The sequence below is a fragment of the Apteryx mantelli genome, chromosome 10 (genome assembly GCF_036417845.1).
Source record: "Apteryx mantelli isolate bAptMan1 chromosome 10, bAptMan1.hap1, whole genome shotgun sequence".
Lineage (NCBI taxonomy): Eukaryota > Metazoa > Chordata > Aves > Apterygiformes > Apterygidae > Apteryx > Apteryx mantelli.
In genome coordinates, this window is record NC_089987.1 from 8,474,342 (window position 1) to 8,546,430 (window position 72,089).

Consider the following 72,089-nt stretch of genomic DNA (forward strand, 5'->3'; position numbering starts at 1 on the left):
CCTCATCCTCATGACTCATCAGGTCCATAAAATAAAGCCATCTCACATCATTTTTTGATATGTGCTAGGGATTGGCTCAAACTGTAAAGTTCAGCTTTGGGTTAATAGAAACCCTGTGACCATCTAGTCTGATCTTTCATATTAAATAACCCATACAATTTCATCTATACTTTCCTGTACAGAACTCAGTAACATGTTTTAATAACTCTTGCCTTTCAGAAAAACATTAATCTGACTTGGGGATCAACAAAGTATTGAGACCCATTTTACTTTATTCTACCACATTATTCACCTGTCTGAGCATTGACTGGTGTGAGTGTTCTCCTGGCTATCAGGAGAATGTTTGTGGCATTCACAACTGAGTAAATAGTAAGGGCAAATATTTTTCAGCTCTTTGTTGTTCTCTCCAGAAACATCTTTGTATTCTTACAAAGCCTACTCTGTCCTTTTTCACCTTCCTCACCCATAGAGTAGAGAGAAATTTAAGCTACATTGCTTTCTTCCTCACTTTCTATTGTCCTGCGGAGTTTCAGAAAAGCGGCGCTATATTGGCTTAGTTAGTCCAAATATGGAGGTAAAACAGCCAAAAAAGGAGTAAAATATTAAATGTTAAGTCTTTCCATTTTCAGGAAAAAAGAATCATATGTATATAAAGAGCTAGAGCTGCTAAGCTCTGCTAAATACTAATGACCAGTAGCCATTGGCTGTTTTTATTTTAGCTGGTTGTTTACATTTGGCTCTTTAGCAGTGAAATGCATTAGGAACCTCCGGGTTTTTTTCCCCATAATGCCTGAAGTTAGAATTAAAGTTGCAGCAGTATGAGCAGGAGTTAATTCATTCTGCTATTAAGCCTTCAGTTACACAGAGGCTTTATCATTCATTGCTAATAAATGGTATTTATAGTTGGCATATACCTCCTGTAGCAACAATAACAAATGTGTTGCCTGAGATAACCTACTTTATATAGCTGTTAAAAGGCACTTTTCATTCAAGTTCCACAATTTAAAAAATTCATTATAAACCTCTTGAATCCTCCAAGGACTGAAACAATGTGTGAAGCTGGATGTTTAAAGTGCAGACCAGTTTTTTAAAGGGGCTCAGAAGAGCCCACAATAAAGATCTGATGTTTAAGTATGCTAAGCACACAGCAGCTCCTAATGCGATACTTAGATCTAGATTCTCAAAAGAGTTCAGAAGAACCTTGTGTGCCGAAAGCTTTGGAAATGCTGGCCATGTCACAACAAGCACTGCTGGGGACTTTATACTCCTAAAAATCTGCTAAATCTGGCTTTGATTTCTCTAGGTCCTAAGCACTTTGAATGTCTGGACCTAAACAAAGATCTATGCTCTGTGTGGGATTATTTCCTTTTATCTAAGAACATTATTACTCCATAATTTCCTATAATTAAAGTAAAAAAAAATACGTGGGATAACGCAAGATGCCTATAAGCTTATAAGAATAGGGTAGTATTCTTCTGAGTGCTGTGTATTGTTGCTCGTTTCAAAAGCCAGCCAGAACAGGGTTGTCAATTTTGCTATGTAAGCACAGCTGAGAATCCTGCTTGAGCAAAATAAAAGATGGTAATTCCTCCTTCCCGCTGGAGCTTCTGCCTCTGCAGCACTCAGTGCTACTGAGGGTAAAAATAAGTGGCTGTGGCTTGGCAAGGGAACAGAGGAAATTTTTATTCCAAGGGTGTCAGACACACTTGGAGTAGTTTTCACACCCTTGTGTTGCCAGGTCTTGAATCAGCTATTTGTGTGGGCATTATCCAACTGAGAAGACACAGGCATCTTGGGCCAAGCAGGGGAGTTAGCAAATGGGGTGGAAACTTCAGAAAGCACAGAAATATGCAAGAACACACAAATGCAAACCCAATCCCTGACTACTGGCTGTAGAATCAAAACTTGGTTAGCTAGCTATACTTTTCACAGCTCTAGGCCAGAAAAACAGTAAGTATAGGTAGCTAGGCCTTGTGTGTTGTGTATTGTTGTTGGGATCGTATGTACGTATGTCGTGATCGTTATGTACTTGTCAGGTAAAAAGCAAAGACAGAAGTGTGGTAAAGAGCTTGAGTCCTTGCTGTTGCTCTTCCTGATACTGTGAATTGTGTTTGGATGATTCTGCATACCACTTCCTACCTTTGCTGTGAATCAGTATTGAAGTGTAATATTGTAGGGGCTGCCTATTGATGGAAACTTAAATTATCATTAGGGAACAGCCACAGACTTCGCAAGGTAATCTGGCTTTATTTGTCCCTTCCCTTCCTGGATGCTGTGTGTATATATCTCATTAGCAGGGAAAATTACTTTTCTTTGTGCTGCCCTTTAGAATTATGAACAAATTACACCAGCCCATTGAATAAAATGTTGCTCTTACTGGTAGCACTGAGATTAAACACGGAGGCTGTCAAACTGCTACAAGTTAGTGCTCTACACAACCAGAAAAAGCTTTGAAGGGGGTGCCAAGGAAGGGAAGAAGATACTGAATTAGTCATAGTATTGTATGTGATGGTCCAAGGACTTAAATTTTGGGGAAATGTGTACTGTCAGCCCAGGGAAAGGACAGCTTTGTGCACTTTGGAAGATGCACCGGAGAGCCAGCTACTGGCACCTGGAGAGAATGACTTCGGAGCCGTGGGGCTGTCTGGAGATTCAAACAAGCAGAGCAAGGATGCTGGAAAGGCATAATAACATGCATATGTGGGAATATGGGTGCTAAGCTCTAAAAATCCTATTTGATTAAATGCCACATATAATAATGATATCAAGGATGTAGTCCATATTTGCAGCTGCAGAATTGAGTTTTGCTTGTTAGTTTTTGTCTTTCAAATCTTTTAACTATCTAGGACCAGATTATCATGGGGTGTAAACTGGGAATTTCGTTTAAGCCGAGAGTTGCCTTAAGGTAGGGAAGAGGTAAGGGTCTGATCTCAGAGTCGTTTTTAGCTGGAAAAATAAGATGGCTAATGTTTTTTTATCTAATGCATTTGCTCTGACATCCATGGGCACTTTTGGAAAATGAAATGTATTGTTCCTTACATGCTTATGGACCCTTTGGGGTTTGGGAGTAAAGTGCTAATAGTATGCAGTTCCCTTTATATGACAGTCCTTTCTTTACGGGGGTTGAGGCTGATGCTTCATGACTGCTATGCCTGTAATTAGCAGTGCACCACAGACGTTTTATATGAGTGTCCTGTAAACAGCCGCTTGCGTTGTCGTAAGTGGTATGCATTTGCAGCTGGCTCAACACAGTGACCGGTGTTTGGCTTCGAGCTCAGGATTCCAAGCCTTGATGTATGAGACAAAGCATTAGAGAAGTTTGATTGACTTGCTAGTCATTACTGAGATCAAAGGGTTGGTTTGTTTGTTTGATTTTTGCATCAGACTGCTTTATTCTACCACCTGGGCTAGGTTATTTATTGAAAGAACTGCATGCAGAGATGCTAAATTCCAGGGAAAACTCAGTGATCCAACATCAGTCTCTATTAAGTAACAGTTGAATGCACTGCCATTATAGGAACTTAAGCACAAGTTTATCTATTTTTCCTGGGGAAAAGATTTAGCTTTCTGGGTCATCCTTGTACGCAGGCAAATTGTGTTTCTCTCCTTTTACTGTGGAACAGTAGAGCTTTCTGAAGTGTGGGTAAGAAGTCCTACCAGTTTTAATAACATTGCTCCAATCCTGGTTTGGAGTGAATAGGCAGTACCTTAATACTGTAATAGTTGACAGTAGTTAGGGTTCTGATGGGTCCTTCAGGGTCCTGATGAATATGTATGTATCTTTAATGCAAAAACATCTAATATTTTAAGAGGCTTACATCTGAGCCGTTCCATTTGAGATGGAATAGATTTTTTGTTTTTGAAAATACCATGAATTTATAAAGCAAAAGACAATCTGTTAATTTAAATTTGCTGAATGGCTGTGTCTGAAATCAGTGCCTCACTAAAATACATGACTTCTTATGGAGCTTCTAATAATATGTTGTGATAATGATAATAATAACTCATATTTAACTATGCAGTATCTGTCAGCTTGTTTTCCAAAACTGTGAGCATACTGGAGCTTTGCAGTGTGCTTCAAAAGATTCACAGGTCTGGGATCCAGGGTGATTAGCATGTCTCATAGTCTGAGAACTCCAACACCTGCATTTGGCTATGTTAATAATAGTTGTCCCCTAGTCCCCCCCTAGAAAAGTTGTTTTTTTAATGCAAGTAGGCTTCCCACCTCCTTTAAATATCCCTGGGAATAACACTGTTTTAGCCAGCATAGCTTTAGCTCACAGTCTGCTTAGTCTTAAGATCTTTTGAGCTCTGTGTTTTGTCAACTATTCAAAATAAACTATAATGAAATAGCTGAGAGATGATCTCCTCAATATATCACTATATCCTCAAATAGGAACTAATACAAGATGCCCATTCAAAAACAGGAAACTTCAGCTAAGGTTTCAGTACTGGATATGTTACAAATCTTAGCATTTAGCTATTATTAAGTGACTTGCAAGCTATTCTTATGAAGACATGTTCATATTATAATGTGAACTTTCATAATAAAATGCCCCCAATCCTTTAACTGATGAATAAGCAATAGTGAAATCCAGTATTTATTTCCTTGGTGCTGTTGCTCTGTGATGTGCCAGTAACGCACTTTTTGGCCGAAAGATAACGTTTGTTACATCCTAGAGAGGTAGTAGGTAATTCAAACTGTGATTTCAGGTTTCTGAATAGCTTAAATGGGAATTTGAAGAAGGGTCTATCAGAATGCTAGGAAGTTATATTTAATCTCTCTTTGTACTGTGTGCTTGCATTTTTGCCTGTTTGGTTTGTGCTTGTTGTCCTTACTACGTGGAGAGTCTGTTTGTCCTTATTTTCTTCAGGCACATGCATTTGATTTTCAGATAATCAGTCTGTTGAAAAACATGAACCTACACCATTATAAGAGGATAAAAAGAATAACTTTCATGCCAATTTGATAGCAGGGTGTAATCTACATTTTAATCCCACTACAGGTGTCTTTCCTTCAAAGTATCTGCTTTTCGTCTTCCCCCCAATTTTGCAATGTGTTGCCAAGACCTTTAACACCACTATGATTAATTCATGTCACACAATTGAATAAGGACCCAGAAGAAAAACAAAAAATATTTATCCAGAATCCAAATCTATTCCTCTTGCAATTATGAGGATTTGTGCATCTTAATTAGACAAAAAATAAACAGTTCTATTCTTTGGCTCACAAAATGCAGGTTATCAGAGATAAAGAGACAAAATCTGAGAAAAGCTATTAAGGACAAAATTATGCCTAAGACTACACGATCATAGGTAGACAGATGTTAGCAGCAAGGTAACAGATGTCCTACTAGACAGCAATAAATACACTGGAGGCAAGTACACGTTTCATAACATGGGATTAGAAAATAAGTTGAAGATGCAAAGGATATTTCTCCTTTTTTGCCCAGTGAATAAAATGACCTTTATCCCCTGTATGAGGATCACATATGGTGCAGAATCACTAATGCTATTCAGAAAACTAATGATGCTGAAGTGTTTTCTTCAGAAGATGCGAGTTCTGTGATTGTTATTTTATGATTAGGTTTTATAATTAAGATCAAGTTTTAATGGTGCCCCCACTGTAGATCGAAATCTGTTTTGCTCTAGGGCTGACAAATATAATAAAGTGAATAGGGCTACAAGATCAGCAATGACAATAAGGTTTGCATAAGGAGACGATCACCATACCCAGAGCGTCTCCTCATTATGGTAGAGATATTTCACCGTTGTGGGCCTTGACCCTTCCCCTGTGAGGAGGCTACAGGAGAGTTGCTCATTTCAGTAGGTTTTGGGTTTGGCCTGGTAAAATTCAGAAAACTGAAATGTTAAGGAGAGGGAAAAACAGGAGAAATATTTGGAAAGAATGTGATTGTTTGGTATCAGCAGTATGATCAGTATCCAAGAAAAGAATATCTTGTTTGTAAAATACTGCTAAACAACAATTTTGAACACAGAATTAAAAACATTCTTTAAGTTTCAGGTGATTAGGTACTGTTTTGTTTTTTTTTAAGCCTACCTAATAGTTTTGAGAATTGAGAACTAATCAGTTCACTTCATTAACAACATTTTAACAAAATTTCTATACTGCAGATCAGCACAGCTGAAATCTAGATCTTCTACTGCGTGGAATAGTCAAAGTGACTCTGTCCAAAATCTGCCTGGGTAGCGTACATGTCTCACAGGCACTGCTACATCAAACAAACATCAGTTGTCACTTGTTAGGACCATTAACTAGACAAGTCCAAAATAAAACACAGAGCAGAAAAGATACATCTTGCATTCTATAAATTGTGTGGTCTGAGAATCTATTAAAGCTGACAGAGAAGAGGGCTCTGAGTTGGTGAGCAGGCTGATTACACCTCGTTCTTTATTCCCTATTGACTTTGGTTATGCCATACCTTTCCATTTCCTAGAGAAATAAATTAAAAGTCAGAAGTAATTTGCCTGATGGAGGGTGCAGGTGGAATTTTGTTCAGAAGAGCATTTGCACATTGTGAAATCCAATTTAACCCCTTAATGGGGTATAGCTTATTTTCTTCTGTTGACAGCTTTGTGGCAGCTAAAATAGGAACCTGATTAAATAGAGACAGTGAGAGATTGAGGTCTTGTTCTAACAGCAGGAGTATCAAGGCCTCTAATCTTATCTCCCAGAACACTGAGATGAGCTGAGGATGTTGGCAGCGAGATAAGCTTGGCTATTTTGAGCTATAAAAAGACCCCACAGAAAAAGAAGTGGTATAAGGTGGGAGGAGAGAGTTTTCATGTACAGAAATGATATTGCATTGTTTAAATACATTTGGGTCAAGTACTTGGAATGTATTGGGCATTATAGAGGCAGTGATTTCATTTTACTGTACGGGCGTACATCAAAGTACAAATAATAAGAGCTTGCTCCCTCTTTGCAAAGAAAATATGCGTCTGCATATTTCTAAATATAATTCATAATTTATAATCTACCAGGAGCACAGTAATAACAGTGGAGGCCAAGTGGGAGGAGACCACTTCTGGCAAAAGTGGAATTGCTTCTTCTTGCAATCAAACTTTAAAAATATTTTGAGTGGAGCTATAACATCAAATCACTGTGGAAAACCTTTTGCCAGGTTTAACGCAGAGCTGGCTGTATAGTAAGAAAACAGACCAATTGCTTATTTTTTGCAACCCCCCTTCCCCCCCCCTATTTGTTTGGAAGTAGCCAAATAAATGATAGAAGGTCCTTTCCCCTCCTCTTTCTACATGCAGGGGCATTTTTGTACATTATCTTCTTGTACTCTGTCCCACACCAAATTTCAGGACATTTGATAAAAATGGGAAAGAATAGAAAACGGGAAAAATGGAAAGGACTGAGACAGAACTCTGCTTATAATTAGTTTTCTTTTCTTTACCAGAAGAAAGAAATGGAAGGGAAAGGATAGATATAAATAAAACATACATAAGTCAAATATTGTACCAAAATTACTTCTTTTAAAAAATATTTTCAAAGCTTCCAATATTGCAATATTTTAATGGGGAAAAGTTTTAAGTGAAGTTAAAATAACTTTATTTAATTTACTATGGTCCTATTTTGCTCATCTGTGGAGTTACGCTGATTCATCCTCTTGGAGATATGCTGAGCACATAAGATATGAGTAGGCTGATCATATACCTTCTTGAGCACATTTTTCAAAACTCCATTGACCAAAGTGCTTAAGGATTAGTCTCCAGTATTAGCTGGCTAAATGAGCAACTGTAATCACAAAAGAAAGTACAACAAAGACATCACGTTCCACTTAGTGGGACTGTTCTATTCTGATGAAAATATCGCAGATCCAGTTGCACTCTCAACTGGAATGGATTTTGAACTTTAACTTTTGTGGGTTTTTTTCTAATTACTTTTTACCATAATGTATAGTCAAAGCTCTCTTTTACAATGTCCATTATTTATTCTTACCATGTATTGCATAGGAGCATAGTGTATTCAAAGAGATTGGTAATAAATACTGAAAGAATAACTTTAGGGATTTAGCCCCTAAAGTGGTTAATGTCAAGTTAGGCTCTCACATCCCTATGATGATTATCAGCCTTGATTCACTTTTTTAATATGCCTTGATACTGGTGGTCCAAACTTAGTGTTAGCATATCATTGCACAGTTCTCACTGAACCAGTTTCAGTGATGCACTGATATCCAAAACCTAAAATTTTCATAGGGGGATTTTTGCAACAATAGACCTGAACATCCTAGTCAAGAATTAGTAAGTGCATGCCAGGCTGGAAGTTTCTCCAGGTTCCTATCTTTCTTTTGAAGTGCCTTGGAAGAAGCATGGTTAAAAAAACACTTGCAAATTGTTTGTGTTCCAATAAAGCTTGTGGAAAAAAGAGAAAAGCTGTTCAGCATTAACGACGGCATCAAATTTCATAAAAGACTTCAGCTTTTGTTGCTTCTTCTTCTGATAACTTCAGGGTAGTACAGTAATAAATTACTAGTAGTGGTTTGACTAGATAAGTATCAGTAGCTTAGTGCTTATCATTTATTTAAATTCAGCTTGTGACTTAACTCTGTATAACTGTACTCATATTTAAGGTTTGATACTTAAAGGTTAGGTTACTTTTAATTGGGCAACATTCAGCTTGAGAGACATTTGTTGGAGAAATTGAGAGCAAATTACATTAAACGTGTGCACTGTTAAATGCCGAAACCTGCCTAGAACTACATGCTATGTGTATACACACAGTAACCAGCTATAGTACTTTGTCCAATATCAAGTCAGGATTGAAATCTCCAGTCCACTTTGTGAAAATCTCATCTGTATACAAAATTACAAAATTTGTTGAATGTCAAATTAACATTTAAAAAATAGACCTTAAATAGGCATGAAATAACTTTCTTCATAATTCCAACTTTCTTGGAATATTCCAGTGATAGACCTTTAGCTGAAGCCATATTATGCTTGTTGTTTTTCAGAAGTACTCCAAATATTGTCATGTGACAACATGGTGTGACAGGCTGCAGTGCCACAGAAGAATTGTCTTCTGAAGGAAGTTTCACAAGTCCGGATAAAAAATCGTAACTCTGAGATACTGGTATGGAGAGTTACTATGCAGATAATCATAGCAGAAGCTGGAGCTGAACTGTGTACAATGATCAGTATTAAAATGTAAGGTGGGCAGTCAGGAGAGAAAAGTGACAGGTTGTAGCTCTCTTATTGCGTGTGTTGTACATACGCATTGTCAGATTGATCAGATACCACATTAGCACAGGCTGTCACTGGAATGGTTGTTGGCATTACGTTCTCCTCCACAAATGAAAAAGTATCTCTGGGAACTAAGCTTCACAAATAACCTCAGAGCCAGCTACATTTTCACTAATGAAATGTTTCCTTGCCAGATTTTGTGAAACATTTTTAAAGCATTCAAGGGTCATCTTAGATGAAATTTTAAATCTTAAAAACCTTACTATGCCACATCATCACTGTGGCACTACGGATAGAATGTTTTTGGCAAAATCAGTGTTCCTTAAGGACAACTTCAGTGCTTCTGGCCTCTAGTACCAAGTGAAGTGGCACTGCCCTTTGAAGCGAAGGCTAGGCACAAAATAAGTTAGATCTCTGTATCTTCCATAGTAACTCAACCAACAGAGGCTGTAAAGATGCATTAGCTACAGCAGAATCATTTAGCTGTTCTTTGGACGGCCATATTTTATCCATTCAGCTTGGAATGCCTCACTTCAAAGGAATCTGAATCAAAAGAGCAACATATTTTAAAAACTGAGACAGATATAATATGTAACCAGATAGAAGTGCATATACCTTGCTTTGCTTACTAATTATCGCAGGTGACACAGAGGCTCACCGTATGCTACGCACTAGCCAGTGTGGGAGCACTCAGAGCCAGTGGGTAGGCTGAAGCCTGGGCTGAGCTGAAGGGCAGCAGTGACCCTGCCTAAGCAATGCTTCCCAGAGTCAGTATGGCAAGATACCACACCATAGAAAAGTTTGCACATGCCCACTGAGTAGCAATTTAGTTATAACAGCAGATGCAGAAAACGAAGAGCACTGGGAACTTCCATTTTCACTAAATCAATTTTCTTGAGGCTAGAGGTTATTCTGGTTCTCACTCTGATGATACATTGCGCTTAAGGGAATTGAAGGGCTTTGGCTGGCTACTTATAGGGATAAAGAGGCAGAAAACACCTTTTACCCTCCCTTTCAAGTATTTTTCACATATGCTGACATTAATTTGACCCTTAATTTTAAAGGCCAAACATTAGGAAAGGTAAGAGGTAATACATGATTTGATAAGTGCCATTTAGTTTTAATTACTGATGGAATTGCTACATAGTAATCATATGATGGTTAAATATTGTTAGGAGTTTGCTCATTATTATTGGAGTTTTGCCACGAGCTTTAATGGAAGACGGACAAAATCTATTATTTTCATAAGAAAATGTATGCATCAGACCTTTGTTATTAATTCTCTGATAGAACTGAAGAGAGATTGTACCATCTCAGCAATAATTATAGGGTATGTGGATTAGTAAATCATCTCCAATGACTGAAGTTGCAATAGTGTAGTATTTTTGAGAAAGACACCATTTTAATATGCACTGAGAGTGTACTTGAAGCAAAAACTGGGCTTTATTTTGTTTCTATTGAAACAAAAGTCAGAAGCAAAACCTTTCCCTGTTGGGAAGTGTTTTAGTCTACTATTTAAAGGACCTAACTGGGACTTTGTCTTAACGTATGGACATCAGTGCCATATTTCCTTTTTTGGTTTCCTTTATTTTGGGTTGTATAAATGACAGTCATACTTGACAGGCTTTAAGTACGATGCTCCAGTACTAAGCAAAGTAGCTAGGTTGGTTATAAAGCCCTGTGGACAATCATCCTTGTGCCTGAACTGCAGCAAGTGAATAACATTGTATTTACACAACCACCATTGACTGCATAAGGTTGTTTTTGGGGTTTTGTTATTATATTGTCCTTGATACACAAGATGCTTTTTCAGAGCACAGGAGTTCCACTATTATCACAATCAGTAGTGTATTATTATCTGGGAGGGTCAACGCTTTTCTGGCATACTTTGCTCTTCATTCACATTGAAATGGCTTTATGGAAATGGCACCCATAAACGAAGCTGATAACATCTATGCAATATCCATCCAAATCACAATTACTCATACAATGCAAACCTGCTTACGGGTGCTGTGAGAAACTGTGCTGATCTGTTTCATGCTTTATTCTGAACAGTCTGTCTTGCCCTGTGAAGCTAACAATTTGCCCTAAAAGGGAAGAAGGTATTTAAAGCAGGCGTGATTGTCAGCTGATTAGCATTCATTTCTCATTGCACCATCCCGAGAGGAATTTTTTACACTCCCTTTTTTCCCAACTTTAGATTGCTTTAGGTACCAACGTTAGCAACAGCCTTTCAGCATAATCTCTTTCTCTCTCTTGTCTTTTGAATGAATATATATCCATTATATATATGCAAACATATCCCATCAGATTTTGTGTGTTGTTACATTTATTGAGGTGTATATATATTATATCTACAGCCAAATAGTCATGCATGTATATACTCACATGCTTAGTGTGGGGATTACCAAGAAGTATGATTGCCCTGAGAAATGTCGTAAGGAGACTCTTAAGTGGCACCTAACCCATCTGGAGTACCCAACGACTACTGACAGGCCCAGGTAAAGGCTGGTCCAGTGCATTCAAAGAGGTTACTCAAAAGATGAAGGAGAAAGAGGCTAGTTACAGAGCACATAGATATATGGGGTCTGTGGAGGAGGATCGTTACTAGCCACTTCCCTAAACGCTGCGTCTCATTGCACCTTTATGTCATTCTCTGTGACTGTGAAGGACACCCTGATAATTGCTATCCTTTCTGTAGTCATTCATCAATATGTATTTAAATAATTCACCCTTAATTATGAAGCCAGAGATCACTATATTCCTAACAATACTTTGCAAAGAGTTGAATTTTTATTCTGATTAAATTTTAATCTATTCAATACATTCCGAAGGACCTTTTTTCCTTACAAGTAAACAAATATGTTACTTTAGAGAGATCCTAAACCCTCAGTGTGCAAGTCAGATTTGGAAGCAGATTTATAGTATAATAACAGATTGCTATTGTTTGTTTGCATTAGAACATCTTTCACCCATAGTGTCCTACAAGATAAAGTGTTCACTTGGTAACAATAAAACTTCCAACAAATTAATTGTTAGAAGCCTTTGAAAGATAAAGAACATACAAATGATGGCAGATGACTCTTTATCCCTCTCTTTAATTTGTTTTGGGCATTGATTATAGTGTTCATAATCAGTGGAAGCACTGTTGAGAGTTGAATGGGCTGTGGGCAGGCACTGTGGAAGAGTGATTTAACTGAATTCTATTGTGCCGGAGCCCAGATAGCCTAGCGTGGAGCTTTTGTGAGAATAATTGAATGCTTGCAACAGAGCAGTTCATAATGTGATTTTGAAATTAATTCACCTCAATCTTGGGTTGACTCTGAGCCCCACTCCCTCTTTTCCTGAGGTGGTTCTTGCCACATTTAAACTAGTATCTCTCCAAGTAAAATTGCTGTAGTAAACTTCGGTATAAACTATGCAATTTCCCATGCTGAAAACATGCATGGAGAGCATATAATAGCTTTACAATAGAATAGGAATTCTCAAGTTTATGACTGGCTAAAAGATAAAAGAATGAACAGGGCTGTAGAGTTTGAATATCTTTGCACACCACAGACATTTTTTTTGAAATCATTTTGATTTGCTTTGGTTGTTCATTGTTCATGAATGGAGGATGCTCTTTACATAGTCCTTCTCAGCAAAGTGATGAAACCGATAAAAGAGTTAAGGATGACAAATACAATTGGAGGTGGATGAGTGAAGCTTTATGAGTGTGATGATAAATGCAAGCCTATGTATGATACAAACCTTTTATTGCACAGATCACAGCAACACTCAGCACATGCACTGGCCTGTTGTGATTCCGGTTGGCTTCAGGATATGGTATGAATACATTCACCAGATGTAGCTTCCAAGCCTCTTTACAAACAATTTTCTTGTGAAGTCATACAAAAATGCTTCCATTTTCTAACAGGCTGGACCCTATAACTCTTTGTAAATGTGATAATTATGATTAGAGGGAGCACACTGGAATATTAGACCCATGCTAGGATTTAATTACCTGCACTTTCAAATCAAAGGACAATTAAAAATACATTCCTTGTGTGTTTTAGATAACAGGAAAAAAATAGTTCTAGTGTGGAGCATGTTCACTAATTTAAGTTTTAGTGATGGGGGCTGAGCCTGTAATATATACACAGGTTTGTGTGTAGCTTGCTGTGCACCACAACAAGCTAACTGTAACCATCAGGGTGGCTTCAGGCAGCTCCCGTGCTGAGCCCGCACGTCTCTGTCCCCCGGCTGCCATTCCCTGACCTGGATGTGCCAATCCCTGCTCCCTCCTGTTTCGGTCCTCAGTCCTGAAGTGCCTGTCTCAGTACACAGGCTCCCCAGGTAGAAAGCAAGACACAAACTTGATTTAAGGATATACGTGAACAGCTACAGTTCAAATGGGAGCTATTTCTGGAAACAAGACTCTTGAGACTACAGAATTAACATGGAACTTTCTAAATGGATTTGAACTGTCTAATAGTTCTCAACATGAAATTACAATTGGAGAATTACTATCAAGTCAAATCTTTTTGGAGCCTTGAAAATACAGATTCTGGCTTCTGCTTTACTTAATTTTCTTTTTTGTAAACTCATTGATTTGGAAAAGCATAAAGTGTTGGTGAAAAAGTTTGGAGGTGTTAAAAAAAAACCTGAGTAAGATGGGCATGTATCCAAAACCCAGGTCCCTTGGCAAACTTGGTGAAAACAGTTTGTTTTTCACTTCTGACCAGAAGCATTTCAGTATGCTTTCAGTATGAGAGAATTCAAGCTTAGAAGAGTGGTTCTGAAAGTTTGAACATCATACTGCAAAATCACATGTGATGGACATGTGCTCCCACTATGGTGCTGTACACAACAAGGAAATACGATGACCAGGGAATTTTTGATCACAATAAAAGATGCTGCAAGTTAAGTCCATCAAACGACACTGAAATACAGTAATATCACCTCACTTCTTAGCAGCTCATTCTGGAGCAGAATCTTTTGCTCTAGGTGAGATGCTTATATTCCCCAGCGCGCAGGAGGGTGGCTGTTTCAGAAAGGGATTCACAGCATCCAGCCTGCGGAGTGGAGAAATGGCTAATCTAGCCACTAGGAAATCGTGCGGATGGAAATAAGCTTTTTGTCTTTTCCTTACTGCTAAGATTTAAGCTTAATCTTGGTGTGTATTTTATAGAAGGTGGAAATGGAATTTTGAAATCACTTAGGCAGACAAAGGCAACTTACATCTCCTGCTCCTGGGGTGTGTGTTCAGACGTATGAAGGGAAAACAGCAGCACCACTTTCCTCTCCTTTTTCCTCTCCACCTGTTATTTTATAAGAATGGCAGCCATTGTTGAATTTTCTGTGGGACTTAACCTGTTTTTTGTAAGGAATGATTTATGAACCTTTCCAGACCAAGCCCCACTGGCGATCTAGAAGGAGTGCCCCACATCTGTGCCCAGATTGGGCTTACAAGTTACCTGGGAACCAAACTATTTGATTCTAGAAATGCACAGAGGTACATTCTGGACATCAGGGAAAGTAAATAGGGTGTTTGTGGAATAAAGTATTTCTGGATTATAAATAGGGTGTTTCCAGGATTTAGGTGCCTAAATTCTATTTCATTTTAACTTTAGTAGCTAAATCTTTTAGAATTTGGTCCTGTATTACTTCTGTCAATGACTGTACATTACTGGAACCCCTTGTCTATCTCTGAGGTCTGCAGTTCTTTTTGTTTAGTTAAATCAAGAGATTAAGAGACTTCATCAGAGTCCATACGTAGCTACAAGAGGAAATACGATTTTGGTAATGGGGTTCCTTAGTCTAGGAGACAAAGATACAGTGGCTGCAAGTTGAAGCTGAATAGGTTTAGATGAGAAATAAGGTGATTTTTTTTCCCCCCCCATGAAGGTAACTAACAATTGGAGCAACTTGCCAATGGCTTTTTTTTTTTTTTTTTTTTTTGGAACTAAGATTCTGTTTGACCTAAGGATTTTGAAAAATCCTGGTTCAAACAGGAATTCAAGGAATCCTATGGGCCTTATAGTTCCTAAATGTCTAAGTACCATTCATTTTAAGGATTGAAGAAATGAGCTTTAAGGCCCCAGCCTAAGAAAGTATGTAGGTACATGAATTGAGAGAGATTATTTCAAAACCTGGGATTAAGTTGTTTAACTGTATATATTTGTAACAATTAATACTGTTGAGATGAAACATGGTAAGAGAGTGTCAGTACCAGGATGATGTGAATTAACTTGTAGCTGTTTATTAGAATGTTCTCCCTGAAGCATCGTGTTGTTTGCTGTTGGAGGTGGAAGTCTGGACCAGATGGACTTTGGTCTGAGTATGACAGTGCAGGGTTTAGTTCAGCATTGCAACTTCCATCCAACACATCTGTTGGTATCAAAACGGGGCTTGCATTATGCTTCCCCCCCCCCCCCAATCTGCCCATCTTACTCTGGTAGTATAAGCACTAACCCTTTTCCTTGTTGGGAAAAAAAACCCCTCACGTATGTAAGAAATAGCCAACTTAAAATTGTATTGTGAAACGGAAATAAAATTGTCTGTTCCGTACTCTTGGGAGTGGCTGAAATAATGGAAATCTTAAGTTTTGGTTTAGGGCATAATTGGGCAAATACTGTTCTTGTAAGTTATTTCACAGGTGTATCTGATCAGGTGTATCAGGTGTATACTGGTGCATTTTGAAAGTAATTTTAGCTTAGAACTCCGAACCAGGTATCCTTTCTGGAGGTGGGATGTTAACATCCTGCAGCAATGCTGTCTCTTAATATGGAAACCTTTTTTTTCTTAATTTCATTTCTAATAAACTTATTTTATGAGATTCAAAAGTTAACATTAAAACCAAAAGATTTCCAATAAATGCAGATCTCTTTTGAACATTATCTCCCACTAATCAGAAATGTTGGCAGTAATAATTCTGCATCTCTTCTACATTCACTTTTCTGTAATTAGGCTTAACTGTTTGTGAAAAGTACAGGGCCAGTTCTGTTTTTCTGGCATAAATCAAGCGATTTTTGCCCATGCAATTAAAAAAAAAATTTCTTTTAGACTTTTTAAGACAGTTTACAACGTAGCCCCTGCTTAGCTGAACTGCGTTACTGGGCGTCCCTCTTAGCCCTCCCAATCTTGTCTTTTTCCAGAAAAAACATCCACCACAGGAAAAGCAGCATCACAAGCTTTGTATTAACACTGCCACCACAGACTTCCCAAGTGGCCATTCAGCTGAATGGAGGTTGATAACTAAGCTGGCAACAAGCTCAGTGGTTGGAATAAAAACAGCATCAGCTTTTCTGATCATACCCTTCTCTAATGTAATTAAATTCTGAGTCATAGACCTGGAGTGAGGCTTGCTTCCAACTGATGCTGCATTTCCTGAAGGTCAGCTGGAGAGCAGTATATTTTATCAAGTGCAATCTATAGAGTTGCAAGTTTCCTGATTAAGTTTGCATTTGAGGAGCTTCCCAAAGCCTAACTTAGTTGGGAAATTGGCCATTTAAGCAATAAAACATAATAATATATGACTCTGCTGCTTAGTATTATCGCACGTGGGAGAGTGCATGTGAAATACAAAGACAAACTGATTCAGATTCTCATTTGGTAAGTTTTGTTAAGCGGTAGTGTCGTTTCTCTGGATTGTCTGATTGCTCTTATAAAAGAATGAGTTCAGTGAATAGCATTCAAAATGCATTTAATTGATTTCTCCATACTTTTAGTTGTGGATTTACTATTAGATTTCTTCAGCATCTTTTAGACTTACTGAACATCACATTCTTGCTTTTGTTGCTATTTTTTATCACTTACTCTTGTCTGACCCAGTCAAGGTAACTCTTTTCTCTTCTGCTGGCTAAGATAACCCAACTGTAGTTCATCAGAAGATGAAGAAAGGGAAAGTCTGCTAGCTATTCAACAGAAACACTAGCTCAAAGCTGCAGTCAGGACCCTTTGTTGTCCCACAATGTGTACGTCAGTGTATGGCATGTTAGTTCAGAAAAAGGCTGACAAGCAATCTAAAAGGAAATGAAATTGTGTAAATTCATAGTTAACTGATTTCATCTTCCTGACTAACCAGTTCAAATTGCTTCCCTTTACTGAATATTTCAGGCATTTCCCTTCTAAAAGGTGCTTCTGTGCTGAAATGCAGAAATGTTAACCTTGTCATCCTTATTTATGCTCGAGTCACAGAGAAAACACCATATTTAAACTTACCTGATATCTCAATATTAATAATAGAAATAGATAATCTGCTGTCCCTCCTAGGACAGTGTTCCATTAGAGGAGGATCAGGAAGTAATACTGACTGCAGGTGGGGAATGAGATGTTCTAAACTCTGAAACGCCCCCTTCTTCGTGGTCCCCTGAAAGATAGGGGATCACCTCAACAGAAGCTCCTTCTGCTAAGTAGCAATAATAATTCATTACTGACACTAACTCAGTCTTTAATTTCACTTCCCTTCTCTTCCTGGAATGCAGTTGGCTTTTCCTTCTCCCTTATCCTGGGAACTGGCTGGAAAATTTTGTCATTAGAATTACGAAGTCAAAAGCCATTGAAGAGACTGGTAACATTGTCAGTGAGACAATTCTTGCATCAGTCATGAGAAGATAAATATTCCTACAACACTTTACTCTTTCTGTAAATAGCAAGTCCTTCAAAACATACTTTACTTATCCCCACGAGCTATTTCTCATCTTTTAAATGTGTTCAAAATAATGAGAGTGCAACCTGCATCAGAATATGTCTCTATACTTTCAGTGTCCCCAGGAAACAAAATTTTGCAGTATTTTGGAGATATTTAACCATGTGTAGAAGAGATTTAAGACTTACAGTTCTCCATGCCAAGTGAAGCAGTTGTTTAACAGTAGAGGATCTCTGTTTTTTTAATATATATATATATAAAAATATATATATATATGCACGTATGCATATGTATATATGTGTGTGTATATGTAGATATATGGGGGGCTTCTCAATTGCAACACCTGTTCTATTCTGGATAATGAACAGTAAAAAAAAAAAAAAAAAAAAAAAGTTATCAGTTCCTTACCTAGAAATAAACTTTGCATACAGTTTATCTATCAACTGTTTTCCTTCAATAAAAGGTGCAATCACTACTCCTATTATTATTCCATAAGCAGCTCAGAACTGCCATTTTGGACCTCTTATTATAGGCTCTATAAAACCTAATAGTCAAGAATTAGATCTTAATAAAATTTAGAAGTTATTAACATTCGGTTTTACCCTGAATTAGAAAGAGAAATTGAAATTTTCTGAGGAACGGATATTCTGAGAGAAGTTGATCTTCCATAATGTCATAAATATTACTTTTGACACTTTTATTTTAAAGTGTCATTTTGAAACTGCTAACATAGATATAATTTGTTTCATCTTACTGAAAAGGTAATCATTTTTTTTTAAGATGAGTTCAATATTATACTGATGTGCTGAAGTGCAGCAGTGGAGTACATCTAAACAACTGATTTTGGTGTTACACTTTCAGTGCTCCCAGAAAAGGAAAAAGTGTTTCTTAGAATTCTGGAGTACTATTGAAGTGCTAAGAGGAGAATTACATGAGATAGAGGGAGGCAGAGATAAAAAGAAAATATCGGGAAGTGTTGGGTATAGGGAGACGTGTACTTCTTGCTTCTTACAGAGGGAAAATACTTAGGGGAACATGCACAAAATGATTTGGGTTTTCAGTACTGGAATCAAAGATAACATATCCTGAAAATGAGTAGAGATTTTGGAAGCCTGACCTTAAAGCTGCTTGAAACTAAGTAGATCATATTTTTATTTTTAAGGCAGTAAATGTTCTGAAACCTCATTCAAGTGGCTACTCAAAAATATCCATTGGTTTGTTTTGCTCAAGATGTTCAAATGAAGGTAAACCTCAGATTAAGGAAAGTGTTTTTAAATAATGACTTCCTTTTCTTTATATTTTAAGTACATTATCACTTTAAAGCAGGAGAATCTTTTGGAAGTAGTACTATAGCTTGTGAGAACAGCATGCCTTGATCAGAAAAAGAAAACTAGATTGGCAGCAATTTACTGAAGTCCTGTTTGTGTGCTCCTCCTACAGCTCCACTCCTTCTCTTTGAAAAGAATGGAAACAACTAGGAAATGTTATTAGGAATTTACAGTAAGATTGGAGGAGACATTTCAAAGGACACACTTGTAGATACTTATCTAATATATCCCAAGGATAATCACATAAAAAATCCACATAGGGCAAAAACTAAGTTGATTATGTTCCAATGGAGGAGTAATTTTCCTCTGCCCCAACTACAGAAGTGTTTATTGTCTTATATTTTAAAAAATGACATGATTATCATAGAAGTCAATATGAGGCATTTGAGAAGTTTCATTCAACTTCTGTGTTTTGGTTAAGGGAAAAATCACCAGAAAAGGAAAAATATAGTATTTCCTAGTTAATAGGCAGTGAAACTGCTGCTTTTTTTACTTGAGGAAATATGATGAGCAGAAAGGTATTTGCTTACTGGTGTTAAGTACTTTCAAGACTGAAAAAATGAATTTATCAGAATGTAAAAGAGAATATCCGTCACTTCAAGGAAATGAGCAGTTAACATTTTGTCAAAATACTTAGTTTTGCACCTACAAAATGTTTAAATAAGAGATGGAAACATAGTAACTTCCTTAAAGCAAAAATATTTTGATATAAACCTCCTCTTTGTCCAAATGTATGTCTTATGAATAATAGTTTAAATAAGAGTTTAATGTGATAGTTGCTTCATTGTGAAAGAGGAATATGTCTCAGTGATGTAGAAGGCTTGACAGTTTTTGTTAGCCAGCAAGCAGAAGTTTTAAGGGGGAAAACTGAAAGAAAAGAAATGCAAGCATGAATTGGGCATATATTTTCTCCCTCTGATATTAAGTGTTCATAAGGACTTGTAACCCATCTACGGAAGCTACTATTTGCAAATTGAAGGAGGAGGTCTCCGTTCTGAGAATTTTTTTTTACTTTTTCTGTAAAAAGCAGCAGAACTTCAGGTGAGAAGAAAATGTGACTCCTACCTCCTTTAACCTCTGTATTATTAATTTGAAACACTGTAGTACAGAGCACTTAGATGTATCTATTTTGGAGTTAACATACAAAGCTAATTAGAAAAAAAAAAGATTTAAATATGCACTCTCTGTAACACTTGCCAGGAAGACCTGGTGCCGCAGGAAAGCTGGGAGGGCTGTGAACTCTCTGGCTTCTACGGTCATTCATTGATCAGCAGCAGGAATAACTGTCCTCTCGTGAAGGTTTCCAGTGAAAGTACAAGTGGTTAATAAAAATCCAAGGCTAAGAATATTAAAGGCACAGAGATAAGTGGAGATACTTTCAGCGGTATTGAACTGATGCAGGTGTCCAGGTCCTGTGGAACTTTAATGATATTTAGCAATCATTTGACATTTATGAAAATCTTACTAGGCTTCTGAATAAATGTGATGATTTTTCATAAGCGTTGAGTATCTGACAGCTTTTAGGGAAAGTCTTTAACAATGCGCATCATAACTCTGCTATCATAAAGGTAGCAGCTAAAGTATATGGATCGTGTGGATTTCTGTAAAGTTAAATGGGGTGGGGGAACATTCATGAACAGCTGTAACAAAACTATCTTAGACTTGACTGTCTCTGAGTAACAAATAGGACTGATGCCAGTATATCACTTGTACGATATGGTTGATAAGCTCAAGAAAAATTTTCTAACAATGTCTGAGGAACTTGCTGTCAGATGTTAAGAACTATTTAGAAACCTAATGGTAAAGGCTTACTCTAATTTTTTAAAACCACCTAACTCTCATATAAATCACCTGGTTGCTTCTGAAAATTGCCTATTGTATTCTCAAACAGATTTAAAACAACCCCAGCCTCATTCAAGTAACCATTTTGCAAATTTCACCTCAACTTCCACTACTGTTGGGCATTTATAGATTTAGTGGGCCATGCAAATACAAATTTTTTGTATAACTCCCATGCAAACCTTTGAAAATCTCTGTTAGCACTTCCGATATGCATACAGTCATTCAGTAGTACCTTTGTTCATGATTTTTTTTCCCAATTAACATCTCTAAGGAAGAGTCACCAAATAACTCATTCAGCACAGACTAACCAGCCCGGTAGAAGTCTGCTGAGTACTTTAATTGATGTCCATTAAAAGTGCAAAGCTGTTTTGCTGTGATCAGACACCCTGAGATGCACCTACAAAGGAACTTGATTCCGTTAATTCCGTGGATGCTGCTTCACAGGTAATGAAAAATTAAGCAAGCTTTGACCAAACCTTGGGAACATAACTCAGCAGTTAGCAATGGAAACCCAATTAAAATACTTTCTATGTGCTTGTTTTAAAATATTCATGCTATTGAACCATTCCCACTTAATACATAAATGACAGCATAATATCCAACTGTAACAGTTGGTGGAAGCCATTTTAAGTAGCAGTTTAACAAACAGAGATGGATTTTAATTTGTAATGCCAGTTGAGCTGTAATAAAAGCTAGTATTCCAGCTGTGAAAAAAAAGTACAACACAGCTTGGTTTAGAGTTATTTACAGATGTGTAGAGGTTTTTTTCCTCAGCCATACAATGGAACCATTTTGTTGCTATCCTTCCCCAAAATGTTTGTATCAGATGCCCTTCCTACCCCTAATTTCTGGAATCAGACTCATAAGAAAGTACACATTAAAATATTACAGCAATTCTTCAGTGTTCATTAATTACAGAATTCAATTTGGTGTGTTGCAACTGTTACTGTTCAGTGTTAATGTAGCTGTTTACTTGTTTTTTTGGACAATGATGAGCTGCTCTTGACTTTGAGATAAATCCTATACTGCTGTCTTTGAATGATTTCCATGTGTTGGCATTGCTGCTGTCTCCTGGAGTGTTATTAGGATTCTTGCTACTTTGATTTCCGTTTGTTTATCCCTCTCAAAATACCAGCTCCTGGGATCGTGGTATTTTGTGAAAGTTTTACCTTTTTTTTTCTTTAATAATGAAATTCCCTGTTGCATGAGGGAAAAGTTTGCAAATAAGGCCCAAACACACCTTTAAAGTCTATTAAGAAAACTCCAAACAACAACAAAAAATCCAAGCTGTGCTTTTTTACTTAACATTTGGTTAGGGTAAGGTGAAGAGAGGATCACTTATTCAGTACTTAGTATTGGCAGTATTCTAAAGTAATTCTGAAGGAGCTATTCTCGGTATATTCTACTTAGAGAAAGACATTGTCACTGACTGGCACAGTGACCTTTCCTCCCTGCTTTATGGCTTTGCTTAATACATATGACTTTGTGTCCCTGAAGGTTCATCTGTAGCTGAACTTAAACTTCCATGACAAAAATGTTGATTGCTCCGTGAACAGTTAGAGAAAATACTTCTGTTATTTGGATTAAGGAATTTGATGAGTGAAAGTTTTCCTGCTTTTCCGGTTTTGTGGTTTTATGTTTGTATCAGTATAGTATTACTAGAGCCTGAACAATGGTCAAATGGACTATATTATACGCTGGGCAGCTGAAGGTGTGCAGGCGACAAGCAGAGCAGCAAAGTTGCTGGAGAGGAGGATTTGTAAATGCTGTGAGTCTAAGTGCTTTAACTGAGGCAGCACAGTTCAGAAAGAAACTAGGACAACTTCAAAGGCACTAAGGAGTTACGACTCAAATTTGCAATACATGGGAAAACAAGGTGGAGGAAATAAACAGATAACGTTGCACTCAGCTGGGCTGGAAATGAAGCTTCATTAGATGATAGGAAAACCATGTATATTAAGAAGAGGAAATAGCTCCTCAGACCTTGTGCAGGAAATTGAGTTAATCCTGGCTGCCTTAGATTCAAGTTTTTTTTATTTTAACTACAGTTTTTGAGATTGGTCACAGGTTTCACCTAATAGCCCAAGTAACATGCAGGATTGTGGAAAATATTTCAGTGACAAATGGAGAAGCTGCAAGTAAATGTCTGAATTATAGCCTCCTTAATTGGTAATGACATCAGGAGAGCTGAACATGAGCTGCTGTCATCTGAACTGCGTGTGTGCTAAACAGATGAAGAGCACAACAGTAACTTGGCGCACTCACGAATTGTTTGGGAGGAATGAGGAATATGGGGGAAAGGTTGCACTGTGCATACAGTGTATGTAAAACCCAGAAATATCCTTGAACACTTCAGCCTACTGCAGTCAGCCTGCTCCAATAAAATTGATACCGTATATTGTGACTCATGGGAGAAGAAAACGTCTTCAGTTCCAACGCAATCAACCCTAAAAAGTCAAGTTTGTTCTCTCATGGGCTTTTCTTATATTTCAATTTAATTGCCCTAAAAAAATAGGTAACAACATTTTTCAGTAGTGAATTATAAACAGTGCACATCAGGAGAGCAGACTCCTCAAACACAGCAAAACTTGTCTGATAGTATATGCTGGTGAACTCTGCAAGTGACTCTGTCTGAGGAGCAGGAAGCAGGAGAGCTGGTCCTTTCAGTGCCCCAAGGCTGAACTGGTGGGAGAGATGTAGGCCTGTCACTGGAGCTGAGGACTGGGCAGAAGGTGGGTCACCAGTCCTTATGTGTCAGCTGACAGGTCTGGTCTCCTGACACTGTATTTGGAGTGGACCTGAAGAAGGGCTTCAGTAGAAAGGCTGAGGAGTAATGGCTACTGTCTGCGACCAGGAGGAGAACTTCTTTGCCTGCATTTCCTTTCCTGTCTGACCAATAGAGGTCAGTGAGGAGAAAGACCCTTTTGGGGAGAGACTGAAAGCAGCACTCAAACAGTACCTGCTATTAATATAAGAGTATTAACATGAATGATTTGCATGCCAAGAAAAAGATGGGGAGATTTAAAAAAAATGGGTCCTAGTTCCCTTCCATCTTTCTTTCTACAGTACTGCAACACTGAATAGGCATCTTCTTGGAAAGCACTTAGTCATGTACAGTTGCTGAAAATACTAATTGCCGTTCATCTCTGTCCCTTCTCTCTTTTCTAGTTTGTCCCTTTTGAGATTTCAGCAGAAACTCGTTATGATTTAAAATGTTCCCTTTGCTGTCTTCAAGGCTGGATTTCTGCTTTCTTAGTTAAAAGCTGGTGGCGTAACATTTTTGCAAAGGGCAACAGCATTGCTGCTATGCAGATCACATAATTATTCCAAGTATTATGAGTGCAAATCTCTGAATATGACAATGGGAAAAGGGAGAGCTGAGATGAGAGGTAATGAAAGATAATGAAAAAGTCAGAGGTTGATGGGATGATCCGGTGATGCAAGGTCAGACAAAACAAAACACTTAAAACAAGATCATGGAGCTGGAATTAGCTGGTATTACTTAATAGGCCGCATGTGCCGCAAAACCTGTGTATTCACTGTGGGTGAGCACAGAATGCCAATGCAGTATGGAGATGACTCCTTACACTCCCTGGAGGGTGCTTAAAAACTAACATTGCACCTACTGAACATTTAAGATTTATCCCGTATGCAGCTGCTGTATGGCAAAGAAAGGAGGAAGCTTAAGCGAGCAGATGCAAAATGACCACTGTCCCCGAAAGAGCTGTCTCAGCATTATAATTGCTCAGAAAGTGACTCTTCCTGAATGAAAGCTGCAACCAGGAACATGCAGGGTGCTCCATGACAGGCATTCCCTAATGCGTGAAAATGTCGTCAGAATATAGCAAAAAACTTTATAGCAAATAATAAAATTCACCCAGTTGTTGAGAGCCAGGACCAAACTGTGCATTATCAATATTTTGTTGAATGCCTGGGACTAGAATATTGAGTTTTCAGGAAAGGGAGAAGAACTGTCTTCCTTCTTCACCACCCTTACAGTGAACTTGTCGGTGTAGATTAGTTTACTTATCATTTGAATTGAGAAGACACTGCAGCATCTTTCTGTCTTGGACCGTGACCTTCCTGTGCTAGATATTTTACAAATAGAAATTAACAAGACACTCCCTGTCCTAAAGCATTTGTAGGCTTAAAAGAGGTAGCAGATGGATGCAGGCAGATGGCAGAGAAAAAATATGTGACTAGGTCTGGTCGGGAATGTTTTCTCATCAAAACCATGGTGATCGGTAAGCTTTCTTTTAAAAGTTTTGGATTTGGCAGTCTTTCTGATGAAAGGTTCAGAACAGAATTGCCAGTTGAGGCAAGGGAACCAGCAGATAATATTAAGGAGCTTGAGTCACTCAGGTGGCATGTAGGAGATCAAAGTTCAAGGGATTTTATCTGAATATGGTATGACTGAAATCAGGCTTTCACACTTCGTCTGTGAGCACTGCACCTTAGCTTCATCTGGAAGAAGACCCTGCTGATTTTAAACACACACACACACACACGTCCTTTTTCTTCAGCTCTTCATCCAACAAGAAAGCTACATTTCTTCTTCTGTAAATGGGTCTCCAGCAGTTTTGAACAAGGTCTCCTGAGTGCTCTCCATTCACAGCATGACAGTCAAAATACACCAAAGAGTTAAAGTTGAGATAGTGAGAGGATGGTTTAGAAATGGGAGAAATGCGTGCCATAGAAGGAATTACCTTTCTATTTAAAATTGTGTAAGAAAGCTGTTGCAGTAACCTTTAGACAGTGACATCACTGATAAGCAAATATCAGACACCCAGTAAATTTTTTTTATCTTAATACAAAATAATCCCTCAATTATAATAATAATAATAAAACCCCTCCTTTATTTTTAGGAAACGTGCTATACACTGCTGAACACAGGGAAGGCAAACAGGGACCTCCTTGTCTCAGCCTGCTCCTCCCCTCCCCAAATTAGAGTTATTTTAAGGCAGATTTTAAGAAGGAAATTTCATTTACATATAAAAGTACATCCTATTCAGCACTAAATAGGCAATATCAAAGCTAATTGAGGAGGAGTACTAATTGGAAGTCTGATTTGCATAGTTTAACAGTGAAATATTGTAAATGTATGTTGGGGTGCAAAAAAAAGTGTGAATCTTACTTCAATACTAGTATCCCATTCATTGGCATATGGATATAATAACTGAATGTATCTGTTCCTCTTTTGCTTTGACACATTGCGGTATCTTATGTGAAATTAATTAATACATTCAAGCTGCTGTAAAATAGTTTGATTCCTACTCATCGTGATACTTTTTGAATGAAATTAAACATTTCATGGGTTAGAATAGCTATATGTCTTACATATTCACCATGTTGAACATTTTACTGGCTTTAAAATGTGGCTTGAATTTACTTTGTGACCTAATGGGTTATTTCAGGATGAACAGTCTTAGGCAAGCTTGTGGAAGTTTTAATCCAAGGTTTCAGTGACATTTTTGTTTTGGACATGAATGTTTTCTTGTGAACCAGAACTTACTGAATAATCTTCTGTAAGGTAGAAAAGAAATAGCAATAGGAAAGAGATTTAATCTTTTCATTTGTTTTGCTTTGTTTTGTTTTGTTTTTCTCTTACCCATAATGGAACAAACAGCAGTAGACCATGAAGCTTTTTCCCCTAGCTGAGTACAAATTATTCATTAAAATGTCATATTTGGTTTCAAGTTTGTTTGAGAAATCCATTTTTTATGGATTTTAGACTAAACATAGGTCAGAAAGTGGGATTTGACTCTTCTTAGCTCTGATTTTATTCAAGGTACTTAAAGGGTTGTGGTTTGGTGTGAAACTTTTTTAGCTCTTAAAGAATTATGACTTTTAAAGATTATGAAAGATATATGTTGAAGTTAAAAAACTTGCATTTTTTTCTGATTTTAATAATTTCTGTAAGAAAAGCTTTAATTCTAATCTTTCCTTTGAAGGATAGAAGTCTCTTTCTGTAATTTAGAAATATGCTTTGTAAAGGAAATTAAAAATTTCATAAGCAGTTTCATTAGTAATCTTAAACAGATCTACAGGAAAGAGGCGTGTAATGGGGTATTTAGAAATTTTTCATGTAAATTCATTCTCCGAATTTTGAATTGCAGCTAATTTCCTCCTTGTAAGACTGAAAAGGGGGATAATTTAATATCATCTTTTCTCCAGGGCAGCCATTTGAATGTTGTCAATTCTAAGTACTTAACAGAAAATGAAAGGAAAACATGGTGTGTTGTGCTGACTAGAAGTAAAGATACTTAGTGATAACATGAGAAAGCATTTTCAAAGAAAAGTATAAGTCACTATAAAGATGGAGGCTTTGGATTTTTTAAAGGAACTAATCATAGGAACTTAAGTGAAAAAGTGACTGAATTTTAAAAATTATTGATTGAGGCAAAATATCTTCCTGAGAAAGAAGGGACACTGAAATTGAAGCAATATTTAGATGCCTGTAAGCAATAAATGAGGCCAAAATTTCAGTATTTTGCTAAATTGTGCTGGTGACATGATTAAAAAAAAAAAAGTCGTCTTCACTTCTACAGGTTATAATTACACAACTACTAATGTGAAATAGGCGAATTGTGTGATTATGTAAGAAAATCAAGATAGATGCACAGGCAGTAGGGTTTATACTCACATTCATGTCCAGTGTCATGCATGATCACTTCAGAAGTCTAAATTCAATGTTCCTGTTCCTGAATGTGTCAAGAAACAAATAGTTCCATGAAATAAAAAGCACAGAGATGCAGAACAGCTAAGTGCAGACGTGATCACATTATCTACCCACACCTCTTGGTGGACACACAAAACTACTTGTAGCTCATGCAGTCACAGGAGTAATAGTTTGGCATATTTGATTCAGTAGAGGAAATCAACAAACGAAAGCATTGCTTATTCTCCAAAGCGGCGGAGAATAAAGTCTGGAGAGCGCTCTGGTGATCAAATAAGTTTTTAAAACTCCAGACAAGCACATCCTATATGCTTGTGAAGCTAAAAATTCAATAAAATTCAGTAAACTTAACTCAGGAATTCTGTAGATAGTAATCATCCTGTGTCATAGAAAATAAAATTTTCTTTTGAGATACTGAAGACAAGCCAGGAGGTGAGAGGACATGAATGCAGAAAATTATAAAGCTTTGCAGTACTTCTGTGGGTAATTACAAAGTACTATACAAGTCTGTGATTTTGTTAATATGGAGTATACAAGAAAATCCAAACAGCTGCTCTCAGCTCATTATGAGACGGCTCACATTTCCCATCTCAGTCAAGATATCTTTCTTTTTCAGGCTGTCACAAGCTTCTGCACGCAGGCATTGTATTGCTGTACAAGGTTCCCCTATGCATTTGGTTCCTATCCTGTCAGCCTCATGCGTTCTTACTCTTTCCTCAGTCTAAGAAGGCTGCAACAGGGGTTCAGTCTTTGATCTCTCTTCCGCCTTCCCTGGAGAGAACCTCCCTGATTTCTTTTTCTAGAAGCTTAAACTCTGGGTCCAGCTACTTTGAGGTCAGAGGGCTACTGTGGCTCGCCTGTAGTTTATAAGCACTCTTTGACAAATTAAAAACTGATCTTACAGTTTGGTCTACCATACAGCGCTCATCATTTCAGAGGTGAAATGAGTTTTAGAGATGGACGTTCTTCACGTTAGGGGGCAAAGAAGTGGTACACATATACACACTCAAACAGAAGTGATTGCTTCTGTGACTTTCCCTGCTCCAGTTTTCTCTTTGACAATTCTGGCCCAAACTCGAAAGTTTTAAGAACAAGGATTAGGATTTTTTCTCCTACAGGAAGTTCCTCTCTGAATCTTGGAGGTGCTTTCCTTTCCCTCCTCGTCTCCTCAGTTTCCCTTTTCCTCAGCTAGTCCTGCAGATAAACTGGAAGTCCAGTCCTAATGCATATGCCTCTGTTTATATATTCTGCCTACATTTTTTTCAGACTTCAGATCCCTGTACGTTATCCCATAGATAATGGTCAAAATCAGACACTGCTAATGTAATATATTAAAAGTAAATGATATTTATTCTGCCTCTGGAGAAACTTCTTCACAAACTCTTCTTGTAGCCAAATGGCTGGGCTGGTTTCCTTAGCATTCAGCCATCTTACTTTCCTAATATCATCCTCACTGGTAAGAGCCATGAAGTTTAATGACCCTCCGTTGTCTGTGGTCTAGGACTGGTGCGTCTCCAGTCCTACATACAATGGCACGTTTTGTGATACAGCAGTTCATAACTTGTACATAAGCAAATTCCCCAAACTGTCACAGAAGCAATTCCATTTCCATCACAGTTAAAAAGAAAAATAATAAAAATACATTTCTATTAAAGCTGAAGGCTAGTATATTTGGAATAAATACAAAATTGCTATGATAGTTTTTCTTTGACTTCATGGCAGTATAAGAAGGATTAATACACTGTATGAGCATACTGGATGATAATAAAATAGAAGAATTAAAATCACTTCAACATAGTGTAGATAAACCTTTGAAAATAAGTAAAATTCATTCTTAAGTATCAGAATAATTGGAATGTATGAGTAACTTTTCATAAGAAAAGCTACTTTTTAAAATGCTCATTATCAGAGTATAACAGGAGCAAGCATTGCATTGCTAGAGATAACAATGTACAGAGGAACTAGAAATTGAAAAGGTGGAGAAAATCTACAGAAGGTTAAGGGGAGGGGAGTCAATCCATCTATCATTTCTGCCACAATAAATCTTCCTATTTTGAGGGAATAGTGTGACCCTAGAACAAGGAGAACAAAATTGCTCTGCTACTATATTTCCACTGTCTTAGTATCACCATGGAAGTCTGGCTGATCTTCCAACAGATCGTGTTTTGTAAGTGTTTTTTGTCACAGGAGACATGACTCCTGGGTTTCCAGTTCAGCCACAGGGTGCTGTTAACCAGCATTTCTACTTCTGGCAGAAAGTGAATATCTAAAAGGCTTCCATTTAATATGATACAATGAAATACAACACAATAAAATAAAGGATTCAGTTCCTCTCTTCAGCATGTTTCTATTATCCATCAAATCAGAAAGTCAGTCTTCTGTGTCATTTTTTCAAATGGCAGCAACAGAAACTAACAAAGAAGAAACACCCAAGCACTTTGGTTGAGGCAGCCATGAAGATGGCAGTCCACTTTGAAAAATCCTATGTCATCTCCATGTGGCCTGACAGACTCTGAATGTGGAATGTTGGAAAGAAAATGTGCTATGGTAATAGTACAGATGTGTGTAAAGGCCGTGTATGGGTTCATGTTTCTTCAAACAATGGCCAAGAAATTAAAGCACAAGCTGTTTTTTATTTTTATAGAAAATCTGGAGGTAAAGAAACTTGGGCAACATCTTTTGATATAGAAAATATTTGTACATGTCACATAGTACATTAGAAGTCATAAATACCATCATTACTGATCATGATTAATATTAAAAGACACAATCAGATCTAAGAACTTGCATTAATCTTCTTTTCTAAATGCTGGAAGTTACTCTCTGCTTTAACTAAGGGGGCAGGATAATCTTGTCTTTATGGCTATACTGAAACTTAGAAGGTATTCGAGTCCTGATTCTGTCACGTGCTTGCTTTATATTAATCAGAATGCTTTTATCTCTATTTGAAAATTGGATATAACAATAGTTCTTTTCTGCACAAGAGCAAATATTATAACTTATGCAAATTTTATAGTAAACATTTATCAAGTAAAGAAATTGTATTTCCACTGTGTGTGGGACTGGGGAGATAATGACTTGTGAATGTTGTCCAGTCATAAAAAATGATTGTAAAGATGAAATTAAGAGGTGTAAAGGCTCTTCAACAGTTTCAAGAGAAGCCTGCTCAGAAACTTGAAGAAAAAATTATAGCAGTGAAGGCAAGAGAAGCCTAAATTGTTTAACTTTTGAGAAAGGAGACTTAGTGGGAGACAAAAATGGACTAATTCAGAGTAGAAATAAAGGGAACATTTTTAAATAGCCACCAAAATAACTTTTAGGGACAGATTAGAATTTCTGTCAATTATAATCTTTTAATGCAGGGTAGACAATTTCCTGAAAGACATTTTATAGCTCAGCAGAAATAACAGGCTTGATGCAAAAATTTTTGGTCTGCATCATGAAGAAGGTCAGTCTAGGTGGTCCCAATAGTTCATTCTAGCCTTACGATCTATAACTCTATGAGTTAACGTTAGTGAGTCATGCTGATACCATAATGATGGAGGCCATAGAAGCAAGTTCTGCTAACTTGTTACAGATCTTGGAAACAGAAAGGAAATTAGACCATTTCCAGGAGGCATCTATGAACAGTTCATTGGAATATTTCTCACAAGTTAATTCTGTGAAGGGCATCTTATGTTCTGTAATGACAAGTTCTTGCGCATGAATGTCAATCCATCTGCTTTGTTCTGTGAGTCAGTTAATGAGAGAAAATTGGGGTTGCTGGTACAGGAGGTTCTCTCTTAGATGAATAGTACAAAAATAGGTCTCAAAACTGTGACAACTATGCATATTTGTTTTTTGTCAGATTATATATTTGCAGAAAGTAAAGTAAGTTTGGCTCCTCACAAATTTGATCATGTTTACTAAATATTTTCAAATTGAGGGAAAAATTTTTGTCAGTGCTGGATATCCTGGATGGAGAAGTGGGAGAATGGTTTTTCTCCTCATATGCAGGAGCTCAGCTATTAGAGAACTGGCTTGGAATATCACAGGTCTGAAATCCTCTTGCCAGAAACAATTTGGATTCAAGTTTCTTGCCTTTCAGGGAAGTGACCTAACCGGCAGCTAAAGGATATTCTGGTAGTGCAGAGACTAGAGCCAGCTCCAGGTGACCATTCTGATTTTCTGGCTACAGTGCTTACTGTCTCATTTTTGGTATTAATGGATACTTGGGGGGAGGAACTGAAAGTCTCTGGTAAGTATAGCTTTTATGTTGGTGGCTGGGGCATTAGGAGGGGAAAAGAATACCATTTTCTTCTAGCAGCAGAGGTAGATATGGGTTTCCTGTGCTACTGTATGCTTTAGCCATGGCACCATTAGATATAATTGGATAAGTGCTTCACTGGAAATATTGTGAATCTCAGCCTCTTTTTCTTTTTCTTTCTTTTTTTCTTTTTTTTTTTTTAGCTTTTCTTGCTATTACAAAAACACTTAGTTTTAGAAACAGAATGCTGCATGTACAGTAAAAATGATTCGTACAGTTATTTTGCTATGTTAATGAAAAGAAAGGAAATGATTTAAAAGTAGTTTGATCCAAAAGAAAGTATCATTTCTTTTTTCAGGTCAGCAAATGAAGCAAAAAATGAAAATATTTTCACTGATCTCTGAGTTGCTGGGCATGATAAAAGTGGAAATAGTCAAAATAGATGCTGTTAAAATTCAAGAATGTGGATAGTCTTGTCCACTCAAGTAATATGTCTTAAATAGAGCCACTACGTCTTAAATAGAGCCACTGTCTTAACTGTGATTGTTTGCATGCTTAAGCAGCTCACTAAGAGCAAAATAGGCTGGACTTGATTTTGATATTGTATTATGCTGAGATAACTACTGATTTGGGTGAAAATAGTGTATTAGTGTAATGGATCATATCAATAATATTTTTAAATCAGTCCTTTTTTAAAGAAAATTCATGGCAGAATTGGACATTTAGTCAGAAAAATGGCTCTTCATCTTGCCCATATAACAAATAACAACTGAACATAAGAATAGAAAAAAAAATCAATGCCTTTTTTCTTATTTTCTCCCTATTTCAGGCCCTTTCGCAGTGAAGGTCACATGCACCTTCATTCATCCCTTATCTTCTGGCATTTTTCAAGCCATACCTTGTGTTCAGTGTTCGTGCCTGGAGCATTGTATGTCCTCAGCACATCCTTCAGGACAATATACAGCTCTCTTATCTTCCTCAGTTCAGAAACATGCGCTGCAGTTTGAGAGGCGGCTGCAAGCTCAGTAAAACAAAGGGTCATATAAGGTCAAACATCGTTCTCATTGGTCTTCAGTTTTCGTGAACCTGGGCTGAAGCTTTTCTTTTCTTGTTTCCATATGTGTATTACTTTGAATTTTACTGTTTCTAGAAGTGAAAAACTCGAAATATAGCATAAACATGTAAGCTAGAACATATTGTGTAAAAAGTTTAGATGACTAATATTCATCTGTAGATTTGTACAGGTAACTGACTGTTGTGTTTGTGGTCTGAAAAGGAAAAAAAGGTTGAACAAAACAGTTTGTTCTACTCTGAGTATTTAATAACATTATTCATTGAAGTAAATTTTTAAACAAAAACATAATTTCAAATCATTGAAATGTTTGAACTATTTTGCCACTTCAGCACATTAAGATTCATTAGGTTCAAGAAAAGTTTTAATTTATTTGAATCTATATTTGGTTGGGTAGGCTGGCTTTAGTACGGGTAGGAAGAAGATTGTATATGTGTTGCAGTAGGTTAGTAAGAACTGAAGGTATCAAATAAATTGATACCACAAGTCATTTCAATTATTCTAAACAGTATATTTCAAACTTATAAAAATTTGAGACCCTACCATTTTTAGGAAACAAGTTTTCCATGCAACTCCTATGCATTCTTTTATTTGTATGTTTTCTAACACACAGACACACACAGACGCGCATGCACACACACACACACACACACACACACACGTATTCTTAATGTCCTTCCATGCTTTAGAATATGTTGCTTTAACGTGGTGTAAAATCTAGGCAAGATATTGCATTATTCACTCCAGTCAGTTTAAGTTATTGATTATGGCATTTTGAGTTATTTCTGCATTCCCTTTTTCTTCTTCTCCCTCCTACACTGATAATCTAGAAAATGAAAATGAACAGGGAAAAATAAGAGCACAGTCCTGCTTCTGCTTTCATTTCTTTGTTAAATGCAATAGCATTTTGATGAGGGCTTTGTTTTTCTTCACAGCATCCCTATTTCCATATCTTGCACATGATCATCCCTCAGAGAAGCCTGGCTGCATGCATCATAAGTGTCAACCCTTGGCTTGATACAAAAGTGCAGGATTTTTCATCTATAGAAGCACATTGTGCTTTTTTTTTTTTTTTATAAATGCCAAACTGAATGAAAAATATTCCATAGAGAATTTGAAAATAATGAATGATTGGCATTTGGTGTACAATTCCTTATTCTAGTGAGATTTTGGCATGCCATTCATTGGGAAATTTAAGAGTATTGAATGACATCCACATTTACCAGATGGGCTGTCAAGGCACACTATGTGTCAACACCTTTCCAAAATATCACTTGAAGCCTAATTCCACTTATTTATGGCCATATGATTTGGTGTTTCTGTGCTTTCTTACACGTTGGTACCTTAAGGCTATATGGATCCTATGATATCCACTAAGCAACTGGAATTGGGTCAAAGTGCAGCAGGTGGCCAGGTACATGTTACTCTGGAGTCAACACTAAGGCTAATTCTATTTAAGTCTTCATTAGTGACCAGTTTGATAGGATAAAATCCTCAGCAAGCTGGTGTATGACACTGAATTGGGTGATGCAGTTGATATGCTGCATAGGAGAACAGGGCTGCTGTTCACAGAGATGCCAGTAGGATGAAGAAATGGGCTGACAAAAACTTCCCTGAAGTTCAGCAAAGGCAAAAGCACAGTTCTGCACCTGGGACAGAACAACCACATGGCAGGGTACAGGTAGGGGGGTGACTAGCTAGAAAGCAGCTCTGCAGAAAAGGACCGGTGGTCGTGGTGAAGGAAAGGTTGAACAGGAGTCAGCAACGCATCCTTGTGGCAGCCCAGGCAAACTGCATAGGGGGCTGCAGACAGCAGCATACTGCTGCTACTAAGAGCACAGGGTGAGGGAAGCGATTGTTCTCCTCTGCTGAGCACTCATGAAGCAGCGTCGGGAGCGCTGTGTCCACTTTTGGGCCCCATGGACAGGAGAGAGAGCATCAAACTGCAGCAAGTCCAGGAGAAAGCCACCAGCATGGTTAGGGGCCTGGGGCACCTGACATTCAGGGACAGGTTGAGGGGAGTAGGTTTGTTCATCCTGCAGAAGCGATGGCTGAAGGCGGATCTGATTGCTGTCTTCAACTATGCAAAGGGGAGCTATAGAGAGGATGGAGCCAGGTCCTTCTCCAAATGTACAGCAAAAGGACAAGAAGACATAGTTGTATCAAGAGAAATTCCATAGATATAAGGAAAAATTCTCCACGATTCGGTGGTTGAAGCATTCAGCCAGGTTGCCCAGAGAAGTTGTGGAATGTCCATCTTTGTAGATGCTCAAGACTTGACAGGACAAAGCCTCTGACTTCACTTCCAGCTCTGCTTTGAGCAGGTGGTAGGACCAGATGACCTCCAGAGGTCTCTTCCCACTTTGATTTTATGAGTCTATGAGAGCAGCTAGTAAATCCGGATTTCAGATAAATCCATGCTTATGGTATGAAAATTTTCTATAGCCTTCAATTTTGAATATTTTCATTTTGGTAGCCGGCTTTAGTCTCTCTGATGTGTATTTTTGAGAGGATAAGAAATGAGTGCTGCTTTCAATGCCAACAGGTACTCTGAATTTAGTTTTTCTGAAAATAAGCTGTTTAAAAGCAATATCAAATGACCTGATACTTGTTTATATTAACATAATACCTAGGAGTCCAGCACTAGATTTATTGTCACTGTGCTAGATGCTGTATATTTCTGTATTTATACTGTATACATACATATGCATAACAGACAACCTCTAATCAAGAATATAGAGTGAACATTAATTGATACGCCTTGGTTCCCCTTTCCCTCCACTAAGAAGATATCAGTCAGGATTATAATTCATCAAATCTGAGTTCATACTACTTTCTTTGAACCATTCTTAATGAAGTTATCATTAAAGAAAGAATCACAAAGTCAAGTGCAGCTACACCATCCAGATACACAATGTTTCCTGTGCTCATTATAACAGGATAGATCACAAGTGAATCAGCTCTGCTGTTACACTTTCTGTAAATTATCCTTAATATCTAACCAATATCTTATTTGTTGTGATTTAATCCCTCTGCTTGTTGCACTGTTCTCCACAGTCCTGGAGAGCAGATTGAATACTCCATTCGATTTTTCTCTCTTCAGCTATGTTTCTCAGTCTCTGATCGTTTTTTTTTTTTTTCTCTCACTTCTGGATTCTCTCAAATTTGTTCATGTCTCTCCAAGTGTTTTGCCCACAAGTGGACTTAAACTAACTGAGAACTTGTGAGTGCTGAGCTAAGCTGAGGGATTTCTTTCTCTTTCCTGCAGGTCGTATTTCTGCTTATAATCCCAGTATGGTGTTTCCCTTTGTGCAGCACCTAGGTAGTGATTCATGTTCAGCTTTCAATCCACTACAACTCTCAAATCCCTTCTTATGAAACTGCTATCCAGCCACTTCATTATGTGGTGATTTATCTGGATTTCTTAGTAGCAGAGTGGTGGTGTGGTTAACACAGCTGCCTGGAACAGGTTTCATTCTTGGCCACTGACCATCTAAATAAATATTTTTAGAAGGTTGTACCAGCTGCTTGTTAGAGCAAATAGCCAGCAGCCAGGAAAATTCTGAGTTCAAATCCTAATTAAGCTGCTGACTTGCTGCATGACCTTGGGTGGGTCACTCTTTATGCAGCCATGAGCCCCAAATCAAAACCTCTCAGTTGAACTTCTCTCTGTAGACAGATTAAAAAAATGTCCAGGACAGACCTATGTACATCACCGACAGTAAACATTCTGTTTGTACTGAACTTCTAACCTGACCCCTGACACTTAATGCAAAATACATCTGTGCCTTTTTCTATTCTTCTTGTTCCTATTTGTTTGTAGCTGCATTGTGATTAACATAGATATCTCTGCACAGACAGTTATCTGAAGCAGATTTTTGCAGACCTGATTACCTGTTTTATGATATGGAGATGTGAATTTTTTGCAGTATGAATAACAATGTATTTTATGAGAAAGTGTATTATCTATACCTGATGTACTAGCTTCAACAGATAAGTTTACTGCTGGACACCGCAGTAAATAAACAATAAACTGTGAACCTAAGCCGTGCTGTACTTAGACTCTGTGCAGAAAGCTAATGAGGTGGGGGACAGCGGGGAAGAAAATGGGGATACATAACCAATGTACCAATGCCTGGGAAACCTGAGCTCTAGTAGGGAAGGACACACTGTTACAAATATGAGAAAAATCAAAGTACACATCTTTTCATATAGTTTGCCAGGGACCTTGTATGGAATGTGTTTTAAATGCTAACCATTCAGCCAAACAAGACTATAGTATACCAGTTTTCACAAGCACTAGTTGATATATTTGGCAGCTGAACAGATAGGAAGTCTCTGTGAAGTTTGCAGGATTCCTAATCAAAAGGGAGTACCAAATGCAGGCGCATCTGCTTGACTTTAACCTGGTGCAGCTGCAGCCCTGCGGTGTGACCCAGGTGGTGAATGTACCTGACTTGGTAGCGTGGAACGTGACAAGTCACCACTGCCGGAGGAGAGGTTTGCTGTCATATGGTTGGAGAGTGGTGCAGCCAGCTGACAGCAACTCCACAGCTCACAGAAGTGCCTCAAATGGTAACCAGCCCATGTGGTTTTAAAGGTCAGACTGTTCTTGAGAGCCAGATACTATCATGCTGGTTTCACAGCAGAGTTGCATCACTGTAAAGCAGATAACTATGCAAATAAACATTTGCCACTATAGGAGCACAATCCAGCTCTTATTATTTACCGCACTGGGGATTATAAGGTGATCAAGTAAATGAGATGTGCCATCTTCACAAGATTTCTCAAATAAAACAGAAACAAGGGAAATGAACAGAACAGGTAGAAGAAGTTCAGAGGAGAAAGATCTGTGGGAAGACGCATGCTGTACTTTTCATAAAGTTGCAGTTGGTTGAGGTGGTTGATTGGCTGTGTAGTTATTGGTAGGGGGAGCATTTTTGTTTTCCATGTGTTATGTTTCCTAGTAGTTATTGTCATGATGATGCTGATAAAGCCGAGGGGAGTTCAACTAATGTTGTCAAGAGAAATGTTCATATGAGTAGTGAAGATATGAGTAGGAGATCTAACAGAGGGAGGCAGCAGAGTAGGAAAATCTACATGGATAAGTGGGAAGATGGTGACAGTGCAGGTGAATTAACCTGAGAAGTCTCAGGTTAACTGGAAATGAGCATGAGAGAAATTAGGCAATGTGGGCAAATAAGAAGAACAATAGCAAAGAATGCCAGTTAGATTAGCTTTACATGATTTTACCTATTATTAGGTTAGCCAAAGATGATAAATGCACTAGGAGTCATTTTTTAAAGCTTTGTCCAATCTCTTGCGTGTTCTGTCTCTGTAAGTCAGTCCTGTGTTATATCTTTATTACATGCCACGAGGAAGGCTAGAAATACCCAAGTTAGCTGTAAACAAGCTGCCTTAACAGCAGAATCAGCTTTTCTGTGATAACCCCAAGGTCCGCTGGGCTAATTTACTCTCCAGTTTCAATAAATTTAGAGTTGGGGGAAACTATATACTGGGGGATTCTGTGCAATGCAGGTATGTTCCAGACTAGGTGGTTCATCAGCATAATCACACACATTTTTTTCTTGTTGAGTGTTAAATATGCGAAGGAGTCTGGGTTGATCATCTTGGTAATTCTGTCATAGATAGAATGCTGTACAAGTTTTTCTTTTAAGGCAGCAAGGAACAACTGACTTATGAAATACATCTATGCACCCTGCTGATCACCGAATTGTAGGCTAGGAGAGCCAGAGTTTGTGCAAGAGCAGGGCTTCTGAGTAGGTGCTGATAGGAGACATTAAGAACACTGCTGTTCAGTTACAGATGTGAATACGAGTTGCATACTACCTAGACTGATGTATGTGAGAATAAGTACTTTTAGACAAGGTTTTCGAGAACAGAAGAAATAAAAGTGTAAGTACCTATATTCTTTAATGCAAGGGCCTTTTAAGGCATGGAAGCATTTGGTCTGATTTCTCACCTCATGGATTCTTAGTAACTGCAGATGAGTTTCTCATCACCTCTACAGGATCTCCCCTGCCATTTTGTCCACTTGTACCTGAAACTCCTCTACTTCAATCAGTCAGGATCGTGATCTAATCATGATCTCTCTTCTTCTTTCCCTACAGTTGTAAGAAGTTCTCTTGCATGCTGGAGAGAGGTGCCCCAGACTAAGGATGCTCAGCTGATCTTCTATACAGTAGGTACCTTCGGGAGATGGGATTGGCTATTTGGAACAGCAGGGCTTGTAAAATGCTATGTGTTACTATGTATGGTGGTGGTATAACATGCTTCATCAACAGCACTAGACAATTAGTAATTGCCTTGATTCAAATAGCAGCTGCCTCGGCTTTTGATGCTGTTTCTGGGATTGTTCTCTAAAGTGATAATTTCTAAGGTGTGGGCTAAAGAGAGCAGGTTCATATCTGGTTTGCTGATCAACTCAGAAATGTGGAATATAGCTTAGCCATAATGTGGAATAGCATAGCTTTTGCTTGCAGAGCTTTTACTTGCTCTCTCTCTCTTTCAACATTAAATCTCTTTCTTTCAGTGTTATATTTGCATACATACATGTCTGTGAGGTGCTGAGGAAGGGATTATGTAATATATCTCCAAGTATAGACATGCTTGGTTTTGAACAAAATCTTTTTGACTGATTCTATAACCATTTTTGTTAGCAAGCAGAAGTTATTGCAACCTTAGCTACTTTAGAACAAATTTACAGCAAGTAAAAATAACTGGCTGCAAAACAATAACAATGCAGTCACTGAATGGAGAGGGGTTAGTAAATGGTTTGCTAGGCCTTACAGAAGTCTGATAAAGTGATGTTAATGGCACATAAGCAGCAGTCATGTGAAGAGGTTTTTAACTCCAGATTTGGAATCGATCTCTCTTCCTTCTACAAACATGGCAGATGCCCAAATCACCTTGCAATATTTAGCCTTTGAAAGACTGAGTATACTAGGAGCTAATACTAAACCACTATGCTAAAATTATTTTGTCTTGCAATAAATGAGTACTGGTATTACAGGGAACTTTATGATGGCTGTGGCAGCTTTATCCCTGAAGGTAATCCTGTCCCCAAGTGAAGTTCAGGGCATGGCTACTTTGTCAGTACTGCTCTTTTTCCTCAGGAACACATGCAGTGAAGTCATAAGGTGAGGAGAGAAAAAAGCATGTGCTATAGATGATTCCACCGTAATTTTTGCAAAAGCAGCTAAAGCTTGAGGTTAAAAAATAATTTTTAATACCTATAATGCAGACTTGTAGAACTTGTAGAACTATGCTAATAGTGATATTTTTCCTTGCTGATGTATGAAATCAGGGAAAAATGAAAAATTCTCCTGAAAAATTTTTTCACCATCTCACACTGTTGATATTGTAGTAGTAACTGTGTTTCTCATCCAGTTCAAGAACCTAATGCTGAATTTTCCGTGCTATTAAGGTGAAAATACTTATTATCATTAGAAAAAAAAGTTGTTGTCATTGAACTAAATACTGAATTTAGTTTATAGCTGTAAAATCTGAGCTAACGCTTCTGCCATTCTTAGAGAATGTTATCCTACCTCTTCAGAAAAATTATAGCAAATCTCAAGAATAGCGAGTGGCAGTGCTTGTAGGTGTTGTTCTTTTCAGTATATACCCTTGTACAGTTTTCACTAACAGAATCAGTTTCTTTTGCATGGCTGGGTTAAGGCAGGTAAGGTAAAACCGTACCTTCTAAAAATAAATATAATGTGAATCAAGACAAGAACAGATGACATGTGTCTCTGAGAGCAGGTATCATGCAAGATGCTTTAATGACAGTTGAAGAGTAGAGGTATGATGCAAATAATGCTGAGATTCTAGATAGATCACAGCTATGCATGCACTTACTTGTATAAAATTTTTCATGTTTAAACCCTTGAAGACAACCTGTCTGCCAATAAGTGGAAAATTTCTGTGCAAAATATCAACAAGACAAAATGTTCTCTGTCAGTTCTTTATGCAATATAAACAAGAATGGAAAGACACTGAAGAATAAGCCTGTTTCCGACTCTCCAGAAAGCTGACTCTTCAAAAACAGTAGCTAATGAAACCCCTTGCAGAGCCCACTCTTTCCTCTTAGTTTGTTCACTGCCCTGTCCAACCATTTTCATCGCTACCAAATTACATCAAATCGATCAGAATAACAACATAGACTGCACAGTCACTTTACATACATTCAAACATTTAAACTGGTTGAAAAGTAGTGAAATGTCAAGGTGGTTGGAGCTTAGTATTTTATGATTCCTGAATCCCAACTTCCATGAATACCTTACAGGCATTTGTGGAATCTCATAGTTATTCCAAACCCAGGCATAACTCTGGCCCCAGGCTTTTGACTCTATCATCTTTTTCACTTAGTAATTTTTTAGAGTAAAATTCCCGTGTTTTCATCCCCTTCTTAAAAGGAACCACCTTCCCTGGGTCTGTTTTCTCTGCTAGATGAATGAGACTTAGTAGATAAAAATACATCAAGTGACTACAGATACATTCTTTTGCAGTATAAAGGAAGCAAAATGTTTTTCAACTTAGGCACACAATAGGGAAGATTTTTAATATGTTATTCAAGGCAATTGTTTTCCCTTTATTACAAAAACCTGGGAATGATACTGAAGTAAACAATATGTAGTGAGAACCAAGTCTTGGATGGTAGATTACTGGGAACACCTATTTAAGCCAGTGTGAGTAGCAGTCACTCATCATCTCTCAGGATTTGACCCATTGTACAAATGGAAAAACTATAAATTGCACAATACACAAAACCAGGAGAAAATAGCAAGCCTCATACAATGTTCAATTGCACTCTGGTGATAGGGAATAAAGAGAAGAATGCGGTCTCGCTCCAGCTTATCTGTCTGAAATAGCTGTACAACCAGTGTTTTCACTGATTCATCTGAATAATGTTAAATTCTGAACTCCGGTGAATGCTCATTGCTCATTGTTTTCCCAGATAGCCACATATCATTCTGTTTCATCCAGCCAAAATGATCACAGATGTATTTTATTTGAGATTTTCACAACTGTTTATGTTAGCAGCAGCTGATAACTCTGAATAAAATGTGTCAAATTGCTTTCAAGACCAACCACTTCACTCAAACACAAAGGCAAACATTTGAGTCTATTTACAGCTTGAAAATTTCCCCAGAGAACACAGCTGTCTTAAGGACAATTAGTTATGCGTAGATTTAGTGGCACTGAAGAGAGCCCCTCTTTCGCTGTCCTCAAAAGGCTTGAAGGCTGACGACCTGATTTTCCAGTCTGTACCCAGGTAGTTTATGTGCATCTGACCAAAGGCCGGCCCATGAAAGTAAACAGGGCATTGCCCTGTAGTATAAGCAAGTTCACCTGCAAATCCTGTTGAAACCAGTGAGAGCAGTAGCAGTTACAAACCTGCTCTCAGCTTTGGACCGCATAAAAACTGGAAGAAGTGTTGGGTCTATTTAAAGAATACATGGAAACAAAAGACCAAAGCCGCACCTAAATACTGCTGTATCTCTAGCCCGGGATACATAAATAGGACTTGTGTCCATTTTATTCAGAATTCCATCACAAAGGCATCTTCTGAAGTGTGGTTCATGCTGCTTTGAGAGTTTGGTCCAGTGAGATTAAATTGGGAATGGAGCTAAGAGAGAAACTTCTCTTTAAACAAGGTCAAAAGACTGGACTTCTATAGTACGTGGCCCAGCTCCAAAAGTTAGGAGAAGCTCACGGCTAGGCAGATGTTTGAGTGGCAGCTGTTTGTTTTTTTTGTTTTTTTGTTTTCTAAAGGAAGCTCAATTGAAGTCAGATTTAAAAAAAAAATCAGACTTGTAATAAGTTTTGTACTGATACAAGTATTAAAGCACCATTCATTTCCTAGAAAATTATAAAGAATATACTTATTGTTTCTTGAGTGTTTTGAACACAGACAATTGATTGCAGATGTTCAGAGTATGTGACCTACTATTCTGTCCTTGAATCCCAGCCTAAACAACAACAACAGATCAGAAAAGGAGATATATCTACAATTATCTTTGCTTATATTCAGCCATGACACTTTGGAACTACGTAGAACAGGCAGGAATCATGACTGGCAGACTCCAAAATTATTCTTGCCTGAAGGACAGCCAATAAAAAACAAACACCTCAAAGCACAGGCTTTGGATCATAAAATTAGCATAAAATAATATTTCAAAGATGTCTTGTGTGCTGCTATAGCTGCGGTTAAACAGGATTTAGCAATATAAACTCTTTTTCCCCTGGGGTTTATGGTTGAGTCATCTTAATTTGTGCTGGGCAGAAAAGCATTCTGCCAGGTCCTAGTCCGAAGTGCTGTACACATTTCCCATTTTAAAAACAGGAACACTTAGTATGTATCATGTATATGCAATTGTGTAAATACCAAGATCAGACCTTCTGCTACTTACTAAAATTACAGTTATGTGTTAGAATGTATCTTTTACCCTCGTGGCTTCCTATGTGTAAGGGCACAGCCAGCTGGAAATGGGCACTAGATTACTACTGCAAGGGATTACGTACGCTTATTAGGCCCCATTTACTACATTCCCCCCCCCCCCAAAAAAAAAGAAGAAAAGAGAGAGTATGGCTACGACTGTTGCATCTTCATTTTTTTTTCTGTAAATAAGAACATTTTATAAGACCTATCTTTTTGACTCCTTACAGTCTTTTTCTGTCCTGCTATCCTGATGGATGCTGAGCATTTCATACAAGGCATTGAATACTTTCAAATCACCGTGAATGGAAAATAATCATTTTCGACAAGGACTCTGGTGCATTTCAGCCTGAGTCCAGGGCATGTTACTTGTCTTTTCCCCAAGGGTTTTTTTTTTTTGGTGCCTTTTAAAAATAAGTAGTATACATCTTATACATCTTAAATATGTATTTACAGAACAGACTGGAACCATTCCAGGAAAAACCATTTAACTTTGTTGGTCTATAATATGGATTTTAAAACATTTATAAATAGGTATTTAACTAACCAGACTAGAACAGATCCTTCAGAGACAGTCTGCACATAATACACATTTTTAGAATTCTTATTTAAATACATTATTTACCAGAGGGAGACAGGAAATTGCTTCTTCATACAAATTCTCCCAGGCAGATATTACACATTCTGAGAAAAGTACAAACATATCATTTACCTTAAAAGGACCGTTAAAATATTACTCAATTCTGCCTGAGCCATCTTACTCCTGCAATTAAACCACAGTCAGGTTCTTGTTTGGATGAGCTGCTCTGTTGAAATATGAATGTAGCATCAACGTTATCAGTATATTTTCTTTGAAAGAGAATGAGCAAATATAAAATATATAAGAAAAAAAAAAAGTAGCTGAATGCCCTCAGACTACCAGAGTTTTACGTTACCTATGACACTGTGTTTCTTAGATCAAAATTTCTAGCCAAATATGTAAGCAAATCCTCCCATTAAATTAATATACTTCAACATTTTACAATTGACTCTTCAGAATGTTCAGATGTTTTGATGTGACTGCTGGTACGTCTACACTGGGCCTCCTTACGAATTGCTGAGGAAAGCACAATCTTTTTTATTTTGCCAGCAGGCCGAGGGAGGTGAATCCTCCCCCTCTACTCAGCCCTGGTGAGGCCACATCTGGAGTACTGTGTGCAGTTCTGGGCTCCCCAGTACAAGAGGGATGTGGCACTACTGGAGCAAGTCCAGCGAAGGGCCACAAAGATGATTAGGGGACTGGAGCATCTCTCTTAGGAGGAAAGGCTGAGAGAGCTGGGCCTGTTTAGCTTGGAGAAGAGAAGGCTGAGAGGAGATCTTATCAACGTGTACAAGTATCTGAAGGGAGGGTGTCGAGAGGATGGGACCAGACTCTTTTCAGTGGTGCCGAGTGACAGGACGCGAGGCAACGGGCACAAACTGAAACACAGGAAGATCCATCTGAATATGAGGAAAAACTTCTTTACTGTGAGGGTGACAGAGCACTGGAACAGGTTGCCCAGAGAGGTTGTGGAGTCTCCTTCTCTGGAGATACTCAAAACGCGCCTGGACGCGATCCCGTGCAACGTGCTGTAGGTGACCCTGCTTGAGCAGGGGGGTTGGACTAGATAATCTCCCGAGGTCCCTTCCAACCTCGACCATTCTGTGATTCTGTGATTTTAAACTTACTAATTTACTAGATGAGCATTTGTGAAATTTTTTAGCCTTCTGATAAACAACCCCTAGCACCTTACAAAGCATTTTAGTACTTTTTCCCCAGTGGAACAGAGGAGGGAAACTAGTCAGCCAGCCCAGCTCCTTTTGTAATTAGCAGGAAGCTTGATAATCCACTTCGTATGTGTAAGACCCCCTGTCTTAAAACCACCTAAGACTTTCTTTTTCAGAAGCTGGAATGTGCATACTGAAGAACCAGGTTAACCCTCACTATAATGCTATATATTTTTCCTGAGTGACTGTTTTTCGCAATACATCATCTATGCAGAGCATATCAGAATTTTTGACAAATTTTTTTTTGCCAGAAAATATCAGCTTGTCCAAAACAGAACTTGGCTGGAACACACCACGTTTGACAGAAGCTTTTGGGGATGTGAAAAGCATTTCCCCAATTTGAATTTGTGGTGTGAAAATCAGAGTAGGGATTTGAATCTGGGTCTTTCCACAGCAGTGCTATGATCAGCAGGCTACAAGTGGACAGTTTTTATGAGGTTTTCTGGTTTTGTTTTTTTTAATGGTTTCTTGCTCTTGGTTTCCTAAGTTTCTATTTCAGAGTAGAATGAGAGGATTTTGAAATCTTGGTGCTCTGTGGGACACTGTATTTCCCCTTAAATCTGTTTCTAGTGATACTTCTTCCCTTAAATCACCCTCTGAGATGCCTCAGATGGAGATCACTACATCTCAGTTGAACTGAGAATGCAGCTCAAATTTTCTGCTCAGTTTTTAAAATGGGTGAGGAGGGTAAAGCCCTGGGGAAGGGGTACGACAAAAGAAGAAAAGCTTTTTGACAAGTGGAATTATCCCCATCTCCTAGTAACAACTGGCAAATTACTTTCAGCTGATTTGTGCTGATTAGTGCTTGATTATGTATGTGGAACATCTCTTCCTTTAGATAGTGTCTCTGTTTGGCATTTTCAGTTCACTACTGCCCCTGCTTTGCAGTCACAGTAAACTTTACGTGTCCAGTTTGAATATCACTCCATCTTGCAAAGTGTCTGGCATAGCTGGCTCTACTGATTTTTTCCTTCTCTTTTGCCTGATGGCACTAGTGTGGAAACTGTGTGGTTGAACTGGGCAGTGTGTTCACTAAAAATAACATTTTTTTTTTTAGTCACTGCATAAGGTGCCCATGACATTTTCCTTGCGGTAGCCCATGTTTCTGCCATCATAGGGGTTCTGGGCTGATGGTGCCACCCTAGTGCCAAAGAGCATGTCTTCAAAGACAAGAGCTGGTGGTTTCACTATAAAACACTGTTTCCTAGTAAAATCACTGCTGAACATACAGATACTGCATGAAAGTTTTAAATAACATTTAGTTGCTGCATATTCTTTTTCCTGTTTTCACTGGGTTCACTGGTTTTAAACTACTTTCCTGTATTTTCCACTAACCTTAAACTGCTTTCCAGTTGCCAGTATGTCCACTGACATATTTCAAACCCCCTACCTTGTCCTTTTTCTAGATCTTTTTTAATGAACTGCAGCCTACTGTACTCCAGCTTCCTGCTTAATGGGCCTCTTAACCTGCTTTCAGCTTTCTCTAGTCTCTCCCCTCACCCTCCCTTTGCCTAGCCTTTATTCCTTACTTACCCACTCTATTTATCTGTTATTCCCATTCACCTCTTTGTTTCTTTTTTCACTTCAACTGTTGCCCATGTCTGTGTGTTTTCTAACTCATCCTCCTTCTCTTCTGCATTTGGATACCATACAGCATTTCCTAGAGAGAGAAAACGTGCTGTCTCACTGTAGTTACTATCTAGGAAAAGAAATGCATCGAATTCTAAATGCAGGTGGACAATTTGTTTTGACAGCAATAATTATCTAGCTGTAGTATTAATGTATAATAATTACTTGCTATTACTGAAATTAGGAATAAAAACAGTTCATAGTAGTTCAGACATGACTGTCATGTAAAAATGCTGCTTTAAAATGCCTTCTTTACGTATTCCAATAAAAAGGGGCAACTTGGGGCAGCTTGGGATAGTAGTTTATACCAACAATTCCCCTTTTACAATGGCTGCTCTAAGTTACTTCCAGATTCGATCTCATTCCTCGTTTATTTGGAATCAAAAGACCTGGAAAAAGGACAGGAACCTTCATTCTCTCACATAACTGAATTGAGTGTGTTTCAGCAGAAGATTATAGTATATGGACAAAAATTGTGTATAACTCATTTGCTACTATAGGAAATACCCCATCAAGGGAGCAGCGGTATCAGTAACACATTGGGCTGTTTGAGAGCATATGAAACAAGATATTATCTTTTGATAAGATTCACCCAGCTGAGATGGGTTTAAGAATATTCATTAACTTTATTCTTTGCCCAAATATGTTTTCTTTGCAATTCAAACTGTGCATTTTATGCTCAGAAAATTTTACTTTCCATGGGCATCCGAAGTTGCATTAATAATATAAAAAATGTTCCCTGCATTAATAAAAGGTTGCTTTACAACTCATTTCTACAAGAAGGTTATTAAATGTAGTGTGAGTGCACAGTCAAGAAACTTTTTAATGTGTTCCTATTAATATAGCTTTTTTTTCACCTAACAAAATCAAACAAAACAAAATCAAAAAGAGAAAATCCTATCAGCATCACTAAATCCTTCTTTAAGGTTTCATTGATCCTAGCCTTAGAACAAGATTATGAAAACAGACCGACACAGAGATAACATCTAGACAATTTTGGCTAATCTCAGCACTTCATTTTAGATTAGATCTGATCATATTCAGACACATAGCTAGTCTTGTAGATAACATATACTTACCAATGTTTACCCATAATTAAGATGCAATAATTTTGTTTCCTTTGGTTGTAACATGAGTAATGCCAAATATGTTCGTAGACATTGGGTCATAAAAGTCGTATAGTCACTTAATATCTAGCATTCCAGGCTAAGGATCGATTCTCCCTGATGAGGAATCCTTTCTCACAGTGAAAACTTGTACAGTCCATCACAAAATCTTCAAGCATCCTGATGTTTCAGACTGTACTTAGCTATTCAGCTTGCTTCATTATTTTTCGTTTCCATTTGGTGGAAACTTGTATATATAAAGATTATTCAGATAGTGTTTTGTCAGTGAGCGAATTATTTTGGGAAGGATGCCACAGGAGAAGAATGTGGAAATTAGCATAAAAGATAAGGAAAAGATTTATTTCATTTTCACCGTATCAGTCCTCAGATCTGTCAAGCTGTAAATAGAGTCTTCCTAAGACTAAGTTAGTAATGTAGAGAAGCCAGAATTTAGACTCCAGTGATAAAATAATAATATGGATAAGATTCTGTACCTCCAAAACTGGAGTCTGTCATTTGGTTTCAGAACTCTTCCTGGTCAAGTTCAGTATATATGCGGTTTTCATGGTGCCTTTTTTTTAATGCACGTATATGCACATTTACTAGAACATCTAAATCTTCTTTTCTGTCTAAATAAAGTGATATGCAGTGATATTTTGTGCTATCTTTTTAGTATAAATATATAAAGTTATCCAATGTATTGCTTTTCATAAGGGAAAACAAAAGCCTCAAAGGATGTAACATTTATTTACAGCTGGCTCTTTTTCTCAGCTAGAACATTTTGCTTTGCATTATTAGTTAATAGCAAGGGAAAATGGAGAGCAAAATTGCTGTTGCATAAACAAACCTGTGACACAAATGCCTTTAATATTCAAAATGATGATGCTAGAGATTGTGTAATTTACTTTTTGCCAGGTCGTTTTTGAATAAGACAGTATTTGTGCTTATACAGTTTACCTGCCATACTAATGGCAGAATTATTTAGCGGTCTTATCTTAAACACGTTGAAGTTGATGATTAAACTCCCTTTGGCCTAAGTATGTAGAATGTATGTAGGAGTAAGTCCTAGACTGTCAAGGAGATTTGTGTTGTGTAGCTAAAAAGCTACTTTTGTCAGCAATAAAAGAAGCGTTCTTTTCCAATAACAGTTTCTGGTAGGAGACTAACAAAGTATCTTCCTTAAAATGCTTTCAATATATGTTCCTAGTATGCCCTGACTTGCAGTAGGGCTCAAGAGCATTATGCACATTCTTCTTACAAATAACATGATATTAAAAACAGCTGCAGTAGCTGTAGCTGCTGAAGCAGTTGTTCTCTTTCCTTGTAAATGTTCATTACTGTTAGAGTTAAATATTGTTATGAAGAGCCAACAAAAGTCATGTCTTTATATTTTTCTGCTTAAATTACACAATACTTCATACAACATAGGGATTTTTTAGGTGTTATTATTATTGCTGTATAATAATTAGTTTATGTCTCAAAGTCATTAGTTCCTTGTTTTAAAGCAACTGTTTTAACTAATTGTGTTTGGATGTTAGAACAGAAAGACAGAAAGCAGAGGCAGGATAGGTTTTATTCTCTTCATGTTAAACAACTAATACACTGAAAGTAGCCCTGAGCCCAATAAATATTTGTATTGTGCTATACTTAAATCTCAGATCACTAAGGTTTTCTTGCCTTTGCTTGATACTTTAGCTCCTCCCTTCTCTTTTATTCATATGCAGTGAAGCACATCAATATGTTTAACTTTTTGCATCTGCTTCAGACCCAGTGCCCAAGGATATCGTTATAATTAAGCCTGTTTTTTACCCAAGTCCTGTTGTGCATAAGGATGGATATGCGTCAGTGGTTTTCCTTGATAGCTCATCTTCAGACTAAGCTGAGATGGTGGGCCTTTTATCATTCCTGTAATAACCTGTGGTAAAACTCCTAGTGACTTCAGACGGGTTCAGACCTCCGTATCCATTCTTTCTATTTCACATCCTTATTTATAGCAACTGTTTGTTTGAGATACATAGGTATTTGAATAACGTAATTGTATTGTCCTTTGGTGGGGATGGCTACACTTCATTCATTTTGGTTCTGTTCATCTGAGGAATATAAAGATGTTAATATTAAATAGTCTGCTGTATTTATCCCAATCATAAATTTTATAGTCAATGTATTGCTTGCTTAGCCATGACTTATCCTATGCATATTCTCCTAATCAAGCTTATTTTATACTCAGTGAAATTGTAGGGTAAGTTTGCAGTGTACTTAAGGCATAGTGGTTATTGGTTTTTAAAAGTCTGAGACAAGGGAACTTTTTGGTTTCTGTTACTGGCTCTGCCATATGTATGATGTGTAAACTTGTACAAGTCATGTAACCAGCACAGTATAAGCTAGCAACTGAAGTTAGGAACCTGAACTAGTGGCCTGGATATGCTGGAGGCTCTGGGAAGCCAGCAGCTGCTGCTAGTCTGATGGCTGGGCTTTCATCTGTGTCTCCCCTTGATTCAATTTAAGAATCAATGTTCAAGTTTCAATGTGTTGGTACAAGCTTCAGTTTCCACTTTGCTGTCTTTGGAATGAGAATAATTTATACATCTAATATTTGGCTGTAAAATGAACAACAAAATTCATTATGAAGTTAATTTCCAGTTTGTTTTGTTGTGTGTTGGAGTTTTCTGCAAAGATTCTTTTTAAGATCCTTCTTTGGAAAATGCAACATATGTACAAGGTGCTGATGATGTTTTCCTAGTCTGAAATATGTGCTGTGTATTACACATGCAGTAAGACCAAAGCTTTTGAGAAGTATGTGACTTTGCATATATACTGTACCATTGCTTTCTACAGGCTCTAAGTGATGATTTTGGGACACAGCGGTTTTGTTATACACAGCGTAGGGTATAGCTCCTGTACTGTAGCTGCTTCTGGTTCTTGGAATCATTGGTTTTTATATACAGGCCAGGCAGAAGCTCTGGCCTTGCTGCATAGGCATACATCAGCTATGTAATATATGCACAGTTTCTTCCTAAAAGTGAAGTGGAACAGAGACGGAAATACTTTATATTAAGAAGTCTACTTTTTTTGTGATCATATCTGTCATCTCTGGACATAGCACAACATGTCAGAGACATTGATCTTTTAGACTTAACAAATTTGGAAATAATATTAAAATTTTCAGAATGTAACTGTTCTGTTTTTCCAAGCAACTATATCAAGAATGCATAGCAGCTCTCTTCAGAGTGCAGATGTAGCATGTGTCTTGTTTCTTTTGTAACATGTAGAATATAAAATAAAGCTGGGCAAAGAAGTGGTAAGAAAATAATGCAGTTGTGAATGAAAGAAAAATCTGTGCTCTTGCACTCTAAATTGCAAAGTTAAGTTCAGATGCAGAATCCTTTCAGTTAGTAATTCGGAAGTTCCAGAGGTGGGCTGGGCTGTTTGGCCTATTTCAGCTTTTCATCACAAGGTTTCTTTGCGCACCCCTTTGTGCATGCATTTGGATGCACAAACACCCGAATACGCCAGCTACAGACTATGCATGCACAACTCCTTCTCCCCTGTGGCTTTGCATTTGGCGTTCTGTTCTCTCCGTAGTTGTGATCCAGTATATTCATGCCCGATACTGGCACAAAGGGGATGGAAATCAGGACACAAGCGTTAGCCTTCTTGTTTCCAGCAATGCAGCCCAGCTACTGAAATAACCCAGTGGAGTGGCTCTTCAGGAAAAGGTATCCAGGGCCTATCAGTGCTTATTGTGTTGGAAAAGTTCAGAGGATTGAGTAGCGTAATGCTTAGTGATGTCTATTACACTCTAAACATTTTATGTTTTTAGCACAAACTTAATTTGTTGTTGACAGTGACAGTGTCTCTGTTTATTTCACTGTGTAATCTGTGTCTGATTTCAAGTACGTCTGTAAATACTCATGCCATTCCGGCAAGCAAGTTATTAGCACTTTCAAAGACAAAGATATCAGAGCTTTTTCAAAGGTTAAGTCTTCTTGGAGAGCAAAGTGCCTCTTGAAGACAGAGGCCACTTTTTCTTTCCTTTGAAGATAATCAAAATATGGAGAGTAGTTAGTCCTGAACAAAATGATCGGGGTGGCATAACTAAAGCTTATTGAATTTGTGCTGAGGATCCCAAAAATGGCAGTTCCATTTGTTCCACACAGTTTTATCCTCTAATTCCTAATCACAATGCTGTCTTACTGTGCACAATGAAAAGACTAATTTGACTAAATCCATTCATAAATGACAAAATCAATAGTTTTCCTTTTGAAAGCCACTCAGCGTACAGAATATGAGAATTTATGGTTAGTTTACTGCTGTCATGGATGGGTCTCTCTCTCTCTGGTTGTAACTGATAAAGCCGCTTTTGAAGTCGAACACTCTCAATAAAGTACTTAAATCCATCTTAATGTACCCCAGGGAAGCGAGTCTGAATTAACCTAGTACCTTAGTTTTGCAACAATAATAAGGTGAAAGGGAGTATGCAGCAGAAACTGATTATAATAAGTGATACAAAGGAGACAGCAACAATGAGGCAGAAGTAGAATGGGAACTGGGATTAAGGGATCTCTCACCCAGCCATGTGCAAAAATGTTGAAAATTAATGTTGTATTGTTTAGCTAACAGCTGTCAAGTCATTCAAGTCATTGTAATGTGTGGTATGCTTGCTTTCCTCTTCCCCCTCACCAAGAGCATATTAGAAATTACATTCTCTTTCTTCTGAAGAATGACAAAGTTCATCCTTCCCTGCATTTCTTGTAAGACAAACTCATAGCAAAGGCTGTCTCTGCATTTGTCAGTTAGGATAGTAACATACTGCAAAACTTGGATGTTAAACTGACATTTAATGAATGGTGTTAAAAGTCACTTAGGGCCCAATTTTCCCTAGCTGTTGTATTTGTGTGTAGTACAAGATGTGAAGGGTACAGCTATATCCTTGTACACTTGTAGTGTTGCTGTAATCAGAGAGAACCCCTTTTTGTGGCATCAGGTAAATACGAAGATCCATTTTTCTAAGAACATCTGACACCAAATGAGAGCAGGGAGGAATCGTAGGTTCTGCCTGTTTCATTAAAATAAGGTTTTGCCTATAATCATTATGCAATGGAAGTGAAAAGATACAAGAAATATGTCTCTATTAAGCAGGCTGAAAACCAGTATTACCAGAGTTCCTTACGCTCTGCTGCCAGGATATGCCCCTGTCACTCCGTTCAGAAATCTGTTGTTCTTGCTCCAATTCCAGTCTTTCGGTTTCATCGCTCTCTTTTTATACACAGGTCTTAGTATTAATAAGCTATACTTGGGATTTGAAGGATTCAGTAAATTTACTAAAATTCACTAAAAACTGATGCTTAAAATTGATACTGAGTTTTTTAACTGAATCTAAAGTTTTGCCTATGGTAGAACAGAAATCCAAATATGTTGCTTGGGACATTTTTATTCCCTGTAGAGTCAAACTTTTTCTTCTCGTTAGACAGAATTTACACATGGTATCTTTTAACCCTTAGTGTCCCATGGGAGACAACAATAGTGACAGACGCTTTCATTATTTGTTGAACACAGGGAACAATCATTTTCGTTCCTAACTGTTCCTTTTACCCTTGATGATGTCCTGCACTTTGTGTGATGGGCGTAGCTGATCCAAATATCCTGTGAACAATATGTACATTTTTAAGGACAGAAAACATAGAACAAAGCTTTGCATACATTTCACTTTGATGTTTGTCATCTCTGAGACAGTGCTAAGGCTTCATTATTTTTTTAGATATGTCGGTTGATTCTTCTGAAAAAAGAAAATTGAAAATATTCTTTCAACTCCTGTGCTCACAACAAGCGAGGATGCAGTCTTGAGTAACGTTCTTCACAGTTGTTAGCACGTGTTTTTCTCAATTGCTGTTAAGAGATGGAGTGTTGTCCCAGAGCAACTTGCCTTCTTCCAGCACACTGTTCAGCAATACACACGCAATGAGATACTGCCTTGCAGCAGCACTGGGTTTTAGGAGCATGCTTCCTCCATTTTCAGTGTCTTCACTCAAAAAATAATGCAGATGCATTAACCATTTAAAGTCTTCTCCATTCCAGACTTCCATCAGATAGGGAAAACTCACAACTGTTTAGCAATCTTTTTTTTAAGTAACTGTCAAAAATAATTTTCTTTGTCATTTGTTGTTATTCTGGGCAAACATATGATGAAGGATAATATTTATTTGGGAAAGTAAATTGAACATTTCTGAAATGAATCAAATAACATCCCTTCACAACTTTGAGCACCCTTTGAATCATGGTAATTCAGCCACAACATTTGCTTCTTAATGACCTAAGGGTGTTTCCATGGTGATTTGTGTTTCTTGTTTACCCCAACACTTAGCTTGATATGACTAGCAGTATTTAAGCTCTCTGAAATTAACCTCTTCAATTTGAAATACTTGCACCTTGTAATCTCTTAATATTCTCACCACTACGACTCTTCTCTGTATTGTCACTTCAAATCCTCCGTGCTCTGCACAATATTATTCTAAAAATTTCTTTTTATGACTCACCCTACAAATTAGCAGTACATTGTTACACATCACTTACGTTCTCCCTGTACTCATTATGTCATCCCCTGTGGGCAGTGTTGCAAAATATCCAAGATACTTGAAACAAGATGCTAGGGAACATAAAAAATCAATGAAAAAAGTAAAATAAAGTGAAAGGAAATGTTTTCATACCCAAGTACAATTGGCTTTTTATTAATTTTTTTCCATCAAGGAAAATTATTTTTTAAAGTCCCCTGTTCATCATCATTTATCAATTCAGTTAAAAAACTACCAAGCTGAGTTATACCATGTAAAGAGTTACTGCTGTGGGTATATTGCCTCTGAGCGGCGGGAACCATTTCATCACTTCACACCATGCGCTCTGTCTGCTGAGCTCCTGCAGGATTGGTCCTGGAGGCTAGCTGCTAGCGGTACGCAGCTTGTCTTCAAGTCTCGTTACTCTGCAATGTACTTGCAGTGAATCACTTTGCAATGATAGCAAAAAAACCACAGAACCATTCAATTACTCTTTTTCCTTTCATATTTTGCTAAATGGAGAAAGTTCCTAGACCTTTATACTCCACTAAATAAAACACACTGTACATGATGAGGTTGGACAAGCAATCATCTCTAAGGCATAAATATTTACCTGCACTGATGCTGGCCACGGTCTGCCTATCAGCTGCCAGTTGGTCAGAGGCTAATCCACTGAAGTCTGTCTTTGATCTCTTAAAATATTCTTTCTTCAGCCAAACTAATGCTAGAACAGCTGATGTTAGACTGTTTGCATTAGTTTATAAACTGTAATCAACCTTGACCCGGGCTTTCTACTCGTTCCACATCTCTTCCTCCCCGTGGTCTTTAGACCTGTTAAAAGAGGATTTTTCTAATGTTTACAAAGGAAACATCAACTACAAGTAAATTGCAAGAGTACATAAGATGTGGATTTTATAAGCAAATACTGTTTTTCTCCAACAAGTAATTTTCTCATCAATCTATATTTTATTGTTCTTTGTTTTGGCTGAACTGGGGTCAGTCACTTCTTCTGTATTGCTAGTTGTAATTTTTTAAGATTGTCATCATTACATAGCAATAATCTGTGTAACATTATTTTCTAGAGGGCAGCTGCACCTTTATCAAACACAATTTTCTTTCCTTAACTGTTTCTCCCACATACTATGTTTGCAGCTGTATTGTGGTTCTACTGTAGCCATGTGGTGCAGAGTTGGTAGATAAAGAGCTAAGTGCTCAAGTCTGCGCCCTCTGTTCATTTTTACAGGAGCAAAAGTGCAAGTCTTCATTTTGTGGATACAAATTGTGACCCTTTCTCTTTTTTTGCTCCCCAAAGATTCCTCGGCTGAATGCTTCAGCTGGCAACTCAGGCTGACAGATTTGTTAGTGGAAGGCAGAACAGGAGAAAGCCAGGATGATGATGAAGGTGAGCACAAAAAACCTAAAGCTGGTACAGACAGTGCATGAAAAACAAATGCCAGTGATAATAAGATAGGTATGGTTGCCAAAAAGGCTTTTCTTTCTTTTTTTTTTTTTTTTAGCAAGTGTGCATTAGAAAGCCTGAAAGTGATTAGTATCAGCTGCCAGAGACATTTTGAAGGAATCATGATATACCATAAGTGCATGTTGGTTGTTTAAACAGCCAACACAAAAGTGCAGAAAGAGTTGTTTAGACAATGACTTGGATACAGTAAGAAAATCTGAGAGGGAATTTAAATAGCCAGAGACTGCAAATACAAGCACTGAAGATAGTGCAGGATTTTCCTGTGATGACAAAAGCGAAAAAGGTTTTAACAGTGCAGATGCTCAGTTTTCATTGGCTAAAATTTTCAAAAGTGAATATGCTTTTTCTCACACCTCGGTTTTAGATCCACAGGATGTAACATGGATAGATGCTGAAGGATAGATATACTCAACCAGCTTTTTTATTTGAAAGCCCCTAAAATAAATGCATCTCAAAACACTGATAACATTCTTAAAACATAGAGCAAATGCTGGCTGAATGTTACTAACTCTATGAGACATAAATTATTATACTAGCCCCCCAGCCACTCAGAATTGGAACCTGTTGAACAGGATTATGTACAAATACAGAAACAACAAAACCATCCCGGGAAGAGCTTACTGTTTAAGAGCACAGCCAAAGTGTGAGAGGTATGAATATGAAGGCTATCTGGGCCTGCTTTTATAAGATAGCTGGAAGGAGGTTTATGTTCTCAGAATAGAAAAGAATATATATTTGTAAGTAGTCTGTGGTTGTTTGCAGTCTAAAATAGAGGTATGTGTCAACTCTGATCTCTCTTGACTTCTAGAGCTTCGGTTAACAGGGCCTCAACGTCCACCCACAACAAATTAGAAATGTGTTCTATTTCCAAGGCCAAACTCATTCAACTTACAGATTTTCACTTGTATTTTAAATTCAATTTTACATGCATATTATTTTGTGAAAAATAGCATCAGTATAAAAGCTAACTCAACCAAAAAATGAATAATATATGTTCTCCTCACTCTTCTCACCATGAATCAATGTTTAAATAGTGGAGAAAGTAATTTTAAAAGCTTCGTGGGATTATTTTTTTAAAGGTGTACTGTTTTAATTTATCACTTTAAATGTGCTGACAGTAAGCACATTTTGAAACCTTATAGCGCAATGCATCAGGTTACCTAATATTAATTTACTTTTTATAGTTTATTTAATATAGTATTGATTGCATTAGCATTTGGATTAATGACCTTTTAAATGCTCAAAGACTAAAGCAGTTGTCTAGTAAACTGGGATGACAGTCATGAGGCTGAAATAGTTGGCCAATCAGCTTTTTTCAAATAAATTAAAGGTTGTGTAGACCAAAGCAATGTTGAGAATTAGGGCTTTCTAATGAGATCATCAGTTCTAAATCAATACCAACAGGGTACACACTTTTTGTTTGATGTTCACTATGGACTTGAGAGAATTTCAGTAATCAATCACTGGCATTCTGAATTGCAGGGGCAAAGGAGTCTACCTCAGTGAAATTATAAGCCTGCAAAGTGGAACCACGCACTTGAATGGGGAGTGGAAATTGGACTGTTTCCAAAAAGGAATAGCTAAACTTTCATAATTATGTGTAAAACTCCCTGAAAATCATACAGTGGATTGAATTTAAGGCTGATTCTCTGTAAAAATAAGGCGATGCATAATTTGCTTTATCTAAGCCTACACAGGAAGAAAATCTCAGCTGTGTTTTTCTCTGCTGAGCTCAATATAATATAAGAGAATAAAAAATACAATCATGGTGATGGCAGGGGATTCAGGAGTGAACAAACCATAACATAGCAACATTACCGCTCTAGGTATGAAGATCTGACTCCACTTTTGCAATGTTCAGTAGCCTTAATGTCGTATTTGCTTATCCGTATCTTTTAATGGTCATTTCTCAGTCTTTGTTTCTTCTTTTCTTTCCCTTCCTCTCCCCTGTCCCTATACAGGCATACCTCGGAGATATTGCGGGTTCAGTTCCAGACCACCGCAATAAAGTGAATATCACAATTAAGTGAGTCACACAAATTTTTTGGTTTCCCAGTGCTTATAAAAGTTATGTTTACATTATACTGTAGTCTATTAAGCGTGCAATAGCATTATGTCTAAGAAAACAATGAACATACCTTAATTAAAAAGTACTTTATTGCTAAAATATGCTAACCATCATCTGAACCTTCAGCAAGTCATAATCTTTTTGCTGATGGAGGGTCCTGCCTCGATGTTGATGGCTGCTGACTGATCAGGGTGGTGGTTGCTGAAGGGTGGGGTGGCTGTGGCAATTTCTTAAAATAAGACAGCAATGAAGTTTGCCGCATCAGTTGACTCTTCCTTTCACGAAGGATTTCTCTGTAGCATGCGATGCTGTTTGACAGCATTTTACCCACAATAGAACTTCTTTCAAAACTGGAGTCAATCCTCTTGAACCCTGCTGCTGCTTTATCAACTAAGTTTATGTAATATTCTCAATCCTTTGTTGTCATTTCAGCAATGTTCACAGCATCTTCACCAGGAGCAGATTCCATCTCAAGGAACCACTTTCTTTGCTCATCCGTAAGAAGCAACTCCTCATCCGTTAAAGTTTGATCGTGAGATTGCAGCAATTCAGTCGCATCTTCAGGCTCCACTTCTAATTCTAGTTCTCTTGCTGTCAGCCTGTCCTTTGAAGCTTTGAAGCCAGGCATTGACTTCTCCTCTCTAGCTATGGAAGTCCAGATGGCATCTTCTTCCAATAGAAGGCTGTTTCACCTACATTGAAAATCTGTTGTTTAGTGTAGCCACCTTCATCAATTGTCTTAGCTACATCTTCTGGATAACTTGCTGCAGCTTCTACATCACCTTGCACTTTTATGTTATGGAGATGGCTTCTTTCCTGAAACCTCAGGAACCAACCTCTGCTAGCTTCAACCTTTTCTTCTGCAGCTTCCTCACCTCTCTCAGCCTTCACAGAATTGAAGAGAGTCAAGGCCTTGCTCTGGATGAGGCTTTTGGCTTAAGGGACTGTTGTGGCTGGTTTGATCTTCTATCCAAACCACTAAAACCTTCTCTGTATCAGTAATAAGGCTGTTTCGCTTTCTTATCATTCGTGTGTTCACTGGAGTAGCGCTTTGAATTTCCTTCAAGACCTTTTCCTTTGCATTCACAGCTTGGCTAACGGTTTGGCGCAAGAGGCCGAGCTTTCAGCCTGTCTCGGCTTTCGACATGCCTTCCTCACTAAGCTTCATCATTTCTAGCTTTTGATTTAAAGTGAGAGGCGTGCGACTCTTCCTTTCACTTGAACACTTAGAGGCCATTGTAGGGTTATTAATTGCCCTAATTTCAATCTTGTTGTGTCTCAGGGAATAGGGAGGCCCAAGGAGAGGGAGCGAGACGGGGGAACGGCCGGTCGGTGGAGCAGTCAGAACACACACAACATTCATCGATTAAGTTTGCTATCTTATATCGGTGTGGTTCGTGGCGCCCGAAACAATTACAGTAGTAACATCAAAGATCACTGCTCACAGATCACCATAACAGCTATAATAATAATGAAAAAGTTTGAAATATTGTGAGAATTACCAAAATGTGACACAGACACAAAGCGAGCACATGCTGTTGGAAAAATGGCACCGATAGACTTGCTCGATGCAGGGTTGCCACAGACCTTCAATTTGTAAAAAACGCAGTATCTGCGAAGCGCAATAAAAGGAGGTATGCCTGTATAGGACTTTTGTGTACTGACTTACAAAAACCTTTGAGCAATTAAGAACAGAAAATCAACAGTGGGATATATAATCACTGCCCTGTATTATTTCAATCTTTAGTTTCCAGTGGGTTGAGTAAGTGTTTGCGCCTGTGCTCCTCAGAAATACATTAGATTCTTTGTTAGGATATAGCAGTTAAAATACGTAATGACTGCCCTGAATACTTCCTAACTTTGTCAGTGGAGGAGTCCTACTGTGAGTCCTGGATTCTCTGATTGTAAGAAGCTGATGAGACTTGCAGGCCATCACAAAAGAGAAACAGTGAGCAAGCAGGCTAGCTCGGCTCTGTGTCTTATGTAAACCCAGTTAGTACAATCTGTGGGGTATTCCTTTAGTTCTTTTGAAACAAGACTCATAATTCTTCTGTTCTCTGGTGGATATCCTTAATAGCTTTTTAGTGAAGTTACAGTCATTATCCACGAACAAAACTGAAACTGTAATTTGTCCAAAGCACAAGAATTTGTAGAAAGTTATTTCCGCCTTCTCTTAAGCACTGTGAGCCCCAAGGGAAGCATGTGCTGTACCTCAATCTGGCAGCACACGGAGAGACACAGCGCAAAGCACCTTTAAGCCACCTTTGTGCCGTCAGGACTCTGTGGGTGACCCTATGTTTCTTAGGCAGCTATAGGGACTTTCTAGCAAATGCACCAAATGTAGAAGGGGCACAGATAAACGCTGTCTTCAGCTGATTAACTGTTCCCTTATAAAGTTTCTGCTGTGTTCATGAAATTATGGGAAACAGTGTTTCACTAAAACACCATTAATTTTTAAGTATTGTTTCCAATATGAAATATTTTTATTTTGGCTATTCATTTTTAATGACTACATAATGCAACTCAGCAGAACTATACAAAGCAAACCAAGAAAAAAATGAAGCTATTAACATCAAATATTTGCATAAAAGCCATAAAACACTGAAGGAAAAACTTTGTAGGTGACTGCCAGTTCATGCAATGAAGACAAAATGTACAGAAACTACCATTAAAACATCAATTTATCAGAGCAAACTTATGGCATTACGTTTACTGCGTGTCTCCTTCTGGCAGAAAGTTATTGTTACTTTTAGTTTGGGGGTATAATAATAGAGGTTATTACTAATTTGTTGTGTATTGAAGCCATGTTCCTCAGTCTCACTGTTGTGAACTCAGTGGATAATCATACCCGATATCTTATAGCATAATTTTGCCAATAGGTATGCATGATAGCATTCAGTATGAGTTGGCTGTCCTACGAAGGCCATCAGCTTTAAGTTACCAAAACCAAATCTCTTTCAGTTTCATCTTAGCCAGGAAATCTCTGCCTTCAGAACACAGATTTTTGCATTTGCCTGTCCATAAGTTTTAGAAATGACCAGTTTAGATTTATAGCTCAAAGGTTGTCAGCTAGTAAACAATGTAGCTAGTAAACAATGAAACCATGAAAACTTACAGTACAGGTTAAAGACCTTATTTTACATACATCAAGGTGAATGCATGGTCTGTGCAACATTTTTTCAGATATATCTGGTTAACGTATCTGAATAACATCAGTGACACTTGCATCTGGATTACTGGAGTAGGAGTGTTATACAGGTAGATTCAAAAAACGGGTGAAACAGTGGGACATCTGTAGCCAAAGTATGAAAGGAATTTAGCAATCAATATAAACATGGTTTACTAGATTGTTTTGGGATGCAGTTAACCTTTAAATATTTTGGGGGGATTAAACATTTTAAATGATTATTTAAAAAATCTTTGAGATTTTGATAATTGCCTTCTCACCTTCACCTAGAACAATAGGGTTCAGTAAGGAGAAGAGAATTTAACACAAAATTTTGTTAGAAGTGAGTCACAATTGTCAAGGCCACTGGTCAGGGAAGCCGAGAAATATATATGTGTGTGTTTGCATACGTACATGCACACATAATAGTGAATTAGCATTTGAAGCTGTTTTGATAGAAGAACACGTTTACCCACATCAGTGTGCAAATGATTATTTTCTTTTACCAATGTACTCTAGTAGGCAAGTATTTCAGGTGCCCCAAATACCTAAATGAACGAAGTGGTACAGAGTGAAGTCAGCTCCAAAGCTGCAAAACTAGGGATTTATTCATAGATGAGTTTTGTATGTCTCAGACCTCTGAGTGAACTCTACAAGTGTCACATTATTTAATGATACTAGTGGAAATTGCCTCGATATTTCACATGAAATGTACCATGAGAATATATTCATTTCAGGTCCACAGTTCATTACATTCATATTCCTTCAATCTTTGCATTTAACTAATGTAGAAACTTTAGCATAAGAACTTCTGTTTTCCCGTTTGTTTTATATAAATGGAAATAGTTGGAGGCAGAAAGTGTATGTACACTGATAAACATGAAAATAAGCATTCACACACCTGCAAACACTCTGTGTGTGTGTTTATGTGTACATATATAAACAGGGAATGTATGTTTATTGTTTTCATCTATTTAAGGGTCCATGAATAGTGGTCAAACTTAAGTACTAATCTTTGGTCTAATTTTTCCCTCATTGACACCAAGTGCCCTCATTGCCTTCAGTGGCACCTGTGATAAGCTAACACTAAAGGCTCGTGAAACACAGACTTCCTAATGGTTCAAATGGGACTCTGTGTGCTAATTAACATTTTATTTTATGGCAGCCCTTTCGTCTGTCCTATGTCTGTGCGCTCCCTTAGTGGAGTGAACAGATGTAGTCACACATCTCTTGTGCTTGGCAGAAGATGGATACCACTCTTTAGAATAAATGTACTTAGTCAACATCAACATCTGTCTATATGGCTACATTCCGTATATGGAGTATTATGGTGTTGTCTAGAGAGATTTCTGAATTAGTCATTGCAGGACTTTGCTTGCTTTTATGTTGTCCAGGCAACCACTTTTTCCTACCTTTCTTTGATCTTCATATTCTCTATTTAAGTTTGAAAGGTGTAAACTGTTTCAGCCTCTAGCAGGTAAAGCATTTTTTCAGAAACTGTAGTGCAGGATAATTCCATGGGGGAATAGTACCAGAAGCTAAAATTTGTCCTATTAAATAACTAAATTTTCCGACTTACAAAACTCGGTTACTTGAAAAGAGACTCTTAATACTTTGCCTTCAATAGCTCAGCCTTGGCTGGTGTTATCTTCCATAATGGTAGAACACCAGGGTCACCGCATTCATTTCTAAGTGACCTGAGAAGGGGATACACGCTTCTCGGGGTGACTAACTTGCGAGCTCTGTTGCTGTGCATGCATATTCTGGAAAATAATTTGGGTTGTGTGACTCAAGTGCGTCACTCTACTTCTCTTCAAATGCTTCAAATATATTTTCTGAAGCCTTTCCATTATTATTTCAAAATGTAATCCTGTGCCTTTAATAATGGGACTAATCTGTAATGAATCCTAATCTATACTGAATCTCTACCGAGTCCTGTCAAAGTTCTCTTTTATTTTGTTTGCTGTGTACACACATGTACACACACCAGCACAGCTCTCCTCCTCTCAGACAGCCACAGCCGTGCAAATTACTAATTCTTATCTGAACTTTTCCAATGAACCAGGATGGCTTTTTCACCAAAGACTGTTAAATGCAAAGAATAAAGAGCAAATAGCAAGAAGGGAGACCAAGATCAGCACGTTTCTCCACAGAACAAGTCTGCCAGGTGTTAGTGCAGAGGAAAATTCACAGGTACCGTTTCAGTCGTGTGCCTCAGGGCGCAGTCTCTGCCCGGCCGCAGAGGCAGTCCCTTCCCATGCCCGTTAAATCTGTGTTATGGGATGAACCTGCCAGCACACATGCCAAAGCGTGACAGCTGTGACAGTGTCTCCGTGATGTTGGCACCTCAACTTTGGAAAGCGGAGGGAGACCATCAGCCTATTTCACGTAGGCCTCAACGTAACTTTCCAAATAGCGGAATTTTAACTAACAGTCATGCAAAAGAAAGACAGTAATGAGATTTCACATGAGAGCCAGGGCCTATACCTGCCTATGATGTTAGATAGTTAAATTGCCTTTTCCACGTGCCTTTTGGAAAGAAACTAATTAATACTTTTTTCTTACATGTCTTCAGTCAGATATTAAGAAGCTGAACATTCCCATTGATGACTAAAATTAAATAATCAGTCTCTCATGAAAAAAGGATATGATTAATTAATAAACTTTGAAGAAAATAATTCATTTTCACTTTCAAAAAGCTTATTGGTAGATATTATGAAGGCAAAGGACATGATGATATGTGCAATAAAATACTGTTGAATTCCACTTCCCCATTTATCTCTTTCCCTCCCTTTTGTTCTCTTTGTAGTAAATTCCTCAAAGATCATTTAATTTAATTAAAGTTGAGAAAAGTACCTAATTCAAATTGGTAGGCTAGAGGTGCCTTCTCATCCACTTTGCTGTGAAATAACAATATAAACTATTGTCAGTGGCCACCTTCTACTTTCAGAAAAGTAGGAGCAGCTCCTGCCTCGAAGTTGTCAACCCTGCATTGATACTTTGGTGTAACCAGAGTTTATGCATTGTAGTGTATATTTATATAGATGTGTGTACATGCACACATAGCTGTGTAATTTTTATATATCATTTGTACAATATAGAAGCCTTGCTCACATTAAAAGTAGACCCTAGGTGTTTGACGTGTACTGTTACACTTGTTGGCAAACCTAGGAAAAGGAATTGGCCTGTCTCAGGAAAAAAAATTATCGTTTCCTCCCACATTAGAAATGGTCCCCTTGAATTTAAAATTGATGCAGTAGGCAGTGCTGCAGTATATTTTGTACTAATTCTGTCACTCAATAACATTTAGGCCTGTCAGCTGAGTACCATGTACAAGTGCTAAATATGATGGATTTGTTTTCAAAGGTTTTTTAAAAAAAAGGAAAGAAAAGGTTGAGTGTAATCTTCATGGAAACTTCCTGTGAATTTTAACGCACTGTGCAGTAAACATAATAAGTTTCATACCCCAAGCCTAAATAGAGATGTCTTCAATATAAATTTTTGCACTACAAAGTCAAATTTTAAAATTCATTAAACCTACAAAGGTATAAAAAATTTTATCATGTGTGTATTTAAAACATTTTACTATTCAGCTTGTGCCTTAGGACTCAGTACAGGACTTTATTTTTAGTTGATCTGTTTCCACATGACGGGATTAGGTTCAGTGGTCCGCTCTGTTTTTACTGGACACGTTTCTTAAAGCATCTCTAACATTTGAAGTAATAAAGTATTTTTGATATAGATTGTTACCTAAATCATGTGACCACTTCCGTCACAATTTTAAGGACCGAAAGTCACTGAATAAGTTGCAGAAAGATATCAGCAGATGCAAGGGATTGCAGTGCATTTGAATTTCTGCTTATAATATGTTTGAGCAACTTCTGGAATAGCTCTGATGTTCAGTGTATATGCAATTACTTCTGACACTGAAGGGAGAAACTGCCCTTCATGAATTTTAATCCAGTAGCCTTTTGGATTCTCATCTGCACCTTTTTCCTCTGTTTTTTTTTGTTAAAGCAATGCAGGTATTTGAGAAGCTAGTTTTCACAATGCATTTTAAAAGAAGGTACTGCTTGAAAAATTTACTGGAAAAATTCAATTTATATTTTGAAAGCAAAAGCAAGAACAGTTTAAAAATTACAGTTTTAAATGGTGTGTGACATAAAAATGTGTCAGTTTTGGTGATAAGACTCAGAAAACCACCATTTAAGTGAAATCATTGTAGTAATAATAATAGTAAAAATACTAATCAGATTTTTCCATATTTTATGCCTATAGCTGAAGTCCTGGGTAACTGAAAAAGACTTACAGCTGTGGGGAAGATACTGTGGGTAACTACTTTTTTAATCAAGCAAACAATACTTGATATGTTCTTAATAAATATGGTAATAAGAAATACCTGACTCCACCACTGTTTTTGCCTACTGACGGCAACAACCTCTAAGATTGGATTTTTTTGGTCACTGTTCAGGTCAAAAAGGGTTGCCAAGAAATCCTGTAATTACCTGTTAAAGTAGATAGCTTGCTATAAGAAAAGCTCTGTGATCAGAGATATATTGTGCAAAAAAATAGGTGTTTAGATAGCTAGTGTACACAATCAGAATTACTTTTGTTTCAAGAGAGAGGGAAGAGAACTTTCAGGTATGTTACTTTGAATTGCTCAGCAGTGGAGAGGACCTATTTTATTTATTCTTTATATATATATTTTTGTTGCATGTAAAAAAAAACCCTTTCATTTTCTGTTAATGTAAATGTGGTTATGGATGGTTTAGTAAGCTTACTGTTCTGTTCCATACCAATCATCAGAAAATACTTTTGTAGGAGTTAGCACTCTATGTTTCATTTTCTCCTTAGTGTACCGTACTGCTCTTTCCTGGCCTGACAAGAGCATGCAGGTGTTGGCTGCTCTTACAACTTTTCCCCTACTTTTTCTTGCCAAAGAGGTATATTTTTCAGTGCTCGAAATTCACAGGGATGTCACTTAGCTCTTGCTCACTCTAATGCCTCCATCTCTCTTTGGTAGAGAATGCCATAAAGCAGCTTCCAACTCATGTTTAACAGACCTGTCTTCCACTGTTCTCAGCACATGCTTTAAATGATGCATTTTGGAAGAGCCTCTGTTATATCTTCCCAGCATACATATTTATTTCAGCATGTTTCTTTAGTGTGAACACAGATATTGTGAGACTGACATATCATATGTGGGTGTATTTAAATGGCTGTAAAACACCCAGCCACCACCGTGACCTATTCATCTCAACATTCATGACAGAAACCTCATTTTTTTCACACAAATCCAGGAGTCCTTATTGAGATAAAACTCATCTCAAAAAGAAAGAGTACCAGGTTCAGTAAAGATGTCATGGTCAGTCTCTTAAGCATAAGCCTTATTGTGAAGAATCCCATTCCTTTTTTCCTCTTTTTCCCTAGTTTTTTTTTTTCCCTTGGTAGTGGTTGTCAGTCAAGTAGGTTAATATAATTTCAAGTTCTGAATAGACTGTTATGATCAGCTAATATTTGGTACATCATTTGAAGATATGCACCTAAATGTCTTCACGTATTTGGGCCCTAGTCTGATTCTTTTTGTGACAAAGATGAAGCTGACTGATGGTTAAATACCATAAGGTTTATTTAACCAATCTATAAGTTTAGCAGACATAATCTTCTTTTCTGCAGGTTCTAATGACCATGTTTTTCCTGCCCAAATTCAGGAACAAGCATTTAAGTCTAGGCATTTTTCTAAGTCCCACTGGTTTCAAAGCCATGGGAATTAGGCAGGTGCTTAAAGTTAATGAGGTACTTAATTGCTTTGTAGAACCAAGATAGACTGTTGCATTGCAGGTACAATGAGAAATTGTCACTGTTTTTCTTTCTGAGTGATGAGATTTTAAGGATCAAGATCTCGGTTGCAGTCCATCATTTTACCATTTATGCATAATTTGATGGTTGGAATTGTAATGTTCTGTTGCAGTCTGGGTGGATTCAGCTATATCATCGTTAAGACCATTCAAGCACGATCAACAGATTTTATGATTTTTCTGAACCGTATGACTGAAACTGTGGAGGGCTGAGCAAAGTCTAAGCATTTTATGCCACCACTGTTTTAGCAGAATACAATCAATGCCAAATCATACAGACTGAACAGATTGACATCTTGGAGGAAAGTGGATCATCAGAACAGACTTTCTTCCTGACAGAAGAGGTTTATCATCTTGGGCGAGTGGACCAGGGAGAAAGAACACTGATGGCTATAAACATCATTAGTCATGAATATATTTTTATTTCAGGGAGGTACCTTTATCACAAAAGATAACTTTACATCTGGAAACGTTAAGCCAGATTTTAGCTCTCAGTTACACTGATGAAAGTCCCGTGTATTCCTTGGTAGCCTGCCGCATACTGCGTGTGCTGGCTGACCGTTGTCATTCTGTGAGCGAGGAGTCGCGCAACCTGCACGGCTGTTTCGGTAGAGCTAGTAGCATCAGATACAAAGCAGAAGGAGCATTTCTTTTTGTCAGAAAACAAAGTGGCTGTAGTTGCAGCTGATCCCCGTATAAACGGTAAAGCACTGAGAAGTAGTACAAAATTCACCTTGAGTCATTAATATTATATTTATGCACTAAATCTTACCGTAATGGAAGACATTTACCATACACGTATGCTCTTTAATTAGCATGTCCAACATCTGTTAGATTTTCCTCATCTTTAAAGCACAGAATAAAATACTTTAGCATGCTAATGTTTGTTATGGCACAGAGAATCCACTTGAAGAGGAAAGGCAATTTTAACATTTATGTCTCAGAGTAACTTTAAACTGTTCATGGTATTTCTATTTAGAATAATTCCAGAGGTGTGTCTATTTATCTCGTGCATTAAAATTCAAGAAAAAGGTTTAGTTTTTGGCTTGCCTTCGGGGCTAAGCTGTGCAGCAGACGTTTCTCTGAGATAATTTGTTTTCTAATTGCCATTCGTTTGCTGAAATACAATTAAAGTTATTGCTCTAATATTAACATCAACATCTTGATTGCCTTATCAGAATATGAATATGTATTTTTCTTACTCTGCTTAGAGACATCTTTCACTAACTTTCTCTGAACATGTAGCTCTTAATTAAAGAGAATTTTTAATTCATCTGTAGCAGCAACACTTTTCCAGCAACTGTTACCAGTTTGTTGGAAGGTCACACCTTACGTTTGTGTCCAAGCCTGCGACACAGGCTGTCATTCCACCAGTGCACATGTTAATCTTGACTATCTGGGCCTTTGAAACAGCTTATACAAATAATTTGAGCTGTGTGCAATTGCCAAAATTAAGTTGGAAAGCAGGCAAATCTTAGTCAAGCACAGATTTCAGTAAGAATTGGAATAAGGCAAGCAGCTGTGTGAAAGCACTGACCAGCAGTACAAGTACATCAAATGGAAAAGGGCATTCAGCAGGTTTTGACTCAGGCCACACGATCAGAAAAAGATTACTAATTTTACTTAAAAATAATGAAAACCTGTTACTTACTTAGCAGTATGGCTTTTTTGTTTCCATTTTCTTTGTGTTTTAGAGAACCATTTATTTAATACAGACAAAACAATTATCAAAAGAAAGAGGACACAGGCTGTTTTAAAAATTTCTTTTAAACTTCTGCTTCCTTTGTAACACTGTTTTATAAAGCTGTTGAATGAAGGGGATTCTTTCAGTCAGTGAAAGCAGGAGAATGTTACAAAATAGTTACATAAATGAACAGGCCACTTGGGATGGCAGAAAACCAGAGCTAGAGTGAAGCCGCAGTTCCATTTGGTGATGAAATTGTTCTTTTTACTGTGAGAGGTCCTTTTAAAATCTTTTTCTCATTTAGTGATTTTCCTTTTATGATACTGTATCTATTTCCCATACCTCATTAGTTTCTGAGCACATATGAATATCCCACTGAGTTACATAGGAAATTATTTTTTTTGAATATGATATAAAATACAAAATTGAATCCTAGTTTTGAAAAATAGTAATGAAATTGGCATCTAGGCTCTAGTGAGTTGTTCAGTAAAATGAATTCACTGTATAATACTCAGCAAAAATTAACTTGTAATTTATATAATTTGGGAGTAATCGTTCCATTTTATAAAACTCTGTATTTTAAAAAAGTGGAATAGCAGACCTCAGTTTGCAGGCATCAAGTGTGTGTTTGTTTTCTCTGAGGAAAAACATTTTTACATCTTACTAAAGATGTAAAATGCTGAGATGTTCACATTCCGGTCCTGTTTCAGTGCAAGTAAAATTTGTGGGTGTACTACATTACCTCTTTTATGTAATGATGAAGGGGCATCTGACTTTTTAGCCCTGAGCATTCAAATTTTCTTCTGTGTTCAGGCATATTGCTGTGATGCTTCCCTGATAGATAAATTGTGCCTCTCCCTGACAGGAGGAGAGCTGCCACAAATGACCTTAACTAGCCAATATCTGGAGTGTCATTCATGTCAGAGCTGAAGATAATTGTATGGTTGTGAATGGACAACACTTCACAACTACAAATGTTAGAAGCCTGCAAAGGGCATGTGGGAAAAAATCTGTAAATGTCTGAGAAAAAGAAAGAATAAAGAAAAAGGAGATTGCTGAAATTCACTGTATCAAATGTGTGTTTGCAAAGGAGGGTTAGTTAACTTGGACTAGCTATTTGTTCTTCCACATGTAGCGCTTTGAGTTTTACATTGTCTTATATCTTCATAAGAGATTCATTCAGACTAAACCAGATTCATTGTGCAGATTAGCATGTCCAGAAATTCTCTGTCTGCTGGTTAAATGTACTTCCTGCACTAACACACTTTTATACAGTGTTTTATTCCATGAATAGATGTCATCATAATTAATACAAGTTCAGTAACTGGTGAAAAGTGGCTGCAAGTGGCACGGAAGAATCAACCTGTAGATGACAACTTCACACTTAAAAGATGTGCTTCTATCCCATGCATTAATAGTCTTTAGCTTTCTAATTTTTAGATTTTGAGGTCGATAATATTAGTCTCTTATAGCAAGCTTATGCTATGCTTTTGTAAAAGCAAGCCCACTCAACAGCAGTTGTTGGCGTCAAAAAAAACCTATGCTGATAGTCCTTGGAGACATTCTTCAATTAATAAAAAAATCAAAACTGCTAGAAATACTCTGCTGTGATGAAACTCTTAGGAGCACTGCTTTTCCTTATTTAGTGCAGCTATTGTGGAAGATTTTTATATGAGTCCTGCTATGATAAAATGTATAATACTTATTTAGTAGTTAAAACAGCAGCAACTACAAGCCTTGAAGAGCAGACAGGCTCTTTCATGTTTCAAGAAACCAGTGTTTCCTGTTGCTATGCTGTCTCATGTTAGGAATTGCCTAAAGAGCCTTTTTAGTGCATAGATGCTGCATAAAAATCAACTTGCCTCATTGATTTCAATGAGCAGTTCCAAGGTCAAATGTTATTCAGCTGTAAAATTATCTATTAAATTTTTTTTACTAAGGGAAACCATCTGAGTATTGAAGGACAAGATAATAGTCCATTTACAGAATACAAAAGAATGCATTTTGTTTGTTCAGCACATCATAACAGTAGCGATGCGCTTTGCTTCTCAACTTTTATTTATAGCATTACAAAACTTAGGATCATCACCAGTTGTGAACAACAATAGAGTTAGAAAGGGAGGACTGTAGGAATGTAGCTCCAGATATATCACAAGTGTATACAGAATAATTAGAGCTCAGTAAAGCTTAAGATTTCATGACAATTGGATAAAACAAGAGATAAAACCAACCAACAAACCAAAAAAGAAAAGCCCTTAAAACTGTGTGACCAAAAGATATTTTGAATGTTGTTTTTCAGAAACATTGGATATGTATGTGGGGGTGAGAGTAAGTTAAAATTTCTCTTTTGATTCTACATAGAGATACCTGACATTTTCCAACAAGGCTCGTATTTCTGGGGGATGCCTGAGGTGTTACATTTTTATATTTTTTAAAATATTTTTCAGCTTTGGTATTTTGCTTGGGAGGAAAAAGAACAGAAAATTAAATTTTCCAAAATCTTTTGGCAAAAAGCCATTTTTGATTGAATTATTAGTTTTATTTTTATATTAGAACTTTTTTGCTAAGAAATTTTAATCAGTCCTACGAATAAAACTATAATCCTCTATGTATATCAGTTCAGGCAGTAAAATCTTAGGCAGAGCATGATACCTCTTAAAGCCAAGTGCGTATAGCCTGTAAGTGTGTTATGTTAACATGTAAGAAAAGAGTGAGTTAAGACCTTTTCCTACTTCATAGCTGGGAGCCATAATAAGACTGCTCAGTTCAGAGAGCGAGACCGAGAGAGCAAAGCCCTGCAAGGCAGATGAGCAGGGGTAAGGAAAGCTCCACAAACTCTGAGAGTGTTCAGCCGTTTTGCACTAGCCACTTTTCCCAAAGTTGTGAATGATATCCTGCTTTCCACAGGAAAATAATCCTCTCCATGTTCCCAGACGCTTGCCTTCTCTGCTGAAAGGGCACTTGTCTTCCCGCAATATCTCTCATTAAAGCCTAATCTTCACTGGAAAATTATGTCAATTTAGATTATCACCTTGAGAAGTCTGGTTAAATTTGAGGAGTCCTGACTCTGCAGTTAGTGTAGCCAGGGTCTAGCAGAGTCCAGCTAATACGATGTCAAGCATAAATTGCTTGTACTCCCCTGAGTACACAGTCATGGTCAACATCAGGTAATTTAGCTTAATACCTCAGAATCAGCTTCTAACAACGTCATTTCCTAGTGAAAACTAATTTACCAGTTTACCTCAAATAGGAATGCTTACCTTTCCATTCTTTGTTTCA

The 72,089-nt window shown here is 37.6% G+C and overlaps 1 long non-coding RNA gene across 1 annotated transcript; it reads left to right on the plus strand.

The window, feature by feature from the left end:
* Positions 1-39,137: 39,137 nt before the first annotated feature.
* Positions 39,138-58,054, plus strand: LOC106483374 (uncharacterized). The gene is made up of 3 exons (XR_001292371.2): positions 39,138-39,208; positions 55,867-55,956; positions 57,996-58,054. It is a non-coding gene; the product is annotated as an uncharacterized lncRNA (long non-coding RNA).
* The last annotated feature ends 14,035 nt before the right edge of the window (positions 58,055-72,089 follow it).